This window comes from Adiantum capillus-veneris, chromosome 8 (assembly GCF_014529385.1).
Source record: "Adiantum capillus-veneris isolate H3 chromosome 8, ASM1452938v2, whole genome shotgun sequence".
NCBI lineage: Eukaryota > Viridiplantae > Streptophyta > Polypodiopsida > Polypodiales > Pteridaceae > Adiantum > Adiantum capillus-veneris.
In genome coordinates this window covers 55847027-55919115 of record NC_140938.1, presented here as the reverse complement: position 1 = coordinate 55919115, position 72089 = coordinate 55847027, and the positions used below count along the sequence as shown (strand labels likewise).

The 72089-nt window shown below is 42.2% G+C and overlaps 1 pseudogene across 1 annotated transcript; it reads left to right on the top strand.

Annotated features, from left to right (window-relative positions):
- Positions 1–42637: 42637 nt before the first annotated feature.
- Positions 42638–58661, top strand: LOC147452171 (uncharacterized; annotated as a pseudogene). Its single transcript, XR_015188877.1, has 10 exons — positions 42638–43009; positions 43896–43941; positions 44027–44163; positions 44249–44315; positions 44602–44743; positions 44835–44893; positions 44973–45033; positions 46175–46248; positions 46451–46642; positions 46841–58661. The product of XR_015188877.1 is annotated as an uncharacterized LOC147452171 (transcript).
- Positions 58662–72089: the final 13428 nt, after the last annotated feature.

The window sequence follows — 72089 nt, the reverse complement described above, 5'->3', positions numbered from 1 at the left end:
CAGCAGAGCAGAGCCCTTCTTGGGAAGTTCATAGTCAGAGGACTTCTTCCAGGTAAGGAGCCATGGAAGGATTTCTTGCTACATCGGCTTTGTGCTAGGGTGCGTCAAACGAGAGGTCCCTGGCAACCTTCGACCAGATGGATCTCCACAGAGATGCGCAGATTTGGTTTGAGCAGGAGATTGGAGGACCGCTTTGCTATGAGTTTGCTTCGATCTTGGGAGCATTTGCGGCGAGGCCTGGAGCAACCACAGCCTACTTGCATGGAGGAGCGCCTACGACGGTCCCTTGTTTGGAACCCCATGGTTAGCACTCAGAGAGGCCACTTGGTTGGTAGTCGGCGGCCTCATGTTTCCTAGGGTCCCATGGCAGCGGGTCGAGCATGCTCTTTACGTGACTGGTTAGAGTTTTCAGGCTTGTCAGAGGAGTTGTAGGGCTTCCAGCTACAAGGCATGAGAGGGGTGCAGAGCATGTGCCAGTACATCTCAGAGGCAATTCCAGTTGAGTGGCTCACACCTCTCGAGCCAGTAGCACCCAAGTGGATGGGAGCCTTCACACGATTGAAGGTTCTCATCTCAGTTCAGGCCTGCTCAAAGACTATTCCCTCCCTTTGTTTCGAGCTACAGGGTGAGTGACGCTTACAGTGAGTTGCAGTAGAGGCCCCGAAGGTGGCAGAGTGCTGTTTTCAAAGGATCCGAGTGATGGGCATCTGTGGGAGGACTTTTCCCACCTCATTTGTTTGTCGGAGAGCTTGGTTTGCATCATGAAATACTGAAGACTTTGGTGATCGATTCGTAGAATGAATGGAGTCCCCAATAAGTAGTGCTTCCATGTGTCTAGGGCATGTAGAACAGCTGAAAGATCTTTCTCATAAATGGCCAAGACTCGTTCATCAGTATTGAGCCTTCGGCTCTCATATGCTATAGCATGCCCTTCTTGAAGCAAAACTGCTCCAAGGCAATCACCACAAGCATCACATTGGACCTCAAATGGCTTTGAGAGATCCAGAAGCACGAGGACTGGTTGGGAAGTAAGCTTCTCTTTGAGCTTATCAAAAGCATTTTGCTCCTTAGCAATCCATACATACTTAACGTTCTTCTTAGTTAAGTCATGTAGTGGTCCTGCTACTTGAAAGAATTTTGCTATGAAGCGTCTATAGTATGAGCACATACCAATAAAGCTTCTTAGCTCATGTAGATTCCTTGGTTTAGGCCATTCTTTTACTACCTCTAACTTTGATGGATCCATACAGATACCATCTTGAGAGATAATATGACCTAGGTATTGAATCTCTTGAAGGAAAATTTTGATTTCTTTTGGTTGAGAAAAAGCTTATTCTCCCTCAATGCTTGAAAAATCACTTGGAGATGTTGCTTATGTTCCTCCAAAGACTTGGAGTAGATGATGATATCATCAAAGAACACTCCATTGAATTTACGGTACGGTCTAAAAAATTTCTCCATTAGATGATTGAATGTAGCTCGTGCATTAGTCAAGCCAAAAGGCATGACTAGATATTCATAAGACCAAACGTTGTGCAAAACGCGGTCTTTAGGATATCTTCATCCACTATCTTTATTTGATGATAGCCACTCTCAAGGTCAATCCTACTGAAGTAGGTAGATCCTTGTAGCTTGTCAAACAGATCTTCTACCCGAGGCACGGGAAATCTATTTTTGATAGTGATATGGTTTAGTGCTCGATAGTCCACACACATATGGTATGTACCATCTTTCTTTTGCACTAAAAGGACTGGAGAACAAAAGGGAGAGGAACTAGGCCTCACCGTCCCTTTGTCTACCAATTCCTGTACTTGCCTCATGATCTCCTCTTGTTGAGCTTGTGAGACTCGAGAAGGATGCTTGTTAGGTGGTGAGCTTCCTGGAAGGAGCTCAATGCGATGCTCATCATCCCCTCATTTTGGAGGTAGGTCCATAGGGATATCATCGATGAACGCATCTTGGAATCCTTTTAGAAAATTAGACAAGTCTAACTCTTCTTGATTCCTACCATTTACATTTGATGAAACATTAGGATCTTTTAGAGACTCTTTGACAAAAATCATGTACGCAAAAACTGAGCTCTTCATTGACTTATCCAAAGCAAGAGGATTTACAAGTGGAATAGTGCGACCACGCTCACTAGCATCTATATACATGTTCTTTCCCCTGTAGGTGAAGTAGATTCTCCTTTCAGGGAACTTCATGTTGGTAGCCATGCGATCAAACCATGACGCCCCTAGGATAGCATCCTCATGTTGGAGAGGAGAGATGAAGAAGTCTTCTTTGTCGACATAGCTTTGGACATGAAGCCTCAACTTCCCAATCAAGGGAGTAACGGAGGCTTGCTATCCCTTGAAAGCTGCGTCAGCCACCATTTCCATATCTCCCATCTTGAAAGCTTGAATGCCCAACTTGGTGGCCAACTCTGTTGATATGAAGTTGAGAGTAGATCCAGGGTCAAACAAGATGAAGGAATCATGCTCACTTACCTTTCCCCAAGCATAGGAAAGTGATGATCCTTTGCAATGAGCATCCTCTTTTGGAGCTTCGATGATGGAATCCCTAGGAGTCTCATTGCAAGTATTCTTCTTGGGGCAAGAATGATAGCCATGTCCTTGCTCCCCACACTTGAAACACTTATATTCCTTGTGAAAAGCTTCAAGCTCTTCAGGAGAGATTTTGTTTTTACCTTTGTAAACTCCCTTCTCCTTGGACCGATTGTTGTTGTTGTTGGAAGTTCCTTGGGAAAATTTTTAACATTGGTTTTTCCCTTTGCATCATTTTTGCCTTTGTTGTCCATGGGATTGACATTACGTCTAGCCCCTTGATGGAAATTGATGTGTGAAGCAACCATGGTGTGATGGATTACTTCGCTAATAGTACCAGGCCGTTGAGAGTTGATGTATTCGGACATCTCTTCAAGAAATCCCACACAAAATTGTTGTCTCCTCAGCAAAGTCTATCTTTTGAAAAACAGTAGGCTTGAGATGTAAATCCCAAAACTTGTCTACATACTTGTGGATAGACTCATGAGAGAGAAGCTTCAAGTTGCACCATTCGGTAAGCACTTTGTCCTTTGCATCGCATGCAAGGAATTGCTTCATGATGGAAACTCATAGAGTTTTCCATGTCTTTGGGGCTTTTCCGTTTCCATGAAGGCTAGCCCACCATTGACAAGCTGATTTTTGAAAGTGCATAGCTACATGGCGTAGCTTGGAGGACTCCGTAAAGCCCTCGTCTCCAAAGGCTGCATCAAATTGCTAGATGAAGGCCAACACTTTGTCGGTAGCACCAAATGTGCCATCATAGGTGAGAAAATAGATACTCTTTCCCCCCTCCTTGAACTTCTTTAGCTTTTGTGACCTTCGCCATGCAGGGAATGATTTGCAATGTCCTCCCCTCTTGTATTCTCTAGGAGAATAGCCATAGCTTTCGTTGGAAGAGAAGGAAGGTGACGAAGAAGGAGAAGAGGGTGACCTCTTCCTTGCCCTTTTCTTCCTTTGTTTCCTCTCTTCCCTTTTGGAGTGATGAGGAGAAGGACTATGTGTTGATCTTTTCCTCTTGGGAGGAGTGGGTGATTGTCTAGACCGCCGTCTTTGTGGAGCCACATCTTCAGAGGAACTTAAACTCTCATTGCTTTCTTGCTCTTTGTATTCCTCCTCTCGAATGGGAGAGAGTCTTCTTTTGGGGGCCTCTTCAAGAGGCCTCCTTAGCTCTCTCTCCTCTTGGAGAGGAAGGGAAATTCCATAAGTATGAAGTTGTTGAGTAACTTCTGCTTGCAAATCAGGGTTGCACATAGCTTGTTGCAACCTAGTGACAAGATAATTCACAAACATGGGAGCATCATCATTAGCACCTTCATGTGCAAAATCAAAGCTATCAATGTTCGTTCTACTCTCTTGATTATTGACAGCCATGTTAACAAAATTTACGTATGTACTTAGTGTATGCTTTGGAAATTCAAAACCTTAGTTGCCACTCCTCTTAGCCTTTGAAAATCATCTCTTAAGTATCTACACCCACGGCTCGAAGTGGTTAATTATAGAGGGTAGAGGAGTAGGTCTAACATAGCAGAGCTGCCGAGGGCTAGCTCCTTTCGGACTTCTTATGGCTCAATAATGATAAAGCCGTAGGCAAGTCTAAAAATACTCCATTATTAAGTCCAAATCTCCCAAGGTGTGCACCATATCCCACAAAGTGGGCTCAACAAAACCGATAATAGATCCCAGTTCCACCTACCCTAAATATAATTAACAACATCAACCATTTATAGGCTACTTAAGGACCTCTCTTCTTAAGCAACAAAAGAGAAACCAAATGCTCTGATACCAATGTAATGGAATTGGCCTATTTAACTTGAGAGTAGTGGAAATTAATGAGAGTACTTTTGAGAAATGACTTTGTGAGCATAGCGGGTGAACATAATTGAAGAATGCAACGTAATCATAGCAATTAGCTAACTTGGCATGAACAATACTTTTGCAAGAGAGAGAATTTAGAGAACGTGACAACAATTGAGGACCGGATTTATGTGAAGCCGGTCCCCCCTCCAATAGGCATTTGTATTATGATTTCTCTCATTAAGAGAGAATTGTTACAATAAAATCTTTGTGTTCCTTGTGACCTAGGTCTCACCTAGGTGATGCAATGAATATGGAAAGCTTCATGCATCACAAGCATAACATAAACTTGAAGAAAGCATTAACTATACCAAGTCTCAGTCCCAAGACCTCAAACACCTTCGAAGGTGGAGAGAGCTAGTAGGGAATGAGGGTAGGGAAGAGGAAGAAGAAACATTTCATAGGAGAAAGAATTAGTTCCTCATTTATCATAACTCTTCTTGCTAGCATACATAATAGCATAGTAATGAATATGGAGAAGATGGCAAGCTCAAGAATTGAAGCATGGCTCTTGGTTGGATTTGCACTCCATAGCCAATAGTGTTGGTGTAGGCTCTCAACTTCTCAAGGAGATTGGAGACGGAGATGGATCTCTTGCACTTTGCATATCACACAATTAGAGTGTTTGTGAGTGTGTGTGGGTGAGTATACCCCCTAAGCAACCCCCTAGCTTTCTTGGGTCGACCCCCCCCTTGTAGCTCATGCTTGAAGCTCATTGGACCCCTCCAGGCCTAGCTAATCATAAGTTGGAGTCATACCAAGCAACAAGGGTAGCCTTGGGACAAGTGTCCCCCTTTCCCCTTTGAGAGAGAGGACTTGATAAATGTGAATACAATTAATGAATTCTCCTAAATTAGCATTGAACCCCTTCGGTGGCCAACCAATAGGCTTCGCGCACACCATGAGGGCAACATGAGGAGGAACTTGACAAGTGTCCCTTTTGGTTTTTTAGTACCATGCATGCCTTGTGTGAGTGTGTGGTGTTCTCTCTTATCCCCCCTCTTGAAGGGCTCGCCCCCTCCTTGTAGGGATTAAATCTTGACCTTTTGACACCTCAAGCCCCTCATGCATAGGCCCAGTTCCCACCACAAGCTTGGCCCTTAAGCACTTTAAGCTTGGGTTGGGTTCTCACCTCAAGTGCAATTCTAGCATCTCAAACATGACAAGCACCTCAAGCATCTCAATTATCAAGCACCTCAAGCATCTCAATCATCAAGCACCTCAATCATCAAGCACCTCAAGCACCTTAATCTTAGGCCGGGTTCCCACCTCAAGCACCTCAAGCTTGGGCCGGGTTCCCACCTCAAGCTCAACCCTAGCTTACCTAAGGTCAAAGGACTTTTTAACTAATTGTTGAAGGTCTTCAATGAAGCCAACCCTAAGGTCTTATGCTCCATTGGTTAGCCTTTCTCTTTGATAGACCATCTCTCATTTGGGCCCTTTACCATTGGCCCTGTGTTGAGATAGATCTATATCTTACCCTTGTTCCCGTTTATTCCCTCACATTAAGTAATCAGTTTAATATGAGAAACGCATATAAATTGGTTAGATATTGGTTTTTATGACAAGGTAGCTCTAGAAGACTTGTTTCGTGTATTCTTGTGGGGGCAAGCACGATAAGCATGCCCTTGCTCCCCGCACTTGAAACAGGGTTTATCTTTACGATAACGCTCAAGCTCTTCAGGAGAGAGTTTATTTTTGCCTTTATAAACTCCCTTCTCCTTAGCTTTGTTGTTGTTGGCGTTGCCTTTAGGATACTTTTGGACATTGTCCTTCCCCTTAGGCTCATTGTTACGATCCTTGTTCTCCATGGGCTTAAGATTTCTCTTAGCCCCTGTTTGGAAATTGATTCGTGAAGCCACCATGGTATGGTGTATGATCGCAGATATGGTGTGTGGCCTTTGGGAGTTGACATACTCCGCCATTTCTTCAATTAAGCCCGCACAAAATTGTTGGTTTTGCTCTTTGAAATCCATCTTGTTGAAGACAGTGGCTTTGAGATGTAAGTCCCAAAACTTGTCTACATATTTGTGAAGAGATTCGTAAGGAGAGAGCTTCAAGCTTTGCCATTTGGTGAGTACTTTGTCTTTGGCATCGGTGGCCAAAAACTGCTTCATGATGGAAGTTCTTAAAGCTTTCCATGTTCGTGGAGCTTCATCGTTTGCCCGTAAGCTAGACCACCATTGCCTGGCGGACTTTTGAAAATGCATAGCGACATGGCGTAGCTTAGAGGACTCTATGAAGCCCTTGTCTCCAAACGCCACATCGAATTGTTGGATGAAAGCCAAGACTTTTTCCGTAGCACCAAAGGTGCTATCGTAGGTAAGGAAAGAGATGCTCTTTCCTCCCTCTTTGAACTTCTTGATCTTGGATGATCTCTTCTTATGGCCTCTGCTTTTTGGTGGTTCAAAAGTTTCACCATCGCTTCCTTCAAAAGATGAAGAATTTGACGAAGATGGAGAAGAGGGTGACCTCTTTCTCGCCTTTTTCTTGCTTTGTTCCTCCTTGTCTGCACCATCACTTTCTTCATAAGAGGAAGAGGATGAAGAATATGGAGAAGAGGGTGACCTTTTTCTCGCCTTTTTCTTCTCTTGCTTTCTGTCATCCCTCTTTGAATTATGGTGTGGAGAAGTGTGCAATGATCTTCTTCATTTAGGAGGTGATGGTGAGAGTTTTGCCCACCGTCTTCGTGGAGCCATCTCCATCAAGGTGGCAAGAGACTCACTTCTTTCTTGTTCTTTTGGTGGGGGCTCTTGATTTCTCCTTTGGGAAGGAGATGCGTTTTCAAGTAGTATATTTTTTAGCCCTTCGTACGGATCCTCTTCTTCCCGCCGAATCGGAGAGAGGCCTCTTTTGGAAGTCTCACAAGGAGGCTTCCTAGATACTCTCTCTTCTTGGTGGGGAGTTTGGAGAATCCTATGAGCATGAAGCTACCATTGCACTTCACTTTGGAGGGATGGATTGCTCATGGCTTGTTGAAGCCTAGAAATAAGGAAGTTAACAAGCATAGGGGCATCTTTAGTGCTATCAACATTACTTTCACTCTCTTTACTATTGTCAGCCATTCTCACAACTTTAGGTCTAAACTTTTTTAGGTGTACTTTGGAACTTCAAGCCCTAGTTGCTACTCCTCTTTATCCCTTTAGAAAAGCACTCAAACTCCTATACCCGTGGCTCGAATATCATTAATGGCAAGGAATAGAAGAGAGGGTCTTTCAACACCAAAATAGTACCAGCTCATGTCAAGCTTCTAATAGCTCAATAGTGGTTAAGTTGTTGGCAAACCCTGTAGGACTCCACTATTAAGACCATATCTCTCGTCGGTGATGCCCCGTTATCTGCACAAAGCAGGCGCACTGCAAGGTTGAAAAATCCCTATTCTACTTACTCAATTGCAATTAATAATACCAACCATTTATAGCTAGCTTGAGAACCCCCTTCTTCAGCAAGAAAAAGAGAAACCTTGTGCTCTAATACCAATGTAACATTTAATGGCCTAGTAACTTGTGTGTAGCGGAAAATAGCATAAACATAGTGAGCATTTCATTAGAATAGATTCTTAATGAGCATAGCAAAGGTGCTTGGATGGAGAGAGCAACAAAAAGCATAACACCTAATTAAATAGGCATGAAGAATACTTCAAAAGAGAGAGAAATTATTGACAATAGTTGAGGCCGGATTTACATGGAGTCGCGGTCCCCCCTCCAAAAGGCTTTGTGTTATAGGTTCCTCCGTCAAAGAAGACATTTTACAATACAATACTTTGTGTTCCTTCTTGCTAGTGCAATGAAGATGGAAGCTTCAAGCACCATGCACACACTTGTAAAACACAACATCAATTTCCTCACGGTCTCAGACCCAAGACCTCACACACCTTCAAAGATTGTGAGAGCTAGCGGGGTATGAGAGTAGATTGAGAGGAATAAGGAGTATTCTTATGAGAAAGAAGTGTATCTCCTCACATAATCACTCATAAAAGCTTAGCATAGCTTAGCATGGTAGAGGAGATGATCATACATTGAAGCTTGGCTCTTGGTTGGATTTGCATCACAAAGCCAAGAGTTGTTGATGTAGGCCTCCCTTCTCACAAGCTTGGAGTAGACGATGAGCTTTCCGTTAAAGCTTGAGAAGGAGGGAGAGAGAGAGAGAGAGAGAGAGAGAGAGAGAGAGAGAGAGAGAGAGAGAGAGAGAGAGAGAGAGAGAGAGAGAGAGATTCTTCTTGCTTCACACATGAGATTGTATGAGTGTGAGTGTGTGTGTGTGTGTGTGTGTGTGTGTGTGATAATGCCTTGTCAAAATCAGTCCCCTCTCTCTCTTGGTTGACCCCTCTTGGATTTTACTCATGCTGGCACCCCATTGCACCCTGCAAAGCTTAGCCAATGATAATTGAGAAGCATAAGTGATATACTTTTGACATGTGTCCTCCTTCCCCCTTTTGTGAGAGCTTTAGGTATTTAATATATGAAATTAAACACTCATTGGACACCTTTGTCTTCTGGCCAATAGGAATCAGGCAAGCCATTGGGTTGTTGAGGACCCCTTGGGAGACTGCCCAGCAGTCCTCTAGAGAGCTTAATTTCTATTGGTTCTTTTATCAAGTTTTTTTGAAATGAATTAAGCTAAATGTACTCTAGCCTGATTCTCACTGGTCCACCTCTATGGCCATCCAATAGGATTAGAATGCACCTTGGGGGCAACTGGGCTAGGGAGATGACATGTGTCCCCTATTCCCTTTGTGTAAAGGGAGCCTGTGAGTGTGTGTGTGTGTGTGTGTGTGTGTGTGTGTGTGTGTGTGTGTGTGTTTCTCTCCCATCCCCTACTAAAAGGGCTCGCCCCCATCAAGATAAGGATGTGGGAAGACTTTTGAGTCTTCCCACAAGCATCCAATTTTACTTAGGGTTGGACCATTGGACACAACCTTTGAATTTTGGAACCTTAGCATTTTGGAAGTCTTAATGCGTTGAACCTTAAGATCTTTGAAGCCCATTGTTGCACATTTCTCTTTTGCAGATGGCCCCCCCTTTGGATCCCTATTTTCCCTCCTTTGGATCCCTATTGTGGCCGGTCTGCCAGCTTAACCAATATTCTAGCTTTTTCTCCCCTGGTACTTCCCCATATTAAATGATTAGTTTAACATGAGAAAATCATTTAGGAGAATTAGATATTAGTTATTATGACATGAAGCCACTCATCCTTCCACTAAGAAATTTTTATTGAAGTCTTCTCTCTGAAGGACACTGCCTGTTTATAGGATTTCAACTCATGTTGCATGAGTTCCTGACTTTCATTCGATTTCTAAACTTTTTTGTTCAAAAGTTCTATTTTAGTCTGAGCCTTTTTGTCCTTTAAAGCTCCCTCTTTAATCTGTTTCAATTCAGTACGCAGACCATCATTCTCTCTGCTCAAAAAGGTAAGATCTAGAGATTGTTGTTCAACATGTTCTTTAACCAGCTTTAGTGCAGTTTGCACTTCATCCAATGATAGAGTAGAAAATTGAGCCTTAGAAATTGTAGGTCTCTCCAAAATTTGATCCCCAAACATTGTTACAAGTTCTTGCTTTGCCAATTTGTCCTTTAATTTTATGATCTTGAAACCTATTTTAGCAGTTGAAGACATAACAGGTTTGTTAGTCAAAGGGTGTGGAATTAGGGTTGCAGAGAAACGCACGCAGCTTGGAGAAGACGAAGGAAGCTCAAGGCACACAATAGAGAGTGTGTTACTTAGTGTGCAATGGAAAGATAGATAGCCCTAGAGTGATGGGCGTATATACAATGCACGGGGGGAAAAACCTCATAAAGAGGGAAAAAATGCCCCGGCGGTCCTAGTGTGTTCACACACATCACTACCACATGTATATGGTAACAAATCCCCCCTAGAGTGCTGCTGTGAACGCGAGCTGGCACATGAGTAAGGGAAGTGCCATGCCCTGAGGACATGATCACTCCACAAAGGGAAGCAAGCCTAAAGCTTTGCGCAAAGCTTTGAGCTTCTCACGAGAGCCTTTGTGAAAAGATCTGCAAGGTTGTCCTGTGTTGATACATAAACCAAATTGATCTCTCCTACTGAGAGCCTCTCCATGACATAGTGGTAATGCACCTCAATGTGCTTTGTGCGAGCATGAAAAACTAGGTTCCTTGCAACTGCCAATGCCCTTTGATTGTCAGTGTAGATAGTGTTGGCAGTGTCCTGTCCAACACCCAAATCAGCCATAAGGCGTCTGAGCCATACACACTCAACCGTAACTGTGAATACTACCCTGTACTCAACCTCACAACTCGAAGTGGCCACAGTAGGTTGCTTCTTCCTCAACCATGATATACATGAACTGCCAATCATGAAACAAAAACCACTTGTGGACACTCGCGTGTCAAACAACCAACCCAATCTGAGTTCGAAAAAGCATGTAAGTCTGGCGGCAATGATCCCCCCTTGGGATAAAACAAGCCAAGATGTAAAGTGCCACTAAGGTAGCAAAAACTCCTCTTGACAGCCTGCCAATGCTTAGACCCTGGGCTATCCATAAATCTGCTGATATCTGACCTCGTGTTGCATACATAAATGAGGCAGCCAACAGAAGTTTGGTAAAGAGTGACATCAGCAGGATTTCCAGCATCATGTAGACTCAACTTCAAACCTGTTTCCATGGGAGTGGTAATAGGTTTGCAATCCTCAAGTCCAAACTTACATAGCAAGGTCTTTATATAACTTTTTTGACACTAGGCAATACCACCATCACACTGCTTAAACTGTATGCCCAAGTAATGATGCAACAGCCCCAAATCTTTCATCTTGAAAGTAGCATTCAAATCAGCCTTAAATTCAGCAATATGTCTCTCATTTGGTCTAGTGAACAACAAATCATCCACATAAACAACCACAATGAGAAGTACATCGCCCTCACGCTTTACATACAATGTGCTTTCTATTGGACTGTTACGAAAGCCTTATTTAACCAAATCAATGTCACCTTTCTCATACCAACCCCACGAGGAGATTGCTTCAACCCATACAAAGCCTTCTTACATCTGCACACTTTTCCCTCTTGTCCTTTTATGACAAAACCACAAGGCTGCGTTACATAAACTTCCTCAAATATGTCACCATTCAAGAAAGTAGTAACAATGTCTGATTGATGTACATCCCAACCAACATGAGCTGCCAATGCACATAGAAAATGCACAGTAGTCACACGACAAGTGGGAGCAAAAGTCTCTTCATAATCTATACCTTTTTGTTGTGCATAACCCTCTGCAACAAGTCGAGCCTTATGGCTATCGATCTCACCATCCAGCTTGCGTTTCAACTTGTAAACCCACTTCATACCAATTACCTTTTTGCCAGGAGGCAAATCACATAAAGTCCATGTGTCATTTTCTATAAGTGCGTCATATCCTGATTGCATGGCAGCCATCCAATTTTTTGAATTCTGTGCTTCATCAAAAGATAGAGGCTCCTCAACATCATGTAAGCTAGACACAGCCAAAGCATAACAATCTCATGCATAGGATGCATGGCGAGAGCCTGAACGAGTACGACTAGACAAAGGTGCATCGAATTTACTGTCACGCAAAGTGTACACCATCCATTTTGGTATACCTCTAGCCTGCTCATTTTCAATCCTTTCCTCATCAAGTACATCATGTACATCTGCATCAGTAATAGGCTGATCTATAACATTTTTAGAAACCCCCATACGCTGACATTTGCCTCATTGGAAATTATATTTGTCTTTCCACCACTGAAAAGAGGCACAAAGTGTCATAAATGTCCTGTGAGCTTACATTACTGTCTCTAGTACATGACAGCAAGGAGTGAACAGAATCTTCCACAAACACTACATCCTGGGAAACCAGAATATGCTTTGTTTGCGGATGATATAACCTGTAACCTTTGCTTTCAGCACTATAACCAACAAAAATACATTTGACAGCATTATCATCCAATTTTTTGCGCTATGTTTGTGGCACCAAAGCATATGCCAAACAACCAAAAACACGCATGTGCTCAATAGAAGGCTTTCTATCATGCCATGCTTCATATGGAGTAATAGGCTGCAAAGCTTTCGTAGGACACATGTTAAGTACATAAGTGGCAGACATGATGGCCTCAAGACAAAAAGAATGCATCAAAGCTTGACTTTTGACCATACATTGTGCCATTTCCGTCAGTGACCTATTTTTCCTCTCAGCAACACCATTTTTCTGAGCTGTATAAGGCATTGTACATTGGTGTTTTATCCCACGACTAGCCAGAAATGCATTAAATTCATGAGACATATACTCCCCCCCTCGATCAGAACGAAGGGTGCCCATAGTACATTTCGAGACATTTTCAGCCATAGCCAGAAATTGTTTGAAGCACATAAAAACTTCGGACTTTGCTTTAAGCGGAAATACCCATGCATGCCTGAAGTAATCATCAATGAAATTCATGAAGTATAGGTAATTGCCCAAGGACGGAGTTTGCATGGACCCACAAACATCACTATACACAAGTTGCAACCTGCATGTGGCCCGAACTGATGTTTGACAGGTGCTTCAAGAGGCGGCAAAGAAGCCACCATATCATATTTCTGAAAACGCATGCAAACGCAGCAAACTGGCAAAATTCAGATGACCAAAACGTGCATGCCAAAGTTTTGCATCTAAAATAGCCCTTGAATCTGCAATAGCATTTGCAAAAAAAATTCCACACTTGTCATACAAAGTGAGCTTATACAGCCCACGGCACAAAAGGCCAGATGCAACAATCTCATCACCAAAACTGAGATCATGAACTGTACATCTGTCATCCACAAATTTGACTACAAGTCCAAGTCTAGCAAGTGCAAATACAGACAAAAGATTCTTCTTGATCACAGGTACATAAAGTGCATCAACAAGTGTGAAAGAACTGCCATTTGCAGCAGTAAGCACAATCTTTCCAACTCCCTGAACTGGATAAGAGGCATAGTTGGCACAAGTGATTGAATTCCCATGAGGGACAGACTTGAGAGAGGTAAATAATTCACGATGTGAGGTAATGTGCTTTGTAGCACCACTATCGAAATATCACACATGTGAATCTGCAGCAAAACTGACAAGCATGCATCATGGACATCAGGATTGTAAGTGCACTCTGTGCTAAAAGCCCATTCTGCATCAACATCAACAACACAGTCCCCTTTCACAAAAGACTAAACAATGGCTGCATTTGTAGCGAAACCAGTATTTGCAGTGGAACCACCCTCTTTCTTCTTAGCCTCTTTGGCCTTCAACTTAGGACACGACTTGATCAAGTGATCATTTGCTTTATAATAATGGCCAGTAGAAGCATTGGGAGCAGAAATTTTGCCACTCGCAGAAGAACTATAAGAAGTGGCTGCATTGCTGTTACCACCCTTTCTTTGAGAAGCAATAAAAGCCTGTTCAACGGCACGCTGTCTAGTCCTTTTTTTTTGGAAAGAGACTCTTGCAACAGCAATATGCATAATGCATTAAACTTGACAACTTCTGGATTTCCTTGGGTCATAAGTCTCCAAGTACTAGCAAAAGTCTGGTAAGAATCTGGTAAGGCATCAAGAACAGTATGCACAAGGGAACTGTCTGAAATGACTTCACCTGCAGAAATAAGTTGCTCATTGATATCCTTGACACTAGCAAGGAAAGTGTCCATATCATCTTCCTCATGCATAATCTTTGACTCAAGCTCTTTACGCAACAAAGCAATTTTAGCCTCATTGCGACTTGCATAAAGACCAGCCAATAAATCCCAAGCCTGTTTTGCAGATTTTGTTGAACGGATGTGAGGAACAATGGTGCGCTTCACAGACAACGAAAATGCATGAGCCTGCGCATCCTTAACATCCCAACCAGCATGTTCCGTTGTAGGCAAAACAGCTCTAACAGCAGCAATCCTTGCAGCAAGACCTGCAACATCCTCAACATCGCCTACATCCTCAGAAGCAAGACATACATCAATGCCCTGCACAATATTCCAGAGCCCTTTGACACAAGAACATGTTGCATGATATAAGCCCACATAGGGTAGTTGTCCCCATCCAACCTGTCCTCGGCAACAAACATCTTGAACACATCTGTGTTGTTGTTGTCAGCCATGTTAAATGCTACACCTGATGTGAAAACTGCCCAAAAATAGGAGAAACAGAGCGGGAACAACACGTGCTATATAGCACAAACCTTAGAAGACTATAAGGCACCTGTTATGTAGAAAACGACACTGACAAAAATTCTACACAAAATGACAAAATAGCATGTGCAGTACTGTCTGTAGTGGAAACGAAGGCCTAAATGAGCCCGAATGAAAAATCTGAGCAGATCGAGCTCTACGAGCATTCCCAAAATATTTATCGACCTGCAAACGCTCGCCAAACCTCACTGATATCAGAGAAAGTGAGAAGGCGTGTGCTGGAGCAGCTGGCGACTAAGCCCGGGAGGACGTAACCTGGTTTGATACCAATTGTTGGAATTAGGGTTGCAGAGAAATTCACATAGCTTGGAGAAGATGAAGGAAGCTCAAGGCACACAATAGAGAGTTTGTTACTTAGTGTGCAATGGAAAGATAGATAGCCCTAGAGTGATGGGCGTATATACAATGCACGGGGGAAAGAACCTCCTAAAAAGGGGAAAAATGCCCGGCGGTCCTACTGTGTTCACACACATCACTACCACATGTATATGGTAACAAATGGACTGTAGTGTTAGTAAATAAGTCTCCAAACTCTTTATCCATTTTATTATTTATTGCATCTAAAGACTCTTGTTGTGAATAATCTGCAGATTAAAGGTCTTGAACATCTATAGTCATTTGCAAAGACCTATGATCAAATTGCAATTTCTCTCTTTTCTTCCTTCTCACTATATTTCTTGCATCTTCAGACATCACTTCCACCACAACAGCAACAGAGACGTCCAGGTCAGGCTAATTCAGTGATTTTGGAAGAGTGGACTGAAGAAGCATGGACTGAGGAAGAATGGATTGAGTAAAAAGCAGAGTTCCCCAAAGAGAAACATCTGACTGATCAACAGGTGCATGAGAGAAACCTGACTCAGGAAGCACCTAGGCATTATAATTGTGACTGCATGGCTTGTATCCTGATTGAGGATATTCCAGAACCCTTTGGATGTACTGATGCCATGGTGGTCACTAGGGCAAAGGCCAAGGTTTGAAAACCCATCTTAGAAGAAGTGGACAACCCAGACAGTTTGAACTGGAAAGAGCAAAAATCAATAAGGACAGGGGTACTGAAGGAAGTGCAGGACTCTCAGAGAGGAGGTGTACCACCTGAGGATTGGAATTTTGTTATAAGATCATTGGATGATCACCGAAGAAGGACTTCAAATCATAGTACAACTGTACTGCAAGAACAGGTTGGTGGTGATTAATTTTATGAAGCTTTGTTATCAGCTCCATTAGCTATGACAGTGAAGCAAATGTTGAGGCTGGTACCAGCATTTTCACAACAATTGTTAAAGAGACTTACTAAGGAAGTAGCAGGAAAGAATCAAGAAACAAGAATGTATACTGAGGAAACTATTTGTGGGGAAGCTTGTGAAGTTCAACCTTTGGATGTTGATTATAAGGTATTAGTAGTTGAGGCTTCCATTGGAAAAGTGTTTTTCCCTGGTGTACTCTTGGATGGGGGGTCAGGAGTTAATATCCTCCCAAAATCAACTTTCAAATGTTTGAATCTTTTGAAGTGGGGTCCAGCTCCTTTTCAAGTGAAAATGGCAGACCAAAGGCGGGTTCAACGTTTGGGAATTTTGAGAAATTTGCAGATCTCAGTTGGGGGACTGCAGTTTGTAGCCAACTTTGTAGTACTAAGGTTGGAAGTTTTTGTTCGTTCTTATCCAATAATGTTGGGAAGACCATGGTTAAGAGCAGCAAGAGTATAACAGTTATGGGGTTCAAACTCCATTGTGATCAAAAGAGGTAAGAAAAAAGTCAGAATGCAAATGGATGCTAGAAAGGTAATACCACCAGGTTTCAGGGCACTACATGCAGAGGGATTGAATATGGTAGAAGAAACTGGAGAGGATTAGAGGAAGAATTTTTGAGAACCAATTCATCAGCGATACCTATTTTTGAAGTGGATATGCAAAAGATAGCAACTAAGTATGTTTTGCAGCGTCAGGATGATGGGCTGAAGTCTCTAAAACAGGAAGCACTAATTGCTCAGGATAAGCAGTCATCTACCAAATTGGGCAATGAGCTGTTGAAAAATTTGCAGATTGGAAACAAAGAAGAATTGGAAGCTATTGAAGCAGTGAAGTAGGCAGAAAGAGCTTTTGAACATCAAATGGAAAGAACTGCTAGGGTCACTCAAGATGAAACGCAGGAACTAAACGTGAATACTTAGGAGGAACCACAAATAGTGAAGGTGTCAGTTGAACTGGATGAAGAGTTCATGGAGAAACTGAAGGAGTTGTTGCTAGAATTTAAAGATGTTTTTGCATGGAAATATACATATATGAAGGGAGTAGATGCTAGCTTTTGTCAACAAAAAATTAACTTGAAAGCAGATGCAGTTCCAGTGATACAACAAAGATACAGGATGAATCCTAACTATGCCAAACAAGTTAAAGAGGATATTAATAAACCCTTGGCTGTGGGTTTCATTTACCCATTGGATAATGTCACTTGGTTGTCACCAATTTTTGTTGTTTCCAAGAAGAATGGAAAGGTCAGGTTGTGTATAGATTATAGGAAATTGAATGTTGCTACAGTGACTGATCCATTTCCATTACCCTTTTGTGATACACTATTGGATGCAGTAGTTGGACATGAACTTTATAGTTTCCTGGATGGTTTTAGTGGATACAACGAGATTTTAATGGCACTGGAGGATAGGGAGAAAACAATTTTTGTCACTGAGTGGGGATTTTATGCTAGCAATGTGATGACATTTGGCTTAAAGAATGGTCCACCAACATTTCAGAAGAGGGTGTTACCTGATACAATGACCAAAGATCACAGGAAGAGAATTTCATTGAAGAGTAAACCATTTACCGTTATTGTAGGACTCTTATATAAGAGAGGAATTGATCAGGTGATAAGGAGATGTGTTCCTGAGTTTGAGCAGAAGGCAGTATTGGCAGAGGCTCGTGCAGGTAATGTAGGGGGACATTTTTCAGGAGAGGTAACTGCAAGAAAAATATTCCAAGCAGGACTTTGGTGGTCAACAGTAATCAAGGATGCTCAGGAATTCAGTAACAACTGTTTGTTGTGCCAAAGAGAGGGCAGGCCACTCCTTTGGAACCATTCCAAAAGTGGGGGTTGAATTTTGTTGGTCCAATCAAACCACCTGCAAGATTTACACAGAACAGATATATATTGGTTGCAACTGACTATTGTACAAAGTGGGTTGAAGCACTGGCTTTGAGAGATAATAAATCAAAAAGGGTAGCCAAATTTTTGTACAAAAGCATAATGACCAGGTTTAGCTGTCCCATTGAGATAGTTTCTGATTAGGGAAGACATTTTATCAACAGGTGATTAATAAATTGACTGAAGTGCATATGATATTACATAATAAGTCAACAGTGTACTATCCCCAGGCCCATGGACCAGCAAAAAGTACCAATAAGATTTTCGTCAAGATTATCAAGAGAGGACAGACTGGGATGAGAAATTGGACTCAACACTATGGGATTTCATAACATCATATAAAGTGACTACTAGCATGACACCACTTAAGCTAATGTATGAATTAGAAGCAGTGGTACTCATGGAATTTATAGTGCCAGCCTCAGGGTTGCAATCCAAGAAAAATTAACCCCTGAAGAGTCAATCAGTTACAAGAAGGAGATTGGTTAATCAAAATAGGACAGACTGGGATGAGAAATTGGACTCAGCACTATGGGATTTCATAACATCATATAAAATGACTAGCAGCTGGTTAATCAAAACAGGACAGACTGGGATGAGAAATTGGACTCAGCACTATGGGATTTCATAACATCATATAAAGTGACTGCTGGCATGACACCACTTAAGCTAATGTATGAATTAGAAGCAGTGGTACTCATGGAATTTATAGTGCCAGCCTCAGGGTTGCAATCCAAGAAAAATTAACCCCTGAAGAGTCAATCAGTTACAAGAAGGAGGCTTTACTGAGGTTGGAAGAGGAAAGAATCCATAGCTAGTAAGTTGCAAATATTATTCAATAAAGAAGACAAGCTTGGACTAGCAGAAATATCAAGCTCAATTTTTTTTCTTCAGGTGATTGGGTGTTGGTTTATAACACTAAATTAGGATTGAGGCCAGGCAAACTCAAACTCAGGCATGTGGGGCCATTTCAAATAGTCAGGCCAGTGGGACCAAATACTTTCATACCGTGTGATCAGGAGGGTAAAATAATTGAAAAGCCAATTAACGGATTCCGACTTAAACCTTGTTTTGGACAAATTGTCGTCGAGAATCAAGGGGGGCATCCTATTAATGATGAATTTGGGAGAGTGAGTATATATGCGTGCGAAGGGGTAATGCATATTCACCACCTTCTGTACAACAAGCCTGTGCATTTTACGAAGGGGGTGAAAATGTCAATATATATGCGTGCAAAGGGGTAATGCATATTCACCACCTTCTGTACAACAAGCCTGTGCATTTCACGAAGGGGGTGAAAATGTCAATAGTCTGCAGTGTTGGTCTGGATACACAAGAAGAGGAAGAAGTTGCACCTACACTAATGCGATCTGCAAGGAAAACTCGCTATCAAGGTCTAATGATGTGAGACCAAAGTTCAGATGTTGAGCTGGAAACGGTTACTCCTACTCGCATGGTAAAGCCCGCAAGGGACGATATATTTTTTTATTATACTTTTCTCGACTTTAGGTGTGATTTAGAGCACACTAAGGCAAATGATTTATGGCTTGGTAGTACTGGTTTGCTTGATTTTCAAGATTGCCTTAGGCAAGTTGGAGAAATCACCATACGGCCTCAGTTTACTTGAAGCATCTGCATATGAATGATGGATAGGTTTTCAAACAGGACCACTTAACTGAAGAGTTAGTTGCCAAGGTGTTTGACCTTTCTACATCAGATGATAATGAAGTCAGTAAGGCAACTAAAAAGGATATGACCAGGGCTTTTGTTCAGTCTCAGGGGGAAAGGCATTATTATTAGTTGACAGCATGAAGAATTCAGTCAAACTTCAACAGGTCAGGTGGTTTATAGAGAGAGTCTTTTTGCTGGTGAAATCAAAATACATTAGTAGGAAAAACTATGGTATTTTGTTGGCAGCTGAGAGTGGTAGTCAAATAGGGTGGGCCAATATCTTATTTGACAGAATAAAATTTGTCATTTACACAAAGCAAAAAAGGAAGGACATAAATACATTAGTAGGAAAAACTATGGTATTTTGTTGGCAGCTGAGAGTGGTAGGCAGAGTGGTAGGCAAATAGGGTGGGCCAATATCTTATTTGACAGAATAAAATTTGTAATTTACACAAAGCAGAAAAGGAAGGACATAAATACTAAGGTTGGGCCTTATCTAGCTGCTATCTTTCAGTATGTCAAACAAAAGTATTCTGCAGGGGAGAATGTCTCAAATTCCAACACAGATGTCTCATTATCAGTGTCAACTTTAGTATACTGACCTGAATCATCAGTATCTAACTCTGAATCTTTTGACTCTGAGTCTGAGTCCTCGGTTTTTTTTTTCTTCTTCTCCTTAAGTTCTGCCTTACCTCCATATCTTCTTTCTGCTCTTGTAGTTGCTTCCACCAAATCAGTAAAATCCTATGCATTTGCTAATGGGGGTCTCCTTGCTACTGCACTTCTGAACTCCTTTTTGAGTCCCTTACAAAAATAATCCCCCAATTGTTCCATAGAAGGTTGTTGTGCTGCTTCCAACCTATTATTTAAGTTTTTGAACTTTTGTGCATAGTCTTTAACTAACAAATCTTTCTGTTTCAATTTCCTCAACTTCTTCGAAATGTCTTCAAGTGTTTTATCCTCCCTGAACCTTAATAGAAATCTCTGCCTCAAATCATTATAATCAGCAAAAGCTACCATGCCATACTACAAGAACCAACTCCTTGTCCTCCCCAGATGCCTGCACTGAGCCACCCCATAGCTCACAAACTCCAGCCACAAGGCGTGTACATGGACTTGAAAAACAGGTAGGAGCTAATGTAACATTTAATGCACTAGTAACTTGTGCGTAGCGGAAATTGATACCATAGTGAGCATTTCATTAAGAACAAGTTCATAATGAGCATAGATAGAGTAATTAAAATTTGAGAAAGCGACATAACAATTTACACCTCGCTAATTTGTCATTGTTGCAAAGAGAGAAATAGAATAATTGACAACAATTGAGTGTTACAGGCATTGATGCCTCAATAACATTTCAATATTTACTAGTAGAAACAGTAACTAAGGTTGTAGCTTTGGGCTCTAAGGGTGTATTTATACTAGTACTTTGGAAATTGTAACTAGACGGTCATGTGAAGGTAGAAAGGTGCTTCTTAGTTCTTGATGCTATCTTGCCGTTTGGTAGTTAGCATTTCCTTATGTAATCGCACTACTCTCGGTGCTGGGTTGTTGGAAGCACTTATGGGTTGATGAACATTGAGTAAAACAGCACCTTCTCTTCTCTATTCATTGTGTTATTCAGTATTCTCTGATGCAGTAGTGTAGTGTAATATGTAGTTTTACTGTGTAATTGTACTGAAATACTGCTAGGGTGGTTGGCCCTAACACTTTGGTGATCCTGCTTTTGGTTCGAGTTCAGCCTGAACCATATGTCAGTTAGGATTAAAGCAGGGAACTGATATGCAAGTGGACATAGACCACCTAAGGGAATTCTCAAATTGGGTAACCCCGCAGGAAGAGCCTGAGGAATATGCAACCAAATTCTTGGATAAATTCTTCCCAAATCTGCCAGGGGAAGTCAAAATTGCAATAGCTGACAAGGTGCTTGCTTCATTTTTACCTTTTGGGTCATGCAATTTACCTTCATGTTACAGTGTGTATGAAAGGGAGGTGTTGGTACAGTATTTAAGACAGAAAAGAAGAAACCATGTACTGAGTGGGTCAGGGCAAGGGTGTTGGAATTAGGGTTGCAGAGAAACCCACACCGCTTGGAGAAGACGAAGGAAGCTCAAGGAACACAATAGAGAGTGTATTACTTAGTGTGCAACGGAAAGATAGATAGCCCTAGAGTGATGGGAGTATATACAATGCTCGGGGGGAAAAACCTCCTAAAGAGGAAAAAAATGCCCCGGCGGTCCTAGTGTGTTCACACACATCTCTACCACATGTATATGGTAACAAATCCCCCCTGGAGTGATGAGGTGAACGAGAGCTGGCACATGAGTAAAGGGAAGTGCCATGCAATAAGGATATGATCAGTCCACAAAGGGTAGTAAGCCCAAAGCTTTGCAGAAAGCTTCAAGCTTCTCACAAGACAATGCCTTTGTGAAAATATCTGCAAGGTTGTCCTGTGTTGGCACATAAGCCAAGCTGATCTCTCCTACTGAGAGCCTCTCCCGGACATAGTGGTAGTGCACCTCAATGTGCTTTGTGCGAGCATGAAAAACTGGGTTCCTCGCAACTGCCAATGCGCTCTGACTGTCAGTGTAGATAGTGTTGGCAGTGTCTTGTCCAACACCCAAATCAGCCATCAGGCGTCTGAGCCATACACACTCAACCGTAGCTGTGAAGACTTACATAGCAATGTCTCTATGTAACTTTTGTGACACAAGGCAATACCACCATCAAACTGCTTAAACTGTATACCCAAGTAATGATGCAACAGCCCTTAATCTTTCATCTTGAAAGTAGCATTCAAACCAGCCTTAAATTCAATAATATGTCTCTCATTTGGTCCAGTGATCAACAAATCATCAACATAAAGAACCACAATGAGAAGTACATCATCCTCACGCTTTACATACAATGTGCTTTCTGTTGGACTGTTACGAAATCCTTGTTTAACCAAATGAGTGTCAGCTTTCTCATACCAAGCATGAGGAGATTGTTTCAACCCATACAAAGCTTTCGTACATCTGCACACTTTGTCCTCTTGTCCTTTTATGACAAAACCACGAGGCTGCGTTACATAAACTTCCTGAAATATGTCACCATTCAAGAAAGCAGTAACAATGTCTGATTGATGTACATCCCAACCAAAATGAGCTGCCAATGCACATAGAAAACGCACAGTAGTCATACGACAAGTAGGAACAAAGGTCTCTTCATAATCTATGCCTTTTTGCTGTGCAAACCCTTTGCAACAAGTCGAGCCTTATGGCGATCGATCTCACCGTTCAGCTTACGTTTCACTTGTAAACCCACTTCGTACCAATGGCCTTTTTGCGAGGAGGCAAATCACATAAAGTCCATGTGTCATTTTTCTATAAGTGCATCGTATTCTGATTGCATGGCAACCATCTTATTTTCTCAATTTTGTGCTTCATCAACAGACAAAGGCTCTTCAACATCATGTAACCTAGACACAGCCAAAGCTGATGCATAAGATGCATGGCAAGAGCCTGAACGAGTACGACTAGACAAAGGTGCATCGAATTTACTGTCACGCAAAGTGTGCACCAGCCATTTTGGCATACCTCTAGCCTGCTCATTTTCAGCCCTTTCCTCATCAAGTACGTCATGTACATCTGCATCAGTAATAGGCTGATCTAAAACATTTTCAGGATCCCCCATACGCTGTACATTTGCCTCATTGGAACTTACATTCGTATTTCCACCACTGAAAAGAGGCAACAAAGTGTCATAAATGTCCTGTGAGCTTACATTACTGTCTCTAGTACATGACAACAAGGGCTAAACAGAATCTTCCACAAACACTACATCCCGAGAAACCAGAATACGTTTTGTTTGTGGATGATACAACCTGTAACCTTTGCTTTCAGCGCTATAACCAACAAAAATACATTTGACAGCCTTATCATCCAATTTTCTGCGCTGCACTTGTGGCACCAAAGCATATGCCAAAGAGCCAAAAACACGCATATGCTCAATAGAAGGCTTTCTATCATGCCATGCTTCATATGGAGTAATAGACTGCAAAGCTTTTGTAGGACACCTATTAAGTACATAAGTGGAACACATGATGGCCTCAAGCCAAAAAGAATGCGGCAAAGCTTGACTTTTGACCATACATCGTGCCATTTCCGTCAATGACCTGTTTTTCCTCTCAGCAACACCATTTTGGTGAGGTGTATAACACACTGTACATTGGTGTTTTATCCCACGACTAGCCAGAAATGCATTGAATTCATGAGACATATACTCCCCCCCCTCGATCTGAACGGAGGGTGCCTATAATACATTTCGAGACATTTTCAGCCATAGCTAGAAATTGTTTGAAGCACATAAAAACTTTGAACTTCGCTTTAAGCATAAATACCCATGCATGCCTGGAGTAATCATCAATGAAAGTCACGAAGTACAGGTAATTGCCCACGGACAGAATTTGCATGGGCCCACAAACATCACTATGCACAATGCAACCTGCATGTGGCCTGAACTGAACCATCCTTTGGAAACTTAGAATGTTGCATCTTACCCAAAATACAGCCTTCACAAACATGTTTGACAGGTGCTTCAAGAGGCGGCAAAGAAGCAACCATATCAGATTTTTGCAAACGCAGTAAACTGGCAAATTCACATGACCAAAACGTGCATGCCAAAGTTTTGCATCTGAAATAGCCCTTGAATCTGCAACAGCATTTGCAAAATTTTGTCCACACTTGTCATATAAAGTGAGCTTATACAACCCACGGCACAAAAGGCCAGATGCCACAATTTCATCACCAAAACTAAGATCATGAACTGTACATCTGTCATCCACAAATTTGACTACAAGTATCAAGGGAACGGTCTGGTAAGGCATCAAGAACAGTCTGCACAAGGGAACTGTCTGAAATGATTTCACTTGCATAAATAAGTTGCTCAATGATATCCTTGACACTAGTAAGGAAAGTGTCCATATCATCTTCCTCATGCATAATCTTTGACTCTAGCTCATCTTCCTCATGCATAATCTTCGACTCTAGCTCTTTACGCAGAAAAGCAATTTTAGCCTCATTGCGGCTTGCATAAAGACCTGCTAGAATATCCCAAGCCTTTTTTGCAGATTTTGCTGAAGGATGTGAGGAACAATGGTGCGCTTCACAAACAATGCAATCAATGCATGCGCCTACGCATCCTTAACATCCCAACCAGCTTGTTCTGCCGTAGGCAAAACAACTCTAACAACAGCAAGACCTGCAACATCCTCAACATCGCCTACATCCTCAGAACCAAGACGTACATCAATGCCCTGCACAATATTCCAGATGCCCTTTGACACAAGAACATGTTGCATCATATAAGCCCACATAGGGTAGTTGTCCCCATCCAACCTGTCCTCAGCAACAAACATCTTGAACACATCTGTGTTGTTGTTGTCAGCCATGTTAAATGTTGCACCTGATGTGAAAACTGCCCAAAAATAGGAGAAACGGAGCAAGAACAACACGTGCTATATAGCACAAACCGTAGAAGACTATAAGGCACCTGTTATGCAGAAAACGGCACTGACAAAAATTCTACACAAAATGACAAAATAGCATGTGCAGTACTGCCTGTAGTGGAAAGTGAGCAGGCGTGTACTGGAGCTGCTGGCGATTGAGCTCGGGAGGCGCAACCTACCCTGATACCAATTGTTGGAATTAGGGTTGCAGAGAAACACACACAGCTTGGAGAAGACGAAGGAAGCTCAAGGCACACAATAGAGAGTGTATTACTTAGTGTGCAATGGAAAGATAGATAGCCCTAGATTGATGGGCGTATATACAATGCTCGGGGGAAAAAACCTCCTAAAGAGGGAAAAAATGGCCCGGCGGTCCTACTGTGTACACACACATCACTACCACGTGTATATGGTAACAAACATTCTCTAGAGACCTTATGATCTATCCATTGACTCGCTGGTGAGTCTCTTGGTGAGTAATGACCGATCAAGGGCAATGCATGCTTCAATTGCCCAATCGTCCAGAATGTTGTGTGTGTGTGTGTGTGTGTGTGTGTGTGTGTGTGTGTGGATGCCTTTGTCTCATGCTGCATTTTGTGCCAAGCAGTGTTTGGAAAAGAAACAATTTTCCAAACGTACAAAATTCCTTTCCTTGAGTTTGTTAAGAGGAAATTTTAGAAAATAAGGTTTTTTTTTTGGGGGGTTGCACTGTTTTTCTCTAGTTTGGGACGAAATTTCTCCTTTTCCCCTTGCTCTCAAGCCACATTTTTGAAATTGAAACTGGGACGATATTAAGCTAAGAAACAGTTTTCCCGAACACTAGTGCCAAGGGCCTTCATTGTGGAGTATGGAGCTTGGTATGGAGATGCCCATTAGATGGTGGATTCCATTCCAAGTAGCTTGATATGCCACTTTGTGCCTTGCGATTGGTAGTTGCGAGGCTCTTTTGTCCACTAGCTATGAGATGACATTCTGTAGGCTACATGTAGGATAGTCCAACTTACACTTTTGTAAAATTATTTTCGGTTGGAAAGAGCTCAAGTATTCTTCACATTACACTTAATGTAGCTCAAATCAGAGAAAAGAAGAGAAGCCAATTTTTTGGTATGCCAGCTAAAGGGCAGAGACCTTAGAGGTGACTACTTTTTTGGCTAGCAAAAAATACAATTTTTTATTTTTACCATCATAAAGTATCGTGCTATTGGTGGAGACGGAGACTTGTTGTTGATATGATTTTTTTGAAAGGACGAAAAGTCAATTACCATATGTTTTATGATTAAAGCTCCATTTGGTGCGCACTCCTTTCGATCAACCATGGTGAGAAAGGGGTTCCTACAATTTACTAACTGCTATGTGTTGATAGATTTTGATTTGAGTGTTGAAGGTTGGATTGTGCTTGCAATAGTACTTCTAGAACATCCACCTCGTCATCTCACAAAGCTTCACCTCTCATGGGAGGTCCATCTGTGTTGAGCATTTTCAATGATCATTATCATCATTTTCCCTCAAACAAGAAGAGGGGCTGCTTGAATACTACATGGGTGGAGTTTGGAAGGTGTAGATAGGGTTGCAAGGAGAGGAAGAACCAGCTACAAGAGCACATAAGGAGCCAACTTGAAAGGACGAGAGTAATGCCATGTGCTAGTCTCCACCCAACCATGCTATCTTATAGCCTCCCCTTACCATACACACTGTCCGGCCGGGGCCGGTGGCCTTGCCTATAGGACCCATGTTCTTACATTACCCCCCCTCTTGGAGAATCACTTTCATCCTCAAAAGAAAATGTAGGAAAATGTATTCTCCCATGTAGAACCTTCTTCAGGTCTATCTAGCCATTTTACCAACACTTGTCGTTTGAGATAATGTCTGATGTAAAGCTCACGAGAATCCAAAATCTTTTTGGGTTCATGAGGGATGCTTGGCGGTTCAATAAGGTCAACTAACACACCTATGTCAATAACATTATCATTTTGTCCTAGCTATTTTTGTAAACGGCTAACATGAAAAACAAGATGAACTCATGAGTGCTCGTGAAGGGCTAACTTATATGCCACTTGATCTATACGTTTGAGAACGGTGTTGCGCGCATTTTGAGAACCCCATTTTTAAAATTTGTACATATGGACATGATGCCGGGCGTCAAAAGGGGGTGTGGGTTTCTTAGCTTGCTTTAGCAAGTACATGTACATGCAGTGCAAGGCGCTTGACTAGTGCCAGTTGTTGGGGTGCCTTGGGTACCCGTAGGTGAGTTTTTTGAAGTGTCGCGTATATAACTAAAACTCGTGTACAAACTTGAAAAAGTTCAACCAAATAGCAAAAATTTGCAGGTTTTAGAGCTCGTTGTGTCTCCTTGATGGTTTCTGATGCAGTTTTTTGCCCCGCCTTGCCTACTCTATGTGTAGTCGTGTCGAGACAGCTCTCTGTTCGCGTCAATTTTGCATGTAGCGGCATGTAGATTCAATTTTGTTCATCTTTAGCTTTCTCTCCATTCATTTTTCAAGATTTCTCTCAAGCTTTAAAGTGCAGGGTTATGGCTATGGCAGCCTAGTGGCAAATTATGTGCAAACAGATTGGGAGGGCATGTATCTATGAATTGTGGAGTTGATGTTGAAGTTGTGGGTTTGTGATGTTCAATTGTGAAAGGGGAGGCTCTTGTCTTCATATGCATTGGTCAACATGTGTTGTAAATCCGTGCTTTGATAGGGTTTTCCTCCTATGTGCTACGGTCCTTTGGGGGGCTCGTGCTCGTAAATTCCCAAGGGAGCATAGGCATTTTGGTTGGGTTTTACTAAGAGTTGTTTTGGTATACTTTTTGGTGTTGAGGTTAAGGTTTGAACGCTCTTGGGCTATAAATCTATAGAGGTGTCCCACTTTTTCTTTTGCCCAACAATGATAAACGGTCCACAATATCTTGGTGAAAGTTTAGCAACTTCTTCCGTCTTTAGACTTTCTGAATGCTCCGGAACCTTGAGGAAAACCTTGTCTCCTTCTTGGAAAGTAGCAAGACAACAATTCACATCTACATACTTATTATATCGATCTTGAGCTTGCTTAACATTCTATCAAGCAACTCGAAGCATATCAAAATGGTCTTGGAGAAAATCCTTTGCTTGTTGTATCTTCTCTGTAGCCAACCCGACCGTAACGGGTGATCTAGGTTGAAAACCATATAAAAGCATAAATGGACGAAACCCTGTAGTCACATGCTTTGAACTATTTGAAGCAAATTCCAATATAGGCAAGTAGTCTTCTCAATTGGTTTGCTTCTTGCTAACATACACTCATAGCATATCCTCGGGGAATTTCAAACTCCGAGCAAACCTTTCTGAGCAATCATAAAAATGAGCAAAACCCAACAAGATACATATAGAACTTAACCCTAAAAGCTTGCCCAAGGTGATTGCCGCATCGTTCCATCTGCCAATACACTTAGTCGTCAATGGCCCAGCTTGAAGAAATGGAAGAGTGCCACATTTGTTGTGAATGCCAAGGAAGGTTTTGATATTCTACAAAAGAGAACGAAGAGGCCCTCCACCAGTAATAGCGACTCCAGCACACGTGCAGTGTGTGTGATCAAAAGGTTCAATGAGTTGGATGCAGTAGCATCCACGGTAATTTGATCAACAGATTCACCATCGTTAGTATCTCTACCTTGTTGACCGTAGGATAATCTGCCATGCCTAAAGGCTTCAACATCTTCCCCTCCCTCGCGTGAGACTCTTACAAGATTGTGATCCCATTATATGCAATAAGTAGGCTCCACTCTTGCAGCGTCCTTTAACATGTCCATTGTCCTCATGATGCAACCTCTCCACTACCTTGTGGAGTTGTCCCACCCCTATTAGGTTTTTCTCTGTCTTGCAAAATCTGAACAAAGTGAAATCCCAGTGTGCACCTGCTTGAGCACCACAGACGGAGAGTGAGAGAGAGAAGGAGACACACGACACACAGATATGGGTGGGGAGACTCAAAGAGTGAGCATCCCCCTATACACTTATGCTATGTATAAGGTATACAAGTCAGTGGGCGCCCAAACTCTGGGCGGCCGGGCAAGGCACAGATGCCTATACCCCAACAACCTCCCACTTAAAGGTGACTATGCCTTTAAGCAAGGGAACCTAGTCTAAAGACTACAAAAGGCGAGAGAAAACCGCTCTCAACCGATGCCCACTGGCTGGCTGTGATCGTGTGCATCCGGCTGTCCTGCTCCCGTGTAAGTCCATACACCACCAGACGTACCGCACACGTATTGCAAGTATGTACACAATACCTGCATATCTCCCTCGTGCACTATGCCATCATCAGTCAACAAACGACTGACAACCCCAACTGCAAATGCTCCCACTGCAGCTGCGATATCCGGTCTCAAGATCAACATCTCATACATGAGACCACCGAATGCCGATGCAATGGTAGCGGGCCCTGCTAGCTCTACGGAGCATGCATCAACATATATATCCCTGGCAATAGGCATCTCTGACTGACAAGGCGTGTCAGCCACATGCATCTCCTGATTGTCCACAAAAGACGCATCAACCTGTCGTGCAACCTCAGAGCAAACCAGCTGCTCTAGGTGTCTGCTGGAAGACATATCCTGCACAACTATATCCCCATGCTCACTATCGAGCATAGAAAGGAATGACTGCATAATCGCTGACATCTCAGTCTCCTTTGCAATCATCCACTGTAAACATGACCACTCAATCTGCTGTGACTCACTAGAGCTCTCATGCTCTAACTCCGTATGCATAGACTCTTGCACAACGTCCTCCTGTCGTGACTCACTAGAGCAAGACCGCTCTACCTGTCTATCCTGCATAGAAGTATCTAGCACAACTGAGTCTCTGCTTTGCTCAGTCACTAGCAAAGCATGCATGTCTGACTCTGTCACCTCTCTATGTGACTGCTCAAGTCGTGCCCCAATTGTGTGCACAACGAGCTCACTACTCTGCACTCCATGCAAAGCATCCTGCAACCCACAAGCAAAAGAGATTCGCCTGCTCTCTTGCTCTCTCCCGTGATCCACATGCAATGGGTAACCTGTACCACTCCTGGCACCTCTCGCAATCACTAGCGAACCCAAATGCATCACAAAATCTCACTCTCGTAGCGAAATCTGACATCCACAATCTCTAAGCTGACCAATCGAGATCAAACTCACTGTCAAATCTGGTACATAGCGCACATGTCGTAACAAGTAAGATGCACCACTCGGTAATGACAGTCTCACATCTCCTGCACTTGCTATCGCATGCACCGATCCATCGGTCAAACGTACACTGCCAAGCATCCCGCTAGAATAGCTACAAAACCATGCACGATGCGGTGTGACATGAAACATAGCATCTGTGTCTAGCAACCACTGTGAAGGGAGTGCACTATCCACATGTATAGCATCTCGTGCATAGCTCAAGGTAAAAGTGACATCCCCGTCACTAGTATACTCCGACACTACATGTGCCTCAATTATCAAAGCAACTGAGTCCATGGCATCACTACATACATCTCTGAGACTGCCATGTCTCCTAAGATGTCGCATACGACGAAAACAGCGCCGTCTAACGTGTCCAGAATGACCACAATACCAACATATCACCTGTCGGCGTACTCGTGAATGTACATGTCTTACACGAGTCCTTGATGACTCATATCTATCATACATTTCATGTAATCTGCGCCAAAGTGCTCTCGAAGTAGCCTCATACATAACAAGAGCATATACAGATTCCACAAGGTGCAAAGAGAGTGTAGATAGTGCCATCTCCTCTAGCTCCTGCCACTGATCGTCAGACATGTTTGAAGGTCTACCTGCATCACCACTCAATGGTCGATGCAACCCTCGCTGTGTCAATGCATCAAGCATACACTCTCTCCATGCCGCAAAGTCTGACCCATCAAACACGCGCATCTGTGAGAGGTCACAATCTGATCGATCACCTGTCTCTGCCATGAGCACAAGTAGCAAGCTAGATAGCAAAACCACCTCACCAACAACACCTGGAAACTGTCTACCAATATGGCCAGAAACACAATGTAAAACCTGTGAGACACACTCCAAAATAGAGCTCCTGCAATGTCAACCAAATCAGCCCTAAATTGGCTCGAATCCGGCTACCTAGCTCGTAGCCACACAAGCATACATCACAATACTCACTCCTGTGAGTGTGCCAAGATAATTGTACGCATGTCAAACCCGTGAGCGAATCACCAAGCCCACACTGTGCGGTATCGATGCATACACACGCACAAATCTCCCACCTGCAGAGAACAGCGCACGCAAATGCTGAGTGCAATCCGCAATCTCTACCTAGATCGCATAAATGATGCGCATAAAACTCCTGGGAAAATTTCACCAGAGTTTCGTCAGTAAAACGGCCACAAAACCAGTAACCAAACTGACTGCACGCTCAAAACCATGAGCAACCAAAGCGCATCAAACCGCACTCCAAATGCATGCACCAATCTCCACACTTTGCATACATCATTGCAAACACCTGCAAATCTAGTACACAAATATCTGCTCTACTTGTGACTGCCAAAAAACATGCTCGAGGAATACATTGCCGAGCTCAAAATGCAATCACATTAGTCTCCCTGAGCATCAAACCACATAAGGCATACATTGTATCCTCCCACCTGTGAGGAAACTTGCAACAAATATCACTCTCACATCTGAGAGCAAACCATGTGTGGAATCTTCGACACACAATAAACAACTGCTGCTGCAGAAAATTCAGCGTTCAGAATTTTAAAATTCTGATATGACGAGCGCGTCCGGAGCGTGCCAAAACCCCAAGGTAGACTCCTGGATCACATGTATCCGAGTCCGGGTGTGAAAGCTATGCCAAAAACCTCCGTTTCGACCCAAAAACGCGGCATAAACTGCCAAAAGAGGGCTGAAAAATGCAGCTCCTCAACCGTAGCTCGAATGAGGTTTTTGATGGCTCGAATGGCTTCGAAAGGGGGGTACAACGCTATGACACCTGGTGGAAACACTCTCAGAAAGCTGAATTTGCCGATGCCGAAGTCGAAACCCTGTTTGCACTCTTGAAAGTGCGCGCGCGGACGCGATTTCGGGAATGAAACTGGCTCTCCACTATCGTCGTGACTGTGCACACACGCGCTCCCTCCGCACCTACGCTCTGATACCAATTGAAGGGGATCGGGGAGCACCACAGACGGAGAGTGAGAGAGAGAAGGAGACACACGACACACAGATATGGTTGGGGAGACTTAAAGAGTGAGCAGCCCCCTATACACTTATGCTATGTATAAGGTATACAAGTCAGTGGGCGCCCAGACTCGGGGCGGCCGGGCAAGGCACAAACGCCTATACCCCAACACCCCATAGGGTACCCCCCTCCAAGGGTTGACTGGGTTGTTGGTTGTTACGACGAACAACTTTGACACAAAAATGTTGGCTAGGAAAGGCTAATATGAATGTCTCTATTCATTGGATTTGGTTTGGCAAGACTTGTCTATTAGTGATACGCAGTGGAGTAAAGGGATCACCAATTGCACCTCAATCTGCAAGAGGGGCGAGATCCGGGACGGTGGATCGCCGCAACAGGGGAGGCAAGACTTTTATAAATATGACCTAGCCCCATGCATAGTGATGCCTGCTAGCGTAGATGGTTAAGGCAGAGTGCCTCGAGGCGGGACGTCCATGGGTTGAAGGGAATTCTTGATGCTAGGAGAGTCCTAATATTTTTGCAAGACCCGGTTTGATCAATGGTAGATTAAACCTCCACCATTGATGCATTCACTTCACCAGTACATGTAGCGAAGAGGTTGGGCTAGAAGCATGCTAGAGTCAGACTAATTAAGGCAAGAAGGTCAATCGTACTCATTTTCATCAGTGACCAGATACATGAGCCCGCGTCAACGTGGACTCACTCTGAGAATTTCCAAAATCCTCTTTTTAAATTTTCAGGGGGAGGTGCAAGAGGGGACCCTTATTAACGAGGGCTTCAATATGGGCAAGGGCTAGGGAGGTGATGACGAGCACGCGAGTATTGCCGACATGAAGGCTAAAGATGAGGCCAAGGTAAATGCAAAGTCATTGCATGAAAGCAAGGATTGCACCAGTGTTCGGGAAAAGTGTGCCTCAGCTTAGCCTTGAGTTGTTGCAAAATCAAAGTAACCAGTTGAGGGGAGGGTAAGAAGGAGAAAATTCCGCTTAAAACACATGGAAAATAGTGTAATTTTGCAACCAGTGTTCGGGAAAAGTGTGCCTCAGTTTAGCCTTGAGTTGTTGAAAAATCAAAGTAACCAGTTGAGGGGAGGGTAAGAAGGAGAAAATTCCTCTTAAAACACATGGAAAATAGTGTAATTTTGCAAAAATACTGTCCAGTTGTAAAATTTTCGGTTCAAATTTGTCTTAGAGGGATTTTTTCTTGAACACTGCTTATAGAATGAAGTTGGTCTCTCTCTCTCTATCTCTCATTGAGCTTCTCTCTCTCTCTGTAAAGAAAACTCTATGGAAGAGTCTGCGCGGACAGTTTTTTTTTAAACTTTTTTTTAAAGGAAGAGCAATCACCGGCTCATCTTCCACAACTACACGCACGAGAGGCGGGTGGTGGTGAATGAAAATTTGATGGCGTTGAAGTTGATGTTCGCCTGCACGTCAAGAAAGCTTCAATGTGCGCTGAAATGAAGCATACGCAGCTGCCTTCGTTGGAGCGCTCTCTCTCTCTCTCTCTCTCTCTCTCACACACACACACACACACACACAGTCTCAGAGTCAATGCCGCCAATTACACTCTCTCTCTCTCTCTCTCTCTCTCTCTCTCTCTCTCTCTCTCTCTCTCTCTCTCTCTCTCTCTCTCTTCTTTACATATATAAAAACTCCCTGAAGGAGCCCGCGCCGGCGTGGACAGTTGCAGAGAGTTTGTAAACAAAGAATTTAGAGAGATCACGCTCCGTTTCTCTCATCGCCATTTCTAACCTTCTGTATTGTAGACAAAAACAGAAGTAGAGATATCACTCTCTCCCATGCACTCCTCTTCTCTCTCTCTCAATATAAAAAAAACTCTCTGAAGGAGCCCGCGCCAAAGAGTTTTTTTATAAATATAAAGAGAGAGAAACAGCCAATTCACATGTTTATAATCACTGGCACCGTCTCAGTGCATACATCGTCGGCCGCAGGGTTCGGGAAAAATGTGTCTCAGCTTAATATCATGCCGTTTCCAATTTCAAAAATGGCAGTTGAGGGCAAGGCGAAAAGGAGAAATTTCGCCCCAAAATAGAGAAAAATAGTGTAAAAACCCAAAAAATACCCCTAATTTTATAAAATTTCCTCTTGGCAAACTCAAGAAAAGGATACTTGCAGGGTTCGCGAAAAATGTGTCTCAGCTTAATATCATAGCCGTTTCCAATTTCAAAAATGCCGGTTGAGGGCAAGACGAAAAGGAGAAATTCCGCCCCAAAATAGAGAAAAATAGTGTAAAAACTCAAAAAATACCCCTAATTTTCTAAAATTTCCTCTTGGCGAACTCAAGAAAAGTATATTTGCAGGGCGGGAAAAATGTGTCTCATAGCCGTTTCCAATTTCAAAAATGCCGGTTGAGGGCAAGGCGAAAAGGAGAAATTCCGCCCCAAAATAGAGAAAAATAGTGTAAAAACTCAAAAAATACCCCTAATTTTCTAAAATTTTCTCTTGGCAAACTCAAGAAAAGGATATTTGCAGGGTTCGGGAAAAATGTGTCTCAGCTTAATATCATAGCCGTCTCCAATTTCAAAAATGCCGGTTGAGGGGCAAGGCGAAAAGGAGAAATTCCGCCGCAAAATAGAGAAAAATGGTGTAAAAACCCAAGAAATACCCCTAATTTTCTAAAATTTCCTCTTGGCAAACTCAAGAAAAGGATATTTGTATGTTTGGAAAAATGACTTTTCCCGAACATTGATCGTTGCTCATTGCTCTACCTGCATTAGGCATAATGCAAAAGAGCGCTATGACTATAAAGTTGGTAAGCAACAAGAAATGTGTGTGTGTGTGTGTGTGTGTGTGTGTGTGTGTGTGTGTGTGTGTGTGTGTGTGTGTGTGTGTGTGTGAGAGAGAGAGAGAGAGAGAGAGAGTTGACATACTTCAGTGGTTGCCTGTTTGTGCGCAACTAGCAACCGACGTGTTATGTTCTTGTGATAACTACGAGCAGTTGTGCAATAAAGTAAATATAGTGTCTCAATTTGTGAGAACCTAAAAAAGTACATCACGAGTGTTGATTTACTTCTCGTGGTCTATGATTCCCAATCTGCTCCACCCTGTGCCTAGAAGGTGTAGGGTCGCAACTGGTTGCACCCTTTTTTCTCAATTTCTCATCTGGTTGGCAACCAATTGGAAAATGAGCCTTCACGTGAACTAGCTCAGAGAACTCCGAAAACTCAAAGAGCTAAAAAAAAACTCTTTGAAAGAGTTCATGCCGGCACGGACTCTTTTAGAGAGTTTAGAGAGAGAGAGAGAGAGAGAGAGAGAGAGAGAGAATCCTATGAAGGATGCTGGTTGTGTTCACGTGTTGACTTGGTTTTCATGAGGGCTAAGATTTAAGTGGGAGAATGCACAAGTTGAAGAGAAAGCGAAGAAAGATAAGGTAGAGATCGGATAGATCTAGTTAGCTCTGTCTCTCAAAGTGCAAAGACTTTTTCCTGGAGATTCTCCAGGCTGGACATTTTGTTGTAAAGACATTTTGTATCTGTTGAAAACATGTTGCTTATTGTCCCGATGATAGTGATATTGTTTCTCTTTTTTTCTTTTTTTTTTGAGAGAGAGAGAGAGAGAGATCTAAGAAGCTTCTCTCACTTAGCAACATTCTTCCTGGTGGATGGACATGGCATATCTTGGTTTGGCAGGTCCATATGGTCTCCAAAACAATGCATTGTGAATACAATGCAATTCTTTCCCCCATATTCCAGCTAGCAAGATTTCTATACCACCTCATCAATCTTGAGTAGACAAAAGCTCAAAAGAGATTGAATTTTGCTTCACCAAATTATGGCCTTCCTGACGTCTACTAGATTTTTCCAAACAATGTTCCAAAATGGAAAGGAGCCGCATCTTTAATCTTTGTGAAAGAAGTTGTTCAATTGATGCATGAAGCGGGATATACTATGTGAAATTTGAATGCCACCCTCATATTATGAACGCCAAAGTTGAGTCCACATACGGAGGCCATAAAGTTGAACCTCTCTGAGATGCTTAGATAATATCAAGGCTAGTACATATGAAAAGGCGGATAGCTTAGGATATAATCATAGCGTTGCTACCCACATTGTTGTGTTATTAATGAAGAAATAAGCAAACAAATATATAGTAAAGGTTTGTAGGCTTTAATGGCTACAAATGTTTACCAATTAATTATTGATTAAACAATGATTGAGAGAAAGAGAGTGAGGCTGATACCATCAGAGACTAGCAACGGTGCTGACATTTATTGTTTGGGTTTGGAGAAAGCTCTCTCTATAGAAGAAGTATACATACACTTGAGCAACTCACTTAATAACTTTGCTCGGTTTTGAGTTTGCTCGGATAAGTTTCCTCAATGTTTGGTAGAACTCCATATCCTTTGCACTTGATTAACCCTTTCGATTTGACCATCTATTTCGGGATGATTAGCCATACTAAGATTAAGTGTAGTTTCCAACTTTTGGAATATAGCTCTCCAGTAGTGATTATCGAACTTTTGATCTCTGTCACTAATGATACTAGCTGGAAGACCATAGAGTCTATATATATGCTCTATAAATGGCCATGCTAATTCTGGTGTCTTAACCGTAGTCTTAGTGGGAATGAATCGACACATCTTTGTTAGACGGTCTACAATTACCCATATGGTATCATGGCCATGATTTGTATTAGGTAGTCCTACTACAAAATCCATAGAGATACTCTCTTACTTACCTTGTGGAATCTCTAAAGGATGTAAAAGGCCACCTACCTTGAGGCACTCTCCCTTATTAACTTAGCATTGTTGGCATTTTAGTATGTACTCTTGAACATCATGATGTAAGCATGGCCAATAAAATTGTTGTCGAACTAAGGCATACGTCTTACGAATACCTGGATGACAAGCACTTGGACTATCGTGACACTCAAATAATATTTGGCGCTTAGTGTCTGAGTCCTTTGGCACAGTTGTGGAGTAAGTAGCCATTATCAATGGAAAAATTCTTCCATCGCTTAAGCTCATCCTAGTGAGTAGGGATGGAGCTCTGTGTGTTGGAGTTTTTATCTACGCGTGCAGAAACATGTTGATCTGACCGTGCAAAGACATGTGAGTATGGGGATCCCTTCTTAAAACTCCACTGCACACTTTAGCATATGATTGATCTTGTGCACACTTGCCCCGTAATGACTCCAAGAATTCACTCTTTATTTCTTTGAAAGCAAGTGAATTAATCTGAGGCATCCGGCTTAGCGCATCCGCTACTACATTATATCGCCCCTTGCAATATCGTAGCTTACAATCGTAGTCTTGAAGGATCTCCGCCCATCTAGCTTTACTACCCTTCAAGTCCGTTTGAGTAGTAAACCATTTTATACTCTCATGGTCAAAAACTACTTCAAACTCGACAACATATAAACAGTGTCACCACTTTCGTAAAGCGTGCACTATGTCATAGAGCTCCCTCTCATAGACAAAATAATTTTGTTGAGCTCTATCCAACTTTTTACTCTCAAAGGCTACAGGTCTTCCCTCTTGGAGAAGTACCGCACCAATTGCTTTATTACTAGCATAATTCTCTACCACAAACGGCTTAAGTGGGTCAACGATTGCTAGGATGGGAGTAGTAACTACAGCTACCTTGAGTTGTTCAAAACTGCGTTGTTGGGCTTCTTCCCAAGAAAAGGTCTTACCTTTTGCTTTAAGTTGATCCATCATAGGAACAATGATTTTGGCATAATCACATATATATTGTCGATCAAATCCAGCCATCCCTAAGAAGATTTGAAGCTTTTCAACCATGTTGAGATGTGGCCATCGAAGAATGGCAGCGACCTTGTCAATGTCCATCTTGATGCAAGAATAAGAGATCACATGAATGAGGTAATGTATCTTTGTTTTAAAGAAATCGCACTTGCTTGGCTTAGCATACAAGGCATGAGTTTGTAGCTGTTCGAACACAAATCATAAGTGTTCTATGTGTCCATCTTCAATCTTACTGTCTATGAGAATGTCATCAAGGAAAACCATATGAAATTTTCCAAGGTAGGGATGTAAGACACTATCCATGAGTGTCATAAATGTAGCTAGAGCATTGGTTAAACCAAAAGGTATAACCAAAAATTCAAAATGCTGGAACCGTGTTCTAAAGGTAGTTTTAGAGATATCTTTCAAAAGGATACGCACCTGGTGGTATCGTGAACAAAGATCTATCTTTGTATAGTATCTTGCCCCATGAAGTTGATCAAACAACTCATCCACTCGAGACAAAGGATACTTGTTCTTGATGGGGTTATGGCGTTAAATCCACGATAATCTAGGCACGTGCGCATATGACCATCTTTCTGTTTTACCAATAGAATTGGCAATGCCCAAGGCAAAGTGCTAGGTCTAATGAAACCACGGGCAAGGTAGTCAATCAACTGACTCTCAACCTCCTTGGCCTCACTAGCTAGCACTCATATGATAAGGTGGTTTACTCATTGGTTTGGTGCCAGCAGGACATCTATGCCATGCTGCACATCACGTGTAGGGGGTAAACCCGGTGATAAATCACTTGAGAATACATCACTATACTCTGTGAGTAAGTGAGTTAGCTTTTGCCTTGCAAAAGGAGAAAGTAAACTAGATTTATGTTGGGATGGAGAATCTTGTAATTCCTTCAATATTTGTTTTACAACAGCTGCACGTTGCTCTTTAGAGTTGTTAGCACTTTTCTCTTCAAAAAAATATATTGCACTTTACATATCATAACTAGCACTTTGCTCTTGAGAATTCACAAGACTTGGAGACAAGCAGTAACACAAAAAGACTTCATCTATTAAAGCTGCTTTCTGTAAAATAGAAAGCTCGACTATACATATAAGAGGTGCAGATGGTATATTTTTCTCACCAAGAGAAAGCACATGTTTACCATTGGCCATAAAGGATAAGGAGTTGTGTTCGTAACTAGTGTGCAATGTGTTTCCTAAACCATGCTGCACTCTCGTCCTAAAACTACATCAACACGGTCATGTTCATAACTTGAAAGTTAAGGGTCATCGTATGATCTTGAACAATAAGCTCAACCCCTTGAAAACTACCGTGTCCCATACTTATTTATAATTTCTAGACATCTGTTCTACCACATACTTGTGGGAGCAGGGAGTCTGTGTAATCTTCGATTTCTTGACTAGCTTATAATTGAGGAAGTTATGAGTTGCATCATCATCCACTAAAATACGAACACATTGTCCGTTAATATTACCATGCATGCGAATCAACTCATGGGGACAAGTGTGTGTAGGTGGGATATCCTCGCCGGCCATGGTAAACACACGCTAATGTAGAGAGAGAAAAAAAGTAAACTTGTACCTTGTAAAGCTTGAAGTCTTTGTGTTTTTTATGCTCGACGACTTTTGCATTGCATGTGATACTTGTCTTGCAAAAATTGTAGCGCTTCACATCTTGTTCTTTGTAAGGACACCTTCGTTGATTCTTCACAAAAACCCGTCGTTTTTGTGAAGGCTTATGTTCACTTGTGAAGCTTCCTCTGTGAAGAAAAATGAATTTTGGAAGAAAACTTGCCTTTCTCCTCTAAGGAGTGAAAAGGTAGGGTGAAACTACTTCCTTGAAGTTTGTAGCTTTCTTTTCCTTCTAGCTTTCTTTGTGAACTCAAGTATGCTATCTTTCCTTGTTGTATGCAGCAAGGCTCAATAGCTAGGTTCAACCCTTCTTCATACAAGGGTTTAGAGGGACTTCCTACATGCGCAACGAACGACGTTGACAGAGTCTCGGTGCCATAGAGTTTTCGATCGAGTTTTCCTTGGTCGCCCGACTCTTCATCGTGCGATGTGGTGGGTGTACGTGGGGCGGCTGCGGCTACTACTCGTTGTCTATCTGATCGTGTTGCTGTATCCAGAACTCTGTGCATGTCTTCTCTGTTTGCTGTGCTGTGGAGGGCGTCATCTTCCCCGCCTGTTGTCTGCGGACCGTGGGAGAGGAGATGTGCATCACATGCACATGCAACCTGCTTTTTTTCTTTTTCGAAATAGCTCGGGTACCAGTGTGACAGGACGAGTGTAATTCCATGTGCTATGGAGGGCGTATGTGGGGCGGCTGCGGCTACTGATTGGTGTTTGTCTGACCTTGTTGCTGCACCCAAAACCCTGTGCATATCTTCTCTTCTGATGTGTTGTGGAGGGCGTACGTGGGGCGGTTGCGGCGCCTGCTTGGTGTCTGTCTGACCATGTTGCTACACCCAAAATCATGTGCATATCTTCTCTTTTGATGCGCTGTGGAGGGCGTACGTGGGACGAGAGTAATGCCGTGCACGGTGGAGGGCATATGTGGGGCGGCTGCAGCTACTGCTCACTATCTGTCTGACCGTGCTGCTACACCCAGAACTCTGTGCATGTCTTTTGCTGGCGCTATGGAGGGCGTCGTCTTCCCCGTTGTTGTCTGCTGATTGTGGGAGAGGAGATGTGCGTTGCATACACATGAAACCTGCTTTTTCCCTTTCTTGAAATAGCTCTGATACCAGTGAAAGAACGAGAGTAATGCCGTGTGCTATGGAGGGCATACGTGGGGCGGTTGCAGCTACTGCTCGCTGTCTGTTTGACTGTGCTGCTACACCTAGAACTCTGTGCATGTCTTCTCTTTTGATGCGTTGTGGAGAGCGTACGTGGGACGAGAGTAATGCGTGCGCTATGGAGGGCATACATGGGGCGACTGCAGCTACTGTTTGCTATCTGTTTGACCGTGCTGCTGCACCCATAACTCTATGCTTGTCTTCTCTTTTATTGCACCGTGGAGGGCGTCATCTTCCCCCCCTTATGTCTACAGATCGTGGGGGAGGAGATGTGCGAAATAGTTCAAACACTAGTGAAGTGACAAGAGTAATGTTGTGTGCTTGTGCTCCACCCAACCATGCTATCTTATAGCCTCCCCCTAGCATACACACTGGCCGATCGTGCTGGTCCCCTCGGCCCTTGCCCATAGGATGCGTGTCCTTTTTCCCTTTCCCAAAATAGCTCGGATACCAATGAAAGGACGAGAGTAATGACGTGTGCTAGGCTCCATCCAACCATACTATCTTTATTCTTATAGCCTCCCCCCAGCATACACACTGTCCGGCCGTGCCGGTGGCCTTGCCCATAGGACCTGTGTCCTTACACAGTTGGTACTAGAGGGCCTGGTGTTAGTGATGGGAGCATAGCAAGCAATGGGAAGAGGGAGGGCACCAAGGGACCTTTAGCGTCTTGGCATGATCGTGGCACCACAGACAACCAGGATGATGAGGTCGGAGTATGTGATAGGATGCATTGGAGGAGAAGTTGAGGCCCATGCTGACCAACCATTAGTAGACTCTCTTGTACAACATGTGTAGCTGCTATCGTGTTATTGGAATCGATCTGGAGCGTCATGGCATGGTGATCTACTTGATGAGAAGGTCCAACACGAAAAGCTAAAGGCCGTACGCCATGGGTTCACTCCCTGTGGCTACTCCGACCATCCCCACAAAACATCCAAAGATCTATCGATGCCCTACATCACCAAAATAGTGGACATCATCTAATTTTTCATCATTAGGCAAGGCCATAGTAGTATCGCTGATTATATTGCGTGTTTTCAGTTTATGCAAATTGCGCTCCTTCATAGTTGCATGTGTGTGTGTATTTTTGCAAGCTTCCATGATGTGTTTTCATTGAAGTACTATCATGGCCACGAAAATGACAGAAGATGGTGGGTCTCTTTGCCACACTATAGCTCTTTTAGCTAATGACTTCTAATCTTGATGGTTCACCTACTGACGATTGCTGCTGGGGGCCATGCAAGAACAAGATTGTGGTCTTGATTAATCGGTCCATGTTGAATCTAGTGCTTCAAGAACACATTATTGACAACACCAGTTGCAAGTTGAATATTCATGCATGTATGCGTACTCCACTAGAGCCTTGTGTTGCAAGAGAATACCCTTAGATAAGCACTGGTGCAAGCTAATGGTAGAAAAACTAGACCATCCACGTGCTAGCAAAACATGTGAGCCTTATTTTAGTACCTTGTGTGCATTGTAGTGGTTTCGATTGATGATGGTGTTGGGTGATTCCACCTATGGTTGTTTTTTGTTGTTGGACAATGGATCGATTGCATTTGGATAGGAACCTTATTGCAAGCATTTTGAAGATATTCACTCTTTGGTCCTATGAAGTAGTCTTTTGGAGAATGCTCTTTGGTGATTCTCGGGATATAAAGTTTTGTTCAACATAATTTAAGATTAAAGAATGATGTCGACAATAACAACCTTGGATACTTCATTTAAAATGATTTGGTTAACAGCAAATAGACTGTTAACGTCGTAGGAAACTATCCCAAGAGACCTTAAAGATCTATACGATGAGGAGAGTTGAACTCGAGACTTGTTATTCAAAAGGGAAATGGCATAACCAACCTCTCACACTTGGGCGCTCGGTCTCCCTCATGAAACAAGCAATTGCTAGTTTCTTTTCACAAATAGAGTTGTTGAGATTTTGTGATACTTGTTGTTGTATTTTATTGGTGGAGGCAGGCCTTGTGATTTTATTACTTGTTTTTTTTCAAAATGCGTAACCTTGCCCGAAATATAGAATTTATTACGTATTTTGGTAAGTCTCCCCGAAAACTCTCCCGCCACACATATCCAAGCTACCTCGGAATGCAGGGCCTGGGGTGTCTGGCTTCCTGCATTTCGCAAGGCGTTTACATGAAGCTTGGATGGCCTACAAGCCCAGCATACATGAGTGCTATGGCAGAAGAGCAGCTGCCAGAGAGGCAAAAGAAGGGAAAAGCGGTAGTAGTGGGTGGAGGCTGGGCTGGCTTTGGTGCAGCGCACGCCCTCGCCCAGGCAGGCCTCTCTGTCACTCTTCTCGATGCTGCTTCTGACCCTGGTGGAGTACCGGCTTTCGCACCTCTCAAGGCCGACCTGTTGAGGCTGGCATCAAGGGCATCTGGTATACTCCTCATTGCTCTTTGCTCTTTTTGTTGATCTGTTGCATGATATGGAACCTTTTTTAAGAATTTTGGTAGGCAACTTGTCCATTAACTGCAAGAGACAGCTCAGTTAGCTTGTATTTCCTGATAAATGTTGTTCAATTTGAAGAGGCAAGCTGTGCTACGCACTTGCGTTGCACCATTCACTATTGGCATTGTTTGATTCAATTTTTGTGGTAGCTAAGAGACACTATGGGTGGTGAGCTTGTACTGTCTGATATGTGCTGTGCTACTCATGTCATGCCACAATTTCTTTACCCACATCATATTTTCGCCTAAATTCCTTCCTTGTGGTTTTGACATGCAATCTGGCAGTCATACTGTCCTGCGCCTTTCTTGATGGTACCCAAATGAGTGTGCATTCTTGCATGCACACCAACAAGCCTTAAAAGATTTTACTTGTTATTTGATTCATGCTTGGACCCTATTTAGTTCAAATACCCCTGAAAAATGGTAAATAAAAAAAACTTGGCTTCATCCTACAACAGTGTAACAAGAAATGTTTTGTGTGTTTCATCGTTTCATTTCAAAAATGCCAAGACGAAACACACGTTTCTAGGATACATCCCATATAGATGGTCAACCAAGTGGTAGAATATGTTGCACATCACACACTATGAGGCTAATTTTTAACTTTGATAGTAGAACTTTTCTTTTTTGAGCCTGAGAAATGTGTTCTGTCCCCTTGTTTTGAAATGTTTTGAGTGTTTCGTGTCTCATCTCGTTTCGAGGGGACGAAACACGTTCAAGTGACACTGTCCTACAAATTGCCCAGGTTGGTCTGAAGAAGCTGGTTGTGGCATAAATTTCAGTTCCTCGCTTATGATTTATGACGACATTTTGCAGGTGGCAATATGGAAACATCTATGAGCTTGTCAAGGAGCTTGGAATTGTGAGTTTCCTTTCCAGATACTATAAACTAGTTAATTGCCATGGCATATGTTTTCTGCACACAAATGTGATGTCATTTTGTGCAGCCTTGGCCATTTACAGATTGGACAAGAAGCACATTTTATTCTCCTAGTGGAATCCAAGTGGAGGCTCCAATTTTTAGTCCTCTTCCAAGGCTTCCAGCACCTTTTGGATCTTTTATCTACACATCTCCTTACTTCAGGTACGATTTATGTGCTCAGCCTTGTAAGATCACGACTCGTCTTTTTTAGTGACTTTCTCCTCATTCAACTCAGCGCTTGTTTCAGATCCTTGTCTATCATGGATAGATTAACGGCCCTCCCTTTACTCCAAGCTCTTGTAGAGTTTGATGTGGTATGTTACCTGCAGAACATTCCTTTCCTCATGTCATGTGTGTATAACATTAAAAACCAATTTTGAACTTGTGGATAGGTTCTAACCATGTTTTTAAAGTATGCATTACTTATCATTTAGGGGTTTTCTTTTGTGCAATTCATGTGCTTGGTTTTGTGTGTGCACATGCGATTGAATGTGTAGCGGGAGCTAATTATATCTGTTTTGTTATTGATGATCACATGTGATTTGTCTCTCTGCACTGTAAAGTTTGTGTACGTTATTGAGTTGACAAATTTGTTTCCAGGACGAAGATGCTTATGGAAGCTATGATTTGATGACAGCAATGGAACTTTTTAGAAAGGCAGGAGTCTCTGCCAAGCTATACAAAGAGTTTTTGGAGCCCATGCTGTTAATTACATTGTTTGCACCTCCTGAGCAGCTATCAGGTTTATTGCATTTTGTGCCTTGTTTGCTTTGAACTTAGAATGCTACAATCATTCTGAAGGCTTATTCACATATGAAGCTCGATGCCCACAGCTGCTGCTGCTCTTGCGGCGCTTTATTTCTATGTGCTGGCCCATCAGCCGGACTTTGATGTTTGTTGGTGCAAGGGTTCTGTTGCAGAGAAAATATTTAGACCTTGGCTCTCAGTAATTGAGAAGCTGGGAGGTCAAGTTCTTGGTGGAAAGCGAGTGCAGAGCGTTTTGTGCAGCAGCGAGTCGAAGGTTTCTTGCAAGTAATTTCTTAGAAGTCTTTTACATGTAGGTTACGGTTGTTCCATATGTAGCTGTATGCGGTAGTGAAATCGAAATTTTTATTGTGTAAGCTTTTGTGCATTTTTTTTGGTGTTGACCTGATGAGTATGTAAGTCAGATGCCTGTCACCAGATTTCATAGATATTGAAGATCTAAGAAGTTACACAAACCACAGATTGAAGTTTGAGGAGAAAGAAGCTATCAGTTAAGTCACAAGCCAACTCTGTTTTGGGGCCTGTTGGGTCAAAAACTCCATTTCCAACATCCTCTGTTTCTCGTGTCCTTCTGGCCGTTTCTTTTGGAAGTTCCGTCGATTGCATACAGTATATATTTGTAAAATGCCGTTTGTAATCTGTTCACTCGAAAAGAGCCAGCCGTCTCTGTCTTAGTGGCCTTATCGGTCTCGTTGTGTCCCTTCCATCTGCCTATGAGTTCAGGGTCACAGGGTATAAAATGAGATTGGCTTTGGAGTACGATGGGCCAAAATATCCAACTTTATGGTGCTAAACTATTATAGAGGCTGGCACAGACAAAAGCAGCATTTCAGCTGTCAGCAGAAAACGATTTGATGGGCCTACTGGAACGGAGCTTTGGTTCTTCTCAGATGGTGTAGGGGATGGTCGTGCACTGACCACCCCAGTGATCAGCTCCACTGGTTGCCCATGACCATTCCCGGCCGTCAACGTGCAATAGAGTGGGGGCCAATGACATGGTGACAGAGTAGGTGACAGTCTGTGAGCCATCACAGGTCCACCACCACAGTCGACCACTGTTTCAGTCAGGATGTTCTCCTCCTTGCTGATGTGATACACCTCGTCATTCCCTGGGCTGACTTGGATAGCAATGATTGGTTCTGCAGACTGCAAATTGCGGTTGCTGGCTTGTCACACATCCAGACATCGATAGGAAAATTCTGCAATTAAATGGCCAGTAGAAAGACGGCCAAGATGCACAGCCCCCCGAAGCTGGACTTTGACGTTAGATGTAATTGTATTTTTTATGTCTGTGTCCTGGAAAGCTCTATTTCACTACAATACTTTTGGCAATCTTTTACTCGCTGAAGTTTAGGCCTGTTGCATGCATTCTGCATTTAGGATTTTAGAAACTTTTGGATTTCTGCAGTGAATACCTCTGGACATTTGGAATCATATGAAGCAGACGTCGTTATTTTTGCAGTTGGTGTACAGGCTATGCAGGTATGCCATTTCTTAGTGTCCAAGAGATGTTTCTGTAGGATGGTTTGGTTTGAAGGCCTCCCATGAGGAGAATCATTTTCAAGACAATTCAATACATTTCCGAGATAATGTACAAGATTGGCAAGGCCATCATTGGGGAGCAAACTTCTTGTTTGCTCTTCTCATGTCTTCTTGCAGCTGATGGGAGTGTAAAGGATTGCAGAAAATTGTGGCTTCATCAGATGTTCTGGCTGGCCTGAGTGACTTTGCTGCGGTGTCAAACCTCGGAACTGTTGAAGTGATGGCAATACGTTTTTGGTTGGATTGCATGGTCGAGCTTCCAAATGCAGCCAATGTGCTTGCAGGATTTGAACCAACTACAGGAGGAACTTTATTCCATCTCAACAGCTTACAGGTATACCAATTTATTACAATAGCCAGCTGTATCCATGATGTTATGATAGACCTCTAGGTATTTTAGCGATTGCATTCCATCTGGCTTTAGACAACTGTCATTTTTCTTATGCCAACCTGTTAATTGATTTAAATGGTTCTTTAAAGTTCCATGGAAAACTCTGTTGCTTCACTATTTTAGCTGCTGACATTTCCTCAGGACGAATTCAAAGAGGAGAAAGGAAGTATATTTGAAGTAGATTTTTACCATGCAAATCAGCTCTTGCATTGAAGTCAGAGACGAGATCTGATACAAAGTCAGAGTAACAAAATAACAACAGAACAAAACAAAAATACTATGGAATCCTAAAGCTGCTCGATGTGAACTAAGCAAAATAAGCAGCTGGCTGGGATAGCTAATTAGCTAAATCAAAGGGGATCTAGCATCGGTCGTTGGCGGATCTCATCAATCTCCTCCATGGTCAGTAGTCTGACCGGGCGTCGTGCATGCCTGGCCAAAGTGATCCGAATCTTCTGATGCAGCCTCCGTCGATGCTGTGTAGTCCCTCGCAATTGTGGGCGTCTCGATCTCCCCAACTCAATCGCTCGGTCGATCAGTGTGCCTCTGGTGCGAGACGAATGTGAGCTCTGATGTGGGAGTAGCTCCTCGCTGCCCACTGTCTGCTCTAAAGAAATCTGTGATCCATCTCTGAGACTGGCTAGCCTCTCCTCTCATCAAGCTATCTCTGTGTTTGCGCAGCTCGAGCAAGAACAAACCCAGGCATCTCTGATCCTCGTACCCCGTGACTCTAGAGAGTGGTTCAAAACCCTCTCTAAACAAGCAATGGAGGCGGCCTCGTATCTCGTAGTAGACGGGGCAGCAGTATGTGTAGTGCAACTCTGTCTCAGGCTCCATGTCACACAAAGGGCATGTCCTGGCCTGTACTTGTACTCCGCTGTATCTCCCAGTCTCAATCCACAGATGGTGTGAAGATGTGCGTATCTGGCCAGTAGCACATCGTATCCCACGAGACAGGTGGGTGTCCATGTATCTGGGTCTCGTCACAAAACCGTCCGCTGTAAGCTAGAGAAGACGCTCTCTGTAGAAAGCCATCTTCGTGTCCAGCTCCTATGCTGGCTGTATCCATGTCCTCCAGGTGTCTAGCTGAGTCAAGTCTAGGCGGATGAGCCTAGTGATCTCGGAGTGTGTAAGAGTGAGATGGTGCATCCAGTGAGTACTAGAAGGGTGGTAACCTTTCTATGGTGAACCCATGCGCCTGAAACCATGATGTCTCTCCCCATACCAGCATGTTGTATCTCCTTGCATGGCTAACTGTCGAGAGGACTCAAGTGCAAGGCGGGCATATCTGTCTCTGGGAAGTTCTCACATGCGGTGTATGAAGGAGACTGATCTGGCGAGTGCCTCAACCACTAGTGGGGGGGCCGCTAGCTCTGCTCGGATAGTGGCACGTGTGTTGAAGCCTTGGCTCTAATGAGCCGCGAGATCACAGAGACCAGAGGTTTCTCCATGTCCCCCCATCCATGAGTGCGACCCGACCTCTCGTGATGATCCAATGATGGTCCCCATATCTCAGCTCCATAGAGCAATGTAGAAGCCATCAAAGTGTCAAAGAGCCAGAGCTTTGTCCGAGGCTCTTGAAATTGAACTTGCGAACACATCCTCTCCGATCTACCCAATGCTGCATGGGCTCTAGTCAGGGCTCTAGTCAATCTGGTCTCTGCTGCTCTCCTCAATGAAAATGCTGGTTCGCTAAAAACCACTCCAAGGTAAGTGTAAGCATCTGTATACTCCACGGTCTTCTGGTCGTATGTGAATGTAGGTGCTGACCTCCTGATCCACAGTGGGGTGGTATTAAACACCATAACCTTGGTTTTACCAAGATTGACAGACAAACCACTTTCATGGGCAAACCCATGCAAAGCATCCAAGTGACATTGCATCCCTTCGGAGAGTCGGAGATCAACACATTATCATCAACATAACACAATAGTGGAATCCATGTCCCTGCCAGCTGTGCACCTCTATCACCATCGCTCTCAATGTAGTCAGAAACCTCATCCACATACATACCGAATAGAGTAGGAGAGAGCGGGCAGCCCTGCTTCACCCCAATAGTGGAGTGAGCTGGTGTAGATAGACCCTCTGAGGTGTGTACATGCCCCACTACTGACTTGTATAATGCCATGATCCCCCAAATGAGCTCTATGGGTACTCCCATCTCCTATAGTCTGTGCATCAATCTAGCTTTGGTTACTGTGTCAAATGCTTTGCGGAAGTCCACAAAGTTGCAATAGATCCGTCTCCAATGTGATCTGCCCTCCTCAATGATGGCTCTGAGTGTCAAGATATGGTCAAGAGTAGAAAAGCCTCTCCTGAACCCTGTCTGCCTGGCTGCACGTATCCTCTCCCTCTCTGCCCATCTATTGAGCTGCTGCTCAAAAATGGATGCGTACAACGGTGAGAATGTGTGTCCAATCATCATAGTGCGATAATCCCTAGGCTCCATAGGGTCTCCTCACTTGAAGATAGGTACAATAGTAGATAGGCTCCAAGTATTAGGCAATTCTTCACACATAGCAAGGTTAAACATAACTGCTAGAAGCTCTGCTAGTAGATCTCTGGCATGCATGAAATGCTTAGCCATCAAGCCATCATGATCATATGCTCTTGTAATAGACTTGGACACTCCAAGTCAAGAATCTACCGCGACACGACACGAATTCACTTCAAAACAGTTCACAACTTGATTCGACACTGGCCCGATGGAGTTCCGTGCCAAGAGGTATTGGCCTCAAAGATTGGCGCCCCTTTCGGTATTTCTTTCTATATTAAATCTATTGCCAAAGTACAAGGGAGTGGTTGGGTCTCACTCTCAAACTCTGCGTCCAGATGCTTTGAGAAGCGGGAGCCCAAACCACACTTATAAAGAGTTACAAGGGATGCCAAAAGCAGAGCCCCAAAAGCTGTCCCAAAAGCTGCCCATTGAAAGCATTCTCAAAATAAAGAAACTCCTCTCACTTGCTTGGTAAAAATAAAGCAAAGCTAAAAGCTCTCTCTCTCTCTCTCTCTCTCTCTCTCTCTCTCTCTCTCTCTCTCTCTCTCATGTAGACTTTTGCGTAGCCCAAAAGTTGAAAGTCCGTACACTGCTTCTGCAAAAAGCGCCTCAAAATGCGAGGTGTCCGTACGTTGCTGCCACATGGCAGTGCAGGGAATTCCCGAAATGCTCGCCTGCAAAGAGGTTATGTGTGTCCGGTCTGCAACCCATTTATGGGTCTAGGCTTATGCCACGTCACTGGTTTGTGACATACCCCCCTCTTGAAAGCATTGTAATCGCCCTTGATTACGCCTGCAAAACAGACAGAGGCCATAAACTGTCTTAGCAGACATTGACTATTAGTACCGACGCACTAGGAACACACATCTAGCACCTGTACTAATCAACAGTCACATCACACGATATCAAAGGACTTCACATGACAAATCACATTCAAAATTCGTTCGAATCTCAGACCCCGATTATTCGGCAACATATTTAGATCCACTCGGGACCTCATAGATGTCGGATTGACTAATCCTTATTGCAACCATGTCTATCGAGATCGTTTAGACCAAAATGCTGCAGTCATTTCGTCTATGAGTTCCTACACTTAAATAAGTCAAGCACAAGTCAGTATCGGGAATTCCAGTTCATAAAGTCATACAACAGAATATTGTCAGCTCATAGAATCCTTGAAACTCAAAAGAGACATCAGTGACTTTAGTATCAAAAATCGAGGCAATCTGTTGACAAAGGAGCGGAGCGACTCTCCTCATGTGCATACCACCAGATTCCGCCCAAGTTGAGTTCAGGGCTCCATTTAGAATACACTATGCTAAACCAAATGCTTCGAGGTAAAGATTCACAATCTGAGGAGTATCTACTAGGTCCTCCTCCTCCATTCATTGCATCCAATGTGGAGTAGGTCTTGAATTTAACCAAGAACCGTCTTATCGGCTTTACCTTTAATCTTTCTGTGCCAATATCTATTCTGGTACGAGTATCTGCTCGTTTTCTTCCACTTCGGGTTGCTCATATGGCTCCCCATCATCGAGCACATTGCCTTTAAAAGGCTTCAAGAGACTCACATGAAACATTGTGAAGTTTCCAAGTGTCGGGCAGCTTCAGTCTAAAGGAGACATCATTTATCTTTTTGAAATCTGAAAAGGTCCATAGTATCTCATGCTAAGCTTTCGAGAAGGCCGCTCCTTCCCCTTTTTCTTTCTCAGGCGTGCCTTCTCAAAATGTAAGAGCATCCAATCGTTCTCCTTCAATTCAAATCGTGACGATGTTGATCTGCTGCCTTTTTTGAGATTTCTGCAAAGCCTTCTGGACGAAGTCCAAGTCCCTCGTGAATTGGTTGGCTTCAAAGAAAAATCTTATCTTTCGAGCTAAGGAAGGGTGAAACCTTGGTAGCAAATTCAATAATCTCAAATGGCACCTTTCCTATCAAAGAGTTAATCGTGTTTCTGTAGGCATATTCTACCAAAAGTAAAAACCTTTTACCGTGAAGTCTACAGATCCAAAGAAGAAGACTTCAACAAATCTAGTACTACTGAATTAGCAATCTCTGATTGTTCGTCAGTTTGCGGGTGGAACGACGACGAGAATTGCAACCACGTGCCAATGTTCTCACAAATAGCCTTCCAAAACAAACTCAAGAATCTGGGGTCTCTGTCGGAGACAATCGTCTCAAACATGCCATATAATGTAATCTGAAGATCTGGGCCTTAAACAATCGTGTCCACGCCGTGTTTTCGGGAGATCAAAATGATATCCATTGCAATACTTTTCCACACCTTTCAAGGTGGTAACAATGCCGCAGTGACCCGAAAAGGTGGACAATGACATTCGGTTAGAACCTTTTCATTTAATGGCTGTGTAATGCACAACATCGTTTTCTTTATCAAGTAGCCATCCAGAATGGAATATTCCGCTACTACCCCATTCTATATTCAACTGAATGCATCTACAAAAATATGTATCTGTGGCATATTGGCCGACCATATCCTCGAAGCTTCTATGATGTATCGCGAAAATAGCCAGAACCAACGGCTTCCGGGACAAAGTATCTGCCACTAATTTCTTCTGTCCCTGCACATGGACAATCTGAAAGTAAAAGTGTGACCAGATGTTTGCCCACCACATCTGCTTTTCTGATAGCTTCTTCTGTGACAAGAAGTAGCGTAAACTCCAACCATCTGTGAAAATTGTAACATCGGCTCTGAGTAGGTAATGTTGCCACTGAGCAAGAGCATGGATAACCGCCAAAAGCTCTTTCTCACATATCTGTATTGTCAATTCTGGCTTGAAAACAATCGGCTCTCATAAGCAATGACATGGCCTTCTTGCATTAAGATTGCATCCAGACTACGACCACAAGTATCACAATATACTTCAAACGACTTCTGCAAATACGGCAAAGTCAAAACTGGTCCTGTAGTCAAAGTTTGTTTCAATTTTTGAAAGGCGACTCTGTGGGTCCCCACGAGAAAGGGACTCCTTTCTATGTTAACAAATGCAAAAGGGTAAGCAACCCTTGCAAAATTTCTGATTAACCGCCGGTAGTAAGAAAATAAGCCCAAGAAGCTTCGACATTCTTCAAAATGGGCCAATCTCGGATAGTCTCTTTCTTGGCCGTGTCCATTTGCATTCCTGCTGCTGAGACAATGTGACCCAAAAAGTGTATCTCTAGGCTCGGCTCACACGATAAGGTGACCGGTTCATTGGTGTGGTTCCAGGTATCAGATCGATGATAATATGATATGATTCTCAGGACGAGCTGGTGGCAACTCGCCTGGCAGGCCCTCTGAAAAGCAATCAGCACGAGTGTGGAGAAAGTCTTGGCGTTCTTTTTCGAGGTCTAAACATATTCGACCTTGAATCATCATTCAGTCCTTTCCAGAAAGTAAGGAAACCGAATTTCATCAAGTACAATCTCTGTGCCCTTCATTCAGTCCTTTCCAGAAAGTAAGGAAATTGAATTTCATCAAGTACAATCTCTGTGCCCTTCATTTGTCAAAGTCGCTCTCTCGGCCCGGTAGCCAACCATGGCGTTGTTCTTGTGGTACCAAGGGATTTCGAGTAGGACGTCACAACCTCCCAAGGGAATTATGTAGAAATCCTCGTGTCCTAAACACCCTTGACATTGCAAACAAAGTTTTCCAATGATCGATATAATGGCAACATCTCGTCCGGGTGCCGTTAGAACTACCTCCGCCTGTGGCCTCAGCCTGTGAGCCGCCAATTCAAGTGAAAAGAAGTTGGCCTTGGCTCCTTCATCCAAGAAAAAGAGGGCTTCTTGATCTTTCACTTTGTCCTTAAAGCGGTAAAGTTTTGTACTTCCATTCATTTGATTTGGTTCGGGCCTCACGCAATGTGGTACTAGTTTTGCTTTAATCTGTCTTTTTTGCCACGTTCCTCAGTTGCTTTCAAACTCTCTAACCTTTCTTCATCCTGTTCAGTTGGAACCTTTTTAGGGCACTTCGCGGAGATGTGCCCAATTTCCTCGCATCCAACATTTCTCTTTGGTATAGTTGACCCTCTCTCGAAGAGTGAGCTGGGGTCGTGCATCCTGTTCTTTCTTTTCTGGGTAACTCTTCTTCTTTCTACTTTCATTGTTAGAAGTCTGTTCGGTTCTCTGCGTCATGATCTTATCTGTGGGGCCTGAATGAATGGCAAAACCCTGTTTCGCATGACTAATCAGTTCTTGAATGGAATCTGACTTTCGCTCTAAGCAGTGATCTTGGATCTTTGTAGGAAATTCGTCACCAGAAGGGCAATGCAATGAAAAGGAAAGCAAGTCACCTGGCCTAGGAGAAAGTAGGTTGAAGGGTATGTTGTCCATGCAATTAACACTTGAGGAGAAAGATAGTTTTTTGAAAATGTTGATGGGATTTCATTGATAACTATGAAAGAATCACAGGCATTACAGTGGTGGAACATCATATTAAGCTGAAGGAAGGGGTAAAACCAGTTGTGCAGAAGCTACGGCGACTAGGGGTCATACAAGAAAAGCACTCTTGGTTGAGGTAAGGAAGTTGTTGGAAGCAGGATTCATCTGTCCTGTAGAAAACTCAGAGTGGGTGTCACCCGTAGTAGTGATACCTAAAAAGAATGGTAAGTGGAGGGTCTGCGTTGACTACAAACCACTAAATATAGCTACAAAAAGAGACCACTTTCCTCTCCTTTTCTTGGATGAAATTTTGAATGAAGTAGCGGGTTTTGAATGCTACACTGTGTGTGATGGTTATTCTAGATATTTTTAAATACGCATAGCCTTGGACGACCAGCTAAAAACCACTTTTATCACGCCATGGGGTTGTTTTGCATATAGAGTTATGCCATTTGGTCTCACAAATGCACCTGCCACATTCCAAAGATATGTCACATATGTTTTTCAACCGTTCTTTGGAACATCCATAAGAGTGTTCATTGATGATTTTTGTATATATAGCTCTTGCATTTCACATTTAGGAAAGGTAATTGAAGGTTTGGCCAGGTTGCAAAGCTTAGGCGGGTAATTAAATGTGGATAAATGTCACATTGGGGAGAGTAAAGTTATTTTACTAGGCCATGAAATTTCAGCAAAAGATATCAACGTCGATCCAAGTAAGATATTTGTACTCATAGCCCTACCTTCACCAACAACCGCACGACAACTGATCTCTTTTTTACAGAAAGTGAGGTAATTGAGTAGATTCATACATCTACTATCACGACTTGTTCTACCATTGCAACAGCTCACTCAAAAATCAACTTTCACTTGGGACGAGGAAAGCGAACATCACTACAACAAGGTAAAGGAGGTCTTAGCCACCTTGCCAACTATCTCACCACCTAAGTGGGATGAAAAATTCTATGTCACCTCAAGTGTGGGTGATGACTCATTGGGGGTTGTGCTACTCCAAAAGGATACAACGACATCTTTCATGAGGCCAATCTATTTCTCTAGTCGAATGATGACAGCAATAGAGAAAGGTTTCACCCATGTGGAACACTTAGTCCTAGCTCTTAGATTTGCTACTACAAAGTTTAGGTCATATTTGCTGCCTAAGCAATTTGTGATTCTAACCACGGATGAGGTGTTTCCCTATGTTGTACAACACATGAATGTGTCTGCTAGGATTACTAAATGGCTAGTTCGTCTGCAAGAATTAGTCTACACGATACAAGTGGAAAGCACGACAGGGCAAGCTTGGGAGGACTCATGACCTACCAAGGATTCGAGAGGAAGGAGTAGCAATTTAAAAGGGAAGAAGTTCGATCACCTCCAGTACCACCGATGATAGAAGGAGGACACTCTCTCTACTTTGATTGAGCCTACAAACAAGCATCCGACAAAGCAGCTGCGGGCATAGTGGTCTTTGGTGACAAAGGGGCAAAGGTATTTTCACTTGGCCATTTGTTAGATTCACATTCTAACAACAAAGCTGAGTATGCAGCACTAACCAAGGGTTTACAATGGTGCGTCTCGCAAGGGGTACAATGCCTTAATGTATTTGGGGATGCCCTACTTCTGGTAAGGCAAGTAAATGGAGTATGGACATGCAAGGATCCTAGCTTGAGGACTCACTTAAGTGGTGTAAAAACCTTGTTGGATAAGTTTGAAGAAGTTCAAATACACCATATCCCAAGGACTCAAAACCATGAAGCAGATGCCCTAGCAAGTGAAAGACTGCAGGAAGTGTTGGTTGGGGCTATAAAGCTAAAGCTCCCTCTATTTCAAGGTAGTGATGCCTTACCTGATATCATGCATTTTTTGGAAACAGGAGAATGCCCATCGGATTTAACAAAGGGACAGAAGCAATGGCTAACACGGAAGGCCACAAGGTATCGGCTCATCAATGATGGTTTGTACTGTAAGGGTAAGGACCAAATACTCAAGAAGGTCCCTCTCTCTCATGAAATCACGGGAGTAATTGCTAGCTGTCATGACGGGGTCTGTGGTGGTCACTTTGCTAACAAGTAGGAAAATCTTGCAGGCTGGTTTCATATGGTCTAGCCTCAACCGAGATGTACACCACTGGTGCAAGACGTGTAAGCTGTGTCAAAAGACCGGCACTAGGTCACTTATGCCTGAACCACAGACACCTATTCTTTCATATGAACCGTTTGAAAAGTGGGGTATCGATGCCATAGGACCATTGCCAAGGGCCAACTCAGAAAAATTTTACATGATCATGGGGGTCGACTACAGGGCTAGATGGGCGGAAGCTACAGCCACTACTAGAATCACAGCGGTAGAGGTAGCTAAGTTTATCTACGAGCACATATGTTGTAGGTTTGGCACACCTTTCGAGATCATCTTTGATAGAGGGCTAGGCTTCAGAGCAGACTTGGTAGGAGAATTAATGCAGAAACTCGGCATTACAAGGAGGCACTCTTCACCATATTACCCTCAATGTAATGGCCTAGTTGGAAAGGTGAATGGAATGGTCTGTAAAATTATTACCAAGCAGGTAAACAATCATCCGGGAGACTGGGATAAGTCCCTACTACCAGCTTTGTGGGCCTAAAGAACCTCATTCTGCACATCCTTGGGATTCACACCGTATCATCTGGTATTTGGTAAAGAAGCAATCTTGCCCATTGAAGTGCAACTACAAAGTCTCAGAGTAATAGCAAGACAACTTCAACGACCTAGCATGCATTTGAGAGATCACATCATCGACTTGGAACGACTACAGCTGGACAGAGAAGAAGCAATAAATTATTATGTGGCACAATCAGAGTACAGTCTGCTTAGCTTCAACCAACATCTGCGAAAAAAAAAATTGAAGAAAGGAATGTTGGTGCTTCGCTATGACAATTGCTTCGACACATGCAAAGATAAGAAACTCCTACTCCGATGGGAAGGCCCTTTCATCATCAGGAAAAAGTATGCCAATGGAAGCTACCAGTTTATGGAAGGTGATGGAAAACTTCATAAAACCAGGGTAAATGGTTGGTTGCTCAAACCTTATTTTCTTCGATTTGACCAGGCTCCACCTATCGAAATCCCAGATGAGGATACACCATCAACCGCCACCTCCGACGACAATAATCAAGCAGATGAGTTAGAGGCATGAATGCCCCTAACCTAAGGGGGAGGGCTAATGATGTCGGGTTACTCGTACCACTCTCTAGCATGGTCAGAGGACTAATGCTCTAGGAAAAGAATGGCGGACGCCCTTTTTTCCCCCAAAATTCCCCTCTTTTCATTATGATCCGTACACTCTCTTACTCCCCCCCCCTTCCCTACCTCGCACACGCCGCTTTTTTTTCTCTCCCCCCCCCTTGTTTTCCTTCCACCAGTGGGCCGAGCGACCTCCCCCCCTCTCTCTCCCCTCTCCCACTACCTCCGTCCCCAGCCCCCCCTTCCTTTCTCTCTCTTTCCTTCCTCGCCCTCGATTGATCTCTCGTTGTGTGTGGGAACATCTCCACATTGTGAGCAATAATAATGCACACTTCCCTTCTCTCATACCCCACCAATGACCCCATTTAATTCCCCTCCCTTCCTCGCTCAGAGATAGTCGAAAGCAGCCCTATACCCCCCCCCCCCCCCCCCCCCCCCCCTCCCTTGTGCGTCCCCTTGGACCAGTCCGTAGGCACATGTTACAGGGTCTCTCTCTCTATCTCCCACACTCCCTCCCTCACTACCTCACACCCCTGCACTCTTGCTCTCTCGCTCTCTGCTCGGACCAGCCCGTAGGTGCATGTTGCAGAACCGAAGGACACACACACACACACACACACACACACACACACACGCATGCACTCTCTCCCCTCACACCCTCCTCAGCGCTGTCATCGCTAGTCGTTCCAATCTCCCTGCGTAGCAAACCATATATATATATATATATATATATATAAAGATAATGTACTTAATAATTTACAAAAAACCCCCCTCCTACTCTCGTTCCCACACACACATATAAACACCATATATTCACACTCACACACACACTCACCCGCATACACACACACACAAAACCATACATACACACACGCGTATACGCACTCATAACAAACAAAAGAAAGGAAGGAAAGGAAACTATCGACACCAACATTAAAGGAAAGAAGGAGGCCAACTCGCATGTCGCCAACACCAAAACAAGAAGTGGCGTAGAAGGCATGCCTCGACCAGCACCGAAAGGAGGTAACACATAACATCTCGGCTTCTCACGACAAAAACCGACTACCACAGCATTTAAACCTCACATCGACCGCCCGAACCATCGACAAAACCCGTGTAAATACCCTAAAACCCCCACTCTTCCCGAATAACCTAGCCATGGCTAGTGGATTGTAAAAAAATCTCCCCATCCCACTCTTTCCTCTCTCTATCTCTACCTTCTCTCTCTCTAGAGGGGCATCTAGATCTTCTACAGCGATCAAGGGATACTTGCAATGACCAGGAGTTAAGGACCACCACGTAAGCCTATATAAAGAGGCCTCCACGTATCACAAAGAGACACAATACACAGAGGGGAGAGGAGACACCCAAGAGAGAGCACTCAAGTTAAGATGGAGCATACTAGCTCCATGCACTCTACATTGTAAGCACCACTAAGCACATAGTGCACCCATGCTTGAGAGCTAATGGCATCATGTTTGGTCGAAAGTTTTGGGCACTCTAGCATTGGCAACATCACCGTTCTCCCTGTGATTCACCGCACCATGTTGAGTTACTAATCAACCACTCTATGCACATGAAGTAGTCGTTGCTCTCCCACCAAGCAACATGAGCATGCTTGGATTGAAGGCATCAATGCCATGCCACCATGGACCGCTCTCAATGTTGGTGATTGATGTTGTTGGTGGCTGCATCCTTGCTATTCCCCCCAACTAACCCTCCCACTAACTCCAAAACCTCGCCATGCACCATATGGTGCTCGTATGCCACGTTACATCCCTAATGCCAAGAGCCAGGCTTGTAGTCGTCAAGACCATCACTTGTAAGTATCTCCATCACCAATAGAGGGTGTAATGTTGTCTTGATCTTTTGAGTCGATTTTTTATTATGATTTTCCATGGTTACGGGATGTTTTGTCTCTCGTATATCACCCTACTCGTGCTCCATCATGTGCAATCCCTCTCGCCAGTCAGTGTGCTCTATTTCGGAGCTTTTCACATACCTCTCTTGTGCACACACTAATGATTAATGATTAGGCATTTCTCTACATGTGAGCGGTTATTACACCACCACTTCATGTTGACTACCTAGAGAGCATTTCATGTTTGCTACCCTAGAGCATGTATGTTTGCGTCCTAGCCGTATTTATGCTAGGTGGTGCCCCTTCCTATCCATAGGATCACTCCCACCTTGACATGATGCTTGGGGATGTTCAGGCTATGTGTGGTGTAGAGGCCACCCCATATGGTATGTTATTTACGGACATCAATTCGATCGTTCCATAAAAATGCTCTTTGACTTCATAAAATGCAAACCTCAAATATTTGCAAAGTAAGTAAAATATTTTGATTGAAAAATGTTGGGTACATTACAAGTTGTTTAGGTGTTCTGCAACTTAACCATTCTCTACCATCTTTAGATTGAACAAGTGTTTAAATACCTTATTGGATGTTGATGGTTTCTCATAGAGGTTGTCAAGTGACTTCATCAAGTCCTCCGCGGTCTTCATCTCCAAAATGTTGAAGGCCATCGTTGATGCCAAGATTAGCCAGATTGTTCTTTTTTCCATTGTCGTAGGTTTCTTTGCAAGACCTCTTAGTGGCAAATAAAGGTCCTTTTGGTAGAGATAGTCTTCAATCTACATTTTCTAATGTTGGTAGTTTTTGGCCTTGAACTTCTCCATATTTAGATTCCCTTCCTCCACCATTACTCCCACTCAATTCAAGGAATCCTTTCCTTGAGATACTTTAGCTGCGAGCAAACCTTGCTCTGATCCCAGTTGTTAGGGAATATGACGTAGCTAAGTATATAATTGAGTAGGCGAGCAAACCTTGCTCTGATCCCAGTTGTTAGGGAATATGACGTAGCTAAGTATATAATTGAGTAGTTTACTTAATGGAGAGAGATAATATCACGTGAGAGACTAGAGAGAGAGAGAGAGAGAGAGAGAGAGAGAGAGAGAGAGAGAGAGCACATGATATATGTGGTTCACCTAATGTCAAATATGCCCATGGAAAAGTAGCCACCCAATGGCTTTAGTACCTCAAAACAAGAAGTAATTTACAAAGGGACTATACCCTTTTGGAGCTTCCACCTTGCTTTACTCTCACCACCTCATGTCCATCTTGTTGCTTCAACTTCACAATGCACCACAGTGCTTCACAATCCATTTTTGTGTGTAGAAAAGGCCTCCTTTATAGGCCAAAAGGGCTACCCTCTCTCATGAGAGGCAGCCATGTGTAGCCGCCCTTGTCTAGACAAGTCCGATTTGGATTCTCGAATGCACCCATGTTTGACTGCCCTTGAGAAGACAAGTTTGATTTGAAATCGGCCACTGGCCACTGAATTCGGCCACCACCAAAGACTTTCTCCCACTGGCCACTGGCCATTGACTACTAACCATCGGCTAACCGTCCAATCGATCGACCCTTTTTCGACCACTTTTCGACCGCCGCCGTCCGACCATAAAATTCCAGCAAAAAGGAGCCCAAGACTGACCGTGAAAATTTTGGTTTTTGGCGAGTGATTTTTCTTCACGCATGATGGATTCTTCTCATAATTAGGACCTTACAAATGTGAGTTTTTTATACAAAAAAATTCAAGGGGTAAATCAAGCTCCATACTTAACAATAAAGGGGTTCTTACAAAGGGCAGCTATGAAGGGGGGAAGCGAGCGTGGAGCTTGTAGGATGGACTCTCTCTCTATCTTGACTGTCTCTTGTCCTCTCAATCCATAAGAAGCAAGGCATCATAGGCAAGCCTCTTTCAAGGACGGAGGAGAAAGTCATGGTGAATGGTTGGTGCAAGGATTATACCTCTCTTATAATCACGCTATTGTGTTGTTATGGGGGAACCATAACATGAAGTTAAGAATGAAGAAAAACATACGTTACTTCCATTACATCCACAAAATCCCTTAACAAACATCGTTCAACACATACATAGGATTCAAGAATTTGTTAGGCAATTGAAAATTGAATACACAAAAAAATAGGAATTTGAAATTGCATAGGGCATTAATCCTCTCCTTATTCTTCATTCCACATGTTCAAAACATTACAATGAGTCAGGAAATAAACCGTTTTCTGATATGAAGAGGTTTATCCCTTTTCAAACTACAATTAATGACCATCTCCAGAAAAACTACAGACGTTCAATTGAAATTATAAAACGACTCCCATTTTGGGTTTAGCACTTGCACAACCCGATGGTAAAATGCATTTCCTAGCAAAAAACTTCAACTCGATTCCCACAAATCCCTTGTTCAAAAAACTCAGTGCTAATAACTATATAGAGTGCAAAGTGAAGTGCTTGGAACTTAATCCAACTAATCATGTCGTAATTTGTCTACCACCACACCACACAACAAGGTGAATAACAATTGCACCATTTATTGGCAACATGCCAGGGTTGGGAACCCATCAAGTCAAACATCATCCATAAGAGCTCATACAAAACAAACTTGTACAACCATAATTCCAAGATCAAACTTTTACTCCATGAACATTCATTAAAAATAGCCAAATTCATCTTCAAGATCCTCTGCATCCCTAAAATCTACACTCTTGAAATTTGCATGACTGAAAATTGCATTCCTACAAAGTGGACCTCTTTGCAAATCTAAAATTTATCAAACATATCCTTAAAACATCTTCTCAAGTAAACAAACTACTTCTAAGAACCATGAAAACTATGATTTAAATGCTCCACAAACATCTCCTCTCAATTTCCATTATTCTTGGAAAATTAGAATCAAATAGTTCCCTCTTTGCAAGTCAACCATTCCATCATCCAAGTCTTGCAAACCATCAAACATTTCTTCTTCAACATCTCCAACACCTGTGGAAGAAGATCATAATCAATTCTCGACTCCACATCCTGAAAAACAAGCTTTCCTTGATCTTCTTTACTCATGTCAAGAAAAAAATAGCCAAATTGATCTTTGATTCTTGCATCTAGCTTCAAATCCCTTCTACAAAGCAGCAAACTCTCTCTTCTTCAAGTAATTTTAGGTCTTCATGTCCATTTTCAAATCCAAGTACACATTTAACAACAAATTCAATTTTCTTTTCATATTCAGGTTCAAGTTCAAGTTCAGATTCAATTTTAGATTCCTCAAAAAAGATTGAAGAAATATTCAAGATAGAATGCAAACTTTGCAACCATTAGACATTGCCTCTTGAACATGTCCTGCATCTTTGCATATAGATAAAACACTTCAAAACCTAAATTAGACTCAGTATGCCAAAACAGCTGATTATCTTGAAAATTTTGATTCAAGAAACACAAAAAATGATCTGCTTCTTCATCAAACTAGTATGATTCAAGGGTTGGAAATAACAAGCTGAAATATCCTTCACACTTAAAAACCACCACGGAGGTAACTTGCTCACATTTCTCCTCAAAAATAGAAAGAATTCCACTTTTTGGCCACAAATCTCTCCAATCACTAATATCTCCCTGAAATAGATAAATTTTAGGTTCATTTTCAAACTTATCACCATCCATTAACACTCTCAAGAACTTACCATCATCTTTTTCTACTTCAAGTTGCACAACTTGGCTTTCAGGAAAAAACATATGATCTCTAATTTGAAACATATTTTCCTCTAATCCTCATTACTCGACTTCATTTTGGTTAGCAGAGTGACTTTGCATCACAAAATACAAAAACCCTTGTCGTTGAGGATGTATGAACACTCAAGAAAACCATCATGAACTTCACTGTGAATTGCTTCCCTTTCTACTTTCACTTGAAAAACTCTAGGGAAATGCTCCTCATAGAGATTAGATAACTACACTCGACCAATATGAAAACACTGAATTGAATAGACTTCAAGTGATTGAATATAAAAACACTGAACTGAATAGACTTCAAGTGATTGAACATGAAAATGTTTGACTTGTGTTCTCCCTGAATTTTCTTCCACTTCTTCTCTTCTTGCATAGAGGAGTTTCACAAAGTAAGCAAGCTTTTTCGAGCAATCCCATTTTTGAGTGAGTCCCACTAGGTATTTCTATCATTCAACATTGAATATAGCTACTTTTCTTATACCAAGGTCACTTAAAATACCAAGATGAACCATTGTCAAATCCATTCAATTGACACCAAAGAGAGGAAATTAAAACTATGAATACAAAACAAAATGCAAACATAATTATGCCAAATAATAGAGGACCTTATAGCTATGAATAGGAAAAAATGCAAACACATAAACATGTCGATAACAGAGACAATAAAAGTATACATAGGTAGATATTTCGATAACACCAAATGTTTTATGTGATTATAAAGCACTATCATAAGACTAATTCTTGCACTGAAGGTTGTATGAAATCGAATGTCATACCAAAAGAACCACGAAACTTATGGTGACTTATGTAGACACAAATTTGTTCAAAGGTCTTGAAAATTTTGACATTCGTAAAAAGTGAAGATAGTATGGCGCACAAAATACTAAAAAACAAACAAGTCAATTCTCAATGCAAAGAGGGAAATTAGGACTATGTTAATTAAAAAAAGCGTAGACATCAACATCTCAACAATACAGCATTCTGTTGATGTGCTACATGATGATTAAAAATTTAATTGGCTTAACCTAAAGGTTTTTTTGGAACAACAGGAAAAATATGATCCCTCTAGGGTCTCTTTGGGATTAAGATTAATTAGAGGCCAACCAATAGGAAGAGGGTGGTGGATACACTCTATACCCTCCAAAAAGTAGGGGGACAAGGTAGCCTTACACCTCTTAATGGCCTCTTACCTAGTGAGAAGGTAAGGGAGGTAGCTAAGGGAAAGGGATGGGGGGGAGGTGGGGAGAGGGAGGGGGCGGGAACAGTTTGACCTCTTTTCCCCCACTTTTTTTTCCGGATTTAAGAATACACTTAAAGTTTCAGATTTCAAGGTTTCCCTCCTTAAAAGGTTCCCAAACCTATTTCATGGTCAAAAAAGCATTTTTGACCTCCAAAAGTAAAATATGTACACTAATAAATCAATCAAAAATGATTTTTTTCAAAAAAAATGTGAAACTTCATTTTCCACCCTTCAAAGTTTTTCCAAACCTATTCTATAGCTAAAAAGTGATTTTCTCTCTCTACAAACCCTTTTCCAATCTTTCCATTGCTATAACAACCACATGCACCTCCTACAGTCCAACATTATCCCTCTGCTAGCTTTCTCCCACCTCCATTGTAGCACCAATCCCCCATCTCTTCCCCTTGCCCACCACATAGTTTCACACCAAGCTAGCTCCTTTCCCTTCTCACACCTCCATTACAGCATGAAACAAGATTCTACTCCTACTTTCATTCACTCACCTTACGTGGAAACCTCTACTCCTGAAGGTGGCAAAAGTATGAGCTCACATGACTTGCATACCACAACAACACGAGATGTGAATAGTGTGTGGGCATTGCAAAAGTTCATCTCCAACATAAAGATAAAATGTAAGAAAACTACCCTTGTAGCTTACATTTAGAGATTAACATCATCTCCATCTTTAAGTTTATCATGCTAGAGAGAATTAACCTCTTTATATCTTTCAATGTTTAGTCTTCACACCTCATAACATTGGGATGTTCTATTTTGTTGATAGCTTTGGTGCACCATCTATAGTTGTGTAGCATGTGATTGAGTCTCACAATGCAAGTAAGTTGTGTTATCTGTGGAGAGTCATCAAAGAATTTCCTTCTAATTTCTTCTTTGTATAGTTGTCATTGAATTATTAGAATGATATCATTTTGTACTTTATAACTTTGTGCTCACAAAATCTGTTGTTTACTTACAGAGTCAACTTGTTTTGAGAGGACATGAGCAAACAACCATGTGCAGAGATGGAAATCACTCTATTTTTGGTCCGCAAGGAACCTTTCACTACCATGTTAAATTTTTTCAATAAGAATAGTATATTTGTGTAGAATCTTGGACCAATAGGTATTCTTTAAGAGATCTTAGAAAAGCCATCCATAAAGTACTACTATCTTCCCTACTAGTGTCATAGACACACAAATACTCAAGTGTATATGAATCTCTAGATGAGGAAGACAAATACTTGTTGTAAGAGAATCCTAAGAGCAACAACATTGTCTCCGTTTGTAATTATTTCCATGAGGTTGGATTCCTCTATAAATGCAAGATAAATATGTTTTTATGTTAAATGGTGTCACATTGACTGAGAATACTTAATTTAAATTATTGGAGTTTCATACAGATTTGAGAATTAATGTTGAACTTTATGGATATTTTGATTTTCTTGTAATATGTTTCAAGTCTCAAGCCTTAATCACTTCACCATGAAGAGATTCAAGCAATATTTTGATTTCAGTTTTAATCATTAATGGTTATTTGTATTAAAGTGGATCATAACCTTTGTCAAGATGCCCTCATTTGGGGATGTTGAATATATATCATTAGCAATGTTTCACAAGTTGAGAAATCTAAATTCTTTCTTTCCAACATGTTATTGTTTCCATACTATGCCTATGCCAAGCTTGACTTAGAGAAATGACAACTTGAGATGGAGGTGTTGATGTATAGGGGAGACTTATTATTCGTTTGTGTTTCAACATACATATACCTTTGAGGAGGCACTTGAAATTGCAGAGAATAAAGAGTGGAAAATGGAGCTTCTTCATCAACTTGGAATCAATGTCAAGTCAAAGGTTGAAGTGAAATTTGTAGAGCAACCAAGGGTCCTCATCAGGGAGCCGAGTTATGATCAACAAGCTTTTCATGATGTGAATGCTTTTTGCAAGGAGATGCAAGAGGTTGTAGGTCTTATGAGGAATCTTAGTGTGCATATGATGGGGAGTGGAAGAGGTCAAAGATATGGATATGGCCAGGGGATATGGAAGCAATGAGAGGTTTACAGGGGGTAGAGGAAGAGTCATTGCTGGAATACAGGATATGTTTCAATATTAGAATTGTGGGGTGAATGGAGTTATAAAAGCCTCAATGTGATAAGCCAAAGAGAATCGGTGGTGATATGTTTCCTCTTCATTCACAAATTCCATATCGAGATCAAGATTATGGTATTGAGATTATAGGGGAAGCAGGGCCAAGTGGTTTGACAGTTGAAGAGAACGGAAACACAAAGGTGATATGCGTAATCCATTTGGAGAAGAAGTAGGATGATTCATAAGATACATTCATGTCTATAGGTAAGAGGGCTACAAGAGATCATGACATGATTAATGCAAGTCTTAGACATAAAAGAGGGATACAGGTGCAGGTAAAGAGAAGAAGAGGAGAAAACACAAGCAACATTACAATGCATCCAACTTTCCTTTGGGAGAAGGGCAACCAAATTATAGTGTAAGGGTTGATTTTGTGATTAGAAAGGCAGATTCTACCTTTGGGAAACTCATGGAGATATGTCCTAAGTTAAAGAGGCGATGGAAGTATTATGTAGTCAACCCCATGAAGAAGGAGCGTGCAAGGGGGTCTAAGAGAGTCATTTCTTTGAATGAGCTACCTAATATATGTCCTAGTATGGATGTATGGCATAAGAGTAAGTGCATTGGAGAGGCATATATTGATGGAGGTGCAAATATATGTGTTATTACTCAAGCTTGTGTATCAAAGTTGGGACTCAACATGGTGAATAATTCAGGTTTTTGTGTAAAACTTGCCAACCAATCAAGAATGAAGTTCTTGGGATCCATAAAGGACTTGGAGGTGGATTATTTGATGTTAAAGCACTGGTAAATTTTCATGTTATGCATGTGGGTATTAGTGCTTTCCATCTCATCCTTAGAAGACCATGGCTACAGGCAACCAAAGCTGTACAGGATTAGGGACATGGTACCGGCCATCACTCTCTACACTAGAAGGGGTGATAAGAAGAGGTTTGAAATGGCTAGCAAGCAATCTTTGGATGATGAATTTGATTAGAAAAGTGATGAATAATATTACCCAAGTGAAGAAGAAGAAGGAGATGATGGCAGTGAGGTAGAAGATAACAGTGATAGTGATTTAGATGTCTCCTTCTTATTTCTTGAAGAAGAGAATGATGATAAACAAAGTCTTCTTTGTTTTATGGAGAACAATAGTTTTTTTGTTTTATGGAGAACGATAATATCTCTGGTCCTTATGTCAATAAGGTGTCTCTCGCTTTCTTGGCAAGTTTGTGAAGGATCTTATTGATAACTTGTGTTTATAGATCTAGAAAGGATCATTGTGCAAAGCTTGGGATGGCATTGAATCAATATGATGAAAAAGGAGGTCCACTCAACCCAAATAAGTGTCATCTTGCTCATAAGAGAGATTTTTTTTGAAGCATACGATCGCTCAGAATGGGATTGAATCAGATCATGACAAAATGAAGGCTTTGGTGCTCCTCTTATCACCTAAGGATACAAATCATCTTGCTACTTTCAGTCAAAAGGTGAAGTATATATCAAGGTTCATTCCTTTGTCCTCTCAACTTCTTTATCCTCCACAACAATTAGCAAGGTTAGATCCTCTACAATGGAAAAATTAATGTGAAGAGGTTTTTCAAGATATCAAAGAGGTTCTTGGTTCTCTTCCTGCTATGCAAGATCCTAATTGGGATAAGGAGTTTTATGTAAATCCATCAGTATGTGATGATGCTATTAGATCTATGCTTCTTCAACAAGGTAACAACTCCCACTACATGAAGTCTGTCTATTGTGCTAGCAAGATGAAGCTAGAGGTGTAAAGAGGTTATATTGAGATGGAGATCATCATGGTGAGTGTGAATTATGCATGTAAAAGTTTAAGGCACTACCTTCTCCCCAAACCATTCACGTTTCTCACTAGCTACACTCTTCTACCTCAATTGGTGAATAGTCCTACTCTGTCAAAAAGGCTCATGAAGTGGATTGTGGAGCTACAAGAGTTTGAGTTCTCTTTTCTTGTTGAGGAAATCACAAGGGCTACATTGGGTAATTTGCTTGAGGAACTTTCTCTTCTTCTTAAGGAGGATGCGATGAAGAAGCAACACATGGAAGCTCCTGACACAGACATTGCCTATTGTTTTTTTATGGCTAGAGAAAAGAACATGGTGAAGCTTCAAGAGTTATTGTAATTTATGATCCTCAAGGTGCTTTGGTAACTAAAAGGAGTTTGAAGCTTACAGCACAAAGCAACAGTGAATCTGAGTATGCTACTTTGGAGAAAGGGCTCAACCTTTGCCTTGAGCTTGGCATCCATCATGTGAGGGGAAGAGGTGATTTTGTTTTGGTGGTTAAGCAAGTGCTTGGGGTGTGGAAAAGTAAAAACCTAAGGCTAAAAAATATGTGTTTTCAAGTGAAGAATATGCTTAAGAGTTTTGAAGCTTGGAGTTTAAGGCATGTGGAAAGGTCTCAAAATGAAGAAGCACATGATGTAGCACAGGCTTCAATTGGCCAATTGTATGTGATACGGGCTGATTCTCCTCTTTAATTGGGAATGGAAACTTTGGAGAGGGAAGAAGAGGTTCTACAAATAGATATGAGATTTGGAGAAATCAAAGAAGTATGTCTTCCTACGCCGTGCCAAAAGGTATGTTCTGCTTCGTGGTACCTTGTATATGAAAGGACTGATCTTGTGATTATAAAAGTGCCTTGGAAATAGGAAATTTATAGAATTTTAAAGGAGAATCGTGAGGGTTCTTGTGGTGGTCACTTTGTTTCAAAGATCACTTTGCACAAAATATTGCAAGAGGGGTATGTGTGGCCAAGCATTCAATGTGATGTTCATCATTGGTGCAAGTTTTGTAAAGAGTGCCAAAGCATAGAAAACAGGACTTTCAAATAAAAAACTAGAGCCACCATTGTGGCTTATGATGTTTTTTAGTAGTGGGATATTGATGCAATAGGTCCTCTACCTATGACAGCTAGAGGCAAATGCTACATACTTACTACTATTGTCTATTTATCCAGGTGGACCGAAGCCAAAGCTATTAAGAAAATCACAAATAAAGATGTTTTCCAAATTTTATATGAAGAGAATTTTTACAAATTTTGCACGCCATTGGAGTTATTTTTTGAAAAGGGTCCAGGTTTCAAGGGAGAGCTAGTGGATTATCTATGTGAGAAGCTTCATGTGAATCCCATGTTTACTACTCTATATTATCCCCAATGCAATGGATGAATGAGAGGTTTAATGGATAACTCATAAGGTTGATTACAAAGATGATAAGAAATACTGTGAAGATGTGGGATTTAGAGCTATCTTGTGCTCTATGGTCTTACAGGACTACCATCAAATGAGGTACTAGTTTCTCTCCCTTCCATCCAGTTTTTGGCAAGGAGGCGTTACTTCCTATTGAGGTGGAGATACCAGATTTGAAGTTGATGCTAAATCTTGAAGATGAATCATATGCTGCACTCGAGGAGAGGCTTCTATATTTTTAATGTGTACAATTAGACAGCTTGCTAGCTGTTGAGCATTATGAGCAAGTCTTGAAGAACAATCAAGCAAAGGAAAATGAGAAGGTCAAGGACAAAGACATCAAGAAGGATGACATGGTGCTTTGTTACAATAGTAAGCTTAATAGAAATTTTCAAAAGAAGTTTCAAATCAAGTGGCAAGGTCCTTTTTTGGTCTTAAACAAGTTTCAAAATGGCACATATTAGCTTGCTGGCTTAGACGATACCCCACATAAAGCATGTGTGAACGACTACAGGTTGTAGATGTATATTGCAAGGTTGATAACTGTAATTGAGTACGAGCCTTCCTTTGAGGAATTTTTTGACCATGTGGCTAATGATGAAGATAAAATGAAGACTCCCTCATGCGACTTACAAGATCTCTTTTTTGTTTATGATCATGAACGATCTAGCAGGCAGGGGTGTGGAAAACTATGTTGGACACCTTTTCGACACCATGTTTTTTGTAAATTTGTACACACGGATAGGACATCCGATGTCAAAAGGGTGTGTGGGATTTCTTTTTATGGGTTTTTTAGACCAAGCACATGTACATGCAAGGCAACTTGCTAGGGTAGCACTAGCTGTCAGGTTATTGTAAGTGCGCGTAAGTGAGGTTTTTAAAGTGAGGCTTGTATGTAGCTAAAGCTCATGTACAAACTTAAAAACTTCACGCAAAGTTCAAAAATTTTCAAGCTTTAGCTCGTTATGCTTCTTTGATGCTTTTGGATGCAGTTTTTGAGGTGTGCAGAATCAATTTTTATCATCTTCATCTTTCTTGCCATTAATGTTTTAAGATTTATTTTTAAGCTTTAAAGTGTCCCAATTGGAGTTGTTCTCTTCAAGTTACGACTAGTTCTCTGCAGGGTTATGGTTATGGCAACCTAGTGGCAAATTATGTGCAAATAGATTGGGAGGGCATGTATCTATGGATTGTGGATTTGATATTGAAATTTTGGGTTTGTAATGGTTAATTGTGAAAGGGGAGGCCCTTGTCTTCATATGCATTGGTCCTTGTGTGCTATAAATCCGTGCTTTGATAGGGTTTTGCTCCTATGTGCTATGGTCATTTGGGTGGTGTGTGCTTGTAAATTCCCAAGGAGCATAGGCCTTTTGGTTGGGGTTTACTAAGAGTGATTTTGGTGTAAGTTTTGGTGCTGAGGTTGAAGTTTTAGTGCTCTTGGGCTATAAATATATAGAGGTGTCCCACTTTTCCTTTTGCCCAACAATGTTTTGGTTGCAAATACCATTCTCTACAAAAAAAACAAATACTTTTATCTAAATACTTTCATGCAAGGTGGAAGAGTGCTTATAATCCACTCCATAGTGTGGCTTACATGCTTGATCTAGAGTATTAGAATTCAGACTTGATTTAAAATACAAAGGTGGTCAACAACTTCTATCAAGTAGACAATATGTTATATGCCAATGTTCATGATAGAATTGATTGTATCAAAGAGATGAGTGCATTTAGACTCAAAGAAGGACCTTTTTCAAATGATTTTGTAGAGACGATGGCAAAAGAGCAACCTGCGTGGAAGTGGTGGATGATGAATGGTGGGGAGAATGGTAAGAAAGCTCAAAGATGGTGAGATTTCTTTTAAATTAAGAAAATAACTACATTATTAGGCACATCGTGTAGTTGCTAATGGTTGATCCATGGTGGTATACATTGATTAATTGTTGAATCATGAAAGAGATAATTAACTTTTTGACTCTTGAAAAGTCAGTCATATATCCGGCGAGTCACAAAAATTTTCTAAATATGTAAGATCTAATTTTTGTCTTTGTATTTGGAATTTTGTATTTGATAAACATGATCTCGTGGGGCTACACACTTTACATGTTAGGTGAGAGCTCTAGGGTAGGGAAAAGAGAATCTAGAGTCTCAATGTTGTGGTCAGGGGGTGCCCCGGGGGTGAGCCCTAGTTTACGTGTCAATACCTTGAGTTTATAGGTATTTTGTTCTAGGCTTATACTCTAGTCCTACTAATTATGCGCTTTTAGATATGTCGACTCTCCGACTCTTTCCGCCAGCAACGTCTCTTTTTTTGGATTGCTATTTGCTTTACTCTAATTCTCCTATGCATGCAAGCATTGTTGTATAAACAAAGCAGGTTCGCAAGATTCCGATCATGGGTTTACTAGGGAGAATCTCACAAGATCCCCCTTTTATATCAAAAAGAGAAAGAAAATGAAGTGCCATATGCCAACCTGGAGATAAAAGGAAAAGAAAAGGAAGCCCCAGATGGCCGGTTGGAAGGCAACTAACGTGCAATGCGATTGGAAGCAGCAAGGGAGCGTTGAAATATTGAGGTCAAAAGGAGGGCCTTGTAAGTAAAGGGATATTTACAACATCCTCTCTGTAGAAAAATGAGAAAAATCAATATTTTTGGAATAAATAAAGAATGGCTTTTACTAGCACCAAGATATTGCGAACAAGGTCCGCCAACTTCTAAATAGCTGAAGTGTGAAATTATATTTGGATTAGTTAGTGATCCCGCTCTCGCCCATGGAGCAATGATTATCTACTGATTGTATCATCTTGTAGTCCCCAAGCCCGTCTATGTAGTCATGACGGACTCTAATGTCCCTATTGGCAATGCCAATAACAAGTACCGTCTTCATATGTGCCTTTTACTTGCTTATGCTCCATTGCAGAAAAATTGGGGAGGGAGATTTATATAGGCAACTGAAAAGAATGATCTCATATGTCATGGAGCCAAGCCTTAATATGGATATCTAGAGTGATGGTTCTCTTTACCCAGTGGATCCTCGAAGTTATAGTCAACCGCCTTTCTTAGGTCCCATCTCTCTCCTAAGGTTTGTTGGAGATGGCTATATTGGCCTGTTGGGCTACTGTAAATCAATCTCAACAAACCATATAGTGGAGAAAGCAATCTTGCAGGTTTAGAATACAA